The 72,089-nt window shown below is 37.9% G+C and overlaps 1 protein-coding gene across 1 annotated transcript; it reads left to right on the top strand.

The window, feature by feature from the left end:
• Positions 1–35,909: 35,909 nt before the first annotated feature.
• LOC127787514 (cucumisin-like) lies at positions 35,910–44,789 on the top strand. The gene is given in 10 exon segments (XM_052315573.1): positions 35,910–35,999; positions 36,219–36,307; positions 36,464–36,561; positions 36,691–36,828; positions 36,956–37,055; positions 37,170–37,683; positions 37,771–38,114; positions 38,210–38,321; positions 38,417–38,630; positions 44,059–44,789. Coding segments are annotated over 10 exon segments (2,331 nt in total). The 3' UTR covers positions 44,691–44,789.
• The last annotated feature ends 27,300 nt before the right edge of the window (positions 44,790–72,089 follow it).

Below are 72,089 nucleotides of genomic sequence, written 5' to 3'. Positions count from 1 at the left end.
AGCTGAAGATCATATTAGCTAACCGCCAGAAGTTCCGCTAGTCGAGGGCACAGTCGTAATCACTGGAACTACTTCTATTCCCCCATTAGTTGGAGCAGCCTCAAGCATCCCCTCATGGGTTCCCTGTCAATTTGTGGCCCCTATCCTTGGGATAGAGGAAATTCAGGCCTGGAAGCAACGCCAAGAAGCACTGGAGAATACAGTCATGCATCTCACTAATGCGGTCAGAGCGTTAGCCCAAACACAGGTTCAAGCCGGCCAAAAGTAGGTGGAGATTGCACCACCCGGGGGTGTCCTGCAGCCTCGGGGTGAAAGACCCGTCCCAAACGAAAAAGAAGTCAGATGAACATCGCAACGGGTTGGATTTATTCACTCCTTGAACTCTTGATCTAGGAGATCGAAAAAACGGTAACCTCAGGGGAAGGAATTGGAGGCGCACCCCACAAATTTGAGGGCGAGAGTGAATCGTTATGGAAATTGCCGTGAAGAGGTTCACGAAGGGAGTCGGCCACAAACCGTAACTAGCTAGATCCTAGGAATAGAAGACTACGTCTGCCACAAGATCGTTATTCGCCAGAGCGAGATAATGGATGGGAGAGACGATCTCCCACCGAACAATCTATGGATTAGGACCGCACAGTGGAGGAATTATTACAGAGGGTCCAACAATTGGAGGCGAGACACGGGGCTCATGGTCGGAGGTAAGACCGTGGAGAGAAGACCCCATTCTCCAGGGAAATAGAGTTGGAACCTCTCCCTCGTAGATTCAAGGTCCCCAACTTCCCTCAGTACAATGCAGATGGCGACTCATATGACCACCTGGATACTCTCAACGTCCAGATGGACCTGCAGACTTTTAATTCGTTGGTGAAATGCCGAGTCTTCCCCGCGACTCTGGGAGACATATGTCGGACTTGGCTAAGAAGTCTCTATCCTCGCAGCATCTATACTTGGGGGAAATGTCAGAGGAAATTTATCAATTAGTACAGATCGCTTTGGAGGCAACTCGCCCTATCATGTCACCTCGCTACAGTGTTCCAGCGGTCCAACGAATCCTTGAAGGATTATATTGAGAGGTTCAGGTGAGAGGTTAATAATGTGGAGAACCCATTGGACAAGAGTGTTTTGACTACGATATTTGTGGGGCTTCGAAAGGATGGGAAGCTCTATGAGAGCATCTATAAGTCCCCCGTAAGGGACTTAGGTGAGTTCTACGATCGAGCTATGAAGGAAATCAGATGGGAGGAAACTTTTGGCTTGAAGAAGCCAAGTAACCAAAAGGATGGAAGTGGAAGCACTGTAATACCCCATATCTATGTAAGGTCGCCACGTAATTTAGATAAATTTAAAATACCAAAAATTGGGCTTAAAAGTAAAATAAATCGTTGAATCGACCGAAGGGAGTACCTCGGACCCTAGATAATTAATAAAAATGGTATAGCATTATCAAGTAATATAAGTTATGATTTTTGGTGATGAAAGAAATTGGATCAGGAACAATTTTCGGTACAACTGTCGACCGGGCTGAGAAAATCGAATCGACGTAAGAGACGTCCGAAAAGTCAACGGAGCGTGTCAATAACTAATATTTGATGTATAGAACAACCCTTAAGTGGTTTCGGGTTGAATCGAGTGGATTTAAGGTCAAAACGATCAGTCAAGCCTAAATGTAATTTTCTGATTTTCTCCGAGGGAGGTCAAAACGGTAATTTTTCAGAAGTTTCAAGGGAGAAATGAGAAGTAATAATCTTGAGGGTCTTGGTGATGGTGTTGGGAAGATCAGGGGCTTGAGAATAAGGGCAAAAATGCAGAAGGAAGTTTCAAATGGGCTAAAATGCAATTTTTGAAAATTTGCCAAAGCATGGCAGATCTGGCCGCGAATTTGGCTGAAAAATCTGGAGATTTGGGTAGCAAATCTTGTCAAGTCATGGCCAAGGGTAGTCTAGGAGGCGTGTGGGAGAAGAAATGGTCGGAAATTGGCCACGTGGGGGTCAGTTTTGGCCTATAAATAGCAAGGGTTCTTGGCCGAATTTGGAGCATCAAATTGCTCGGTTTTGAGGATGAATTGAGGGAAGCCAATAAGGGGCTTTTGATCCTTGAGGCAAGAGAAGAATTTCTGGTAAGTTTCGTGAGTTTTCGAGGTGATTTGAAGGGTTTCGAAATCTGGTCGGAAAAGCGAGGAAGACTGTCATGCCATGCCTGAAACTGCTCGATCGGAGGGTTTTTTGGTGTGCTTTCGATCGGGGGTTGGTGCCATCGTGATCGACTGGAAGAGAGCTTCCAGCTGGTGTGATCGGGGGCGAATTCCGGTACCGGCCGGCGACCAACTCGCTGGAGAAGAAAGGGCGCGTGCAGTACACGCGTGGCTGCCACAAGCAGCACCACTCGCCCGTGCGTGAGGGCGCGTGAGGGCTCAGGTATTTTTGAATTTTTTTTATTATTTTTAGAAAATTATTTTATGAATTATTATGTAAAAACATTTGAGAAAATAGCTGCGTAGATAATTATTTTGGATTATTAGTGATAAGAAAATGGGAAAATATGAGGAAAATTAAGAAGAAAATTATATTTGGAAAATTGATGGATAGATATGATAAATAGGGTGCCTAGCGAGTTAAGGTGAAGTGACTTATGCAAAATTCGAGGTGGGCACGCAAATTGAGACATTTCACGCATTTTGAGGAATCTTGAATTTAGCTAAGGTAAGTGGTTCTATCGAAAAACTCATTTGTGTCATATGAATGGTTTACTGTGAGTGTTCATCCCCATGGCTAGGTTTATTGATGGTTTTCCAAATGATTATTTACACTTGTATTAGATTTTGTACGGCAAATTGCATACATTAAGATGTTGATTTTATGCATGTTATGATTTTTCGGCATTGGCATGTTGTGTTGTCCATGTGGGACGTGGGTTGTTACTTGTGACAGTACTCGGGATGCGTGCCAAGGGTTAATGCTATGTGACCCACTTGGGACGGGGCTGAGACAGACTTCACCCTACGGTACTCAAGTGGCAGAGCTGAGAGTGGACACCATCTCAGGTTCCTTTGAGCAATAGCATTAATACCGAGGTGTCGTCGATTCCGGGGATAGTGTTGATGTGATACTCTTGGGGCTAGGGTTGTGTTGGGTTTTGGAATGCTTTTGAGTAGGAGCGTAATGCCTAACAATGATAATGGGGTGATTCTCGGATTCATAAGTTGAGGTTGTCCCTCTTAAGCAGGATTGTGTTTGCCAATGGGTCGATGTGGTCGTGTCGCCTTTAGAGAGACTGCATTTTCCCTGGTTAGGGCTAAGTGCTATGTGGTATTCTCTTAGGCTGGGGCATGTCAGGATTTATCTGTTTTATATATGATTTTGCATATTTGCATGAAAATGTTTTTGAACTCTCACTTAGATGATTCAACATCTAATTTGGACTATGTCCCTAGAATATTCAAACGTTCCAAGTGAAAGTAGTGGTGCCAAGGGAAAGGATGTCGTCGAGATGTAGCTGTTATTTTTAGTAGGTCTTTGTCTATGATTACGATGTTTAGAGATTATCTTCCTGACTTTGTTGGGTAGTAAGCGAGGTAGAAGTTGCTTTCCTTTTATTCCTAGCAGCAGGGGTAGCTCAATCCTTATTAACCCCTCCTCACGAACTACCGACATTTGGCGCTTAGCTACAACCACGGTCACCTCGTGCTGTAAAGAGAAGGTAGGTTGCGTGTCAAGGACCTACTCTTGCAAAGATATGATTGTTGAGTGCGGTTGGGGCTAGGAAAAACGACGATGTCGCGACTCTCTCTAGCCACCTGAGAATGAGGCTCCGCTCTTCGAACGTTGACCGGGCTTCCAGAGTTAAAGTTTCACCATCTCTGATGACTTTGGCAAGGGCTCGACCTCTTGACGAGCTCTTCCTTCCTTGAACGAACTCCCGTTAAAGTCAACCACATCAAAAGAGGACTTTATCTCACTTTGGCCCCGAGCTCCGATGTCTTTCTCCCTGATTGATTTGCAACCAAAGGGGAGGAGTGAGCTGGTATTCACGGAGCAGGAGGTCGGTAACCTCAGAGTTGTCCATATTAGTTTTTTCTTCTGAAGCAGCTTGAAGCCCCTGTGTCTCAGAAATGGTCAGCTCAGGCTTCGTACCAGCAACATCTGCAAGGTAAAAGAGAGACTTGTAAAAAAAAAAAAAAACCAAAAATTCTCATTACAAGTGTGAGTTGAGGGTCCAATTACTTGGTACGAGGATGAAGCTGAAGTTACTAAGATTATGGAGGGAGGTATAGGAGATGTAGAACCAATGAGTTTTATAGTCCTCTATATTGGACTTGCCCTTAGGTTTACCCTGAGGCAAGAGTTTCTTACAATCAGAGGAATGAGCTGCCATATAATACAGCCCCTCTTTAGTACCCTTGAAAGAATAAAGGTACCTAAGGATTTTAGGTGATAGAATAGGAAGGTTGTTCTTTTTGAAGAGTATGGATAGGGAAGTGAGCTGGGCGAATTTGGAGTCAGCTTGAAAGGGGCAAGTTTTAGGTCATTGAGGATATCTATGAGGTAGGACTGAATTGGAAACTTAAGTTCAAATTCAAAATGCTAGGGACTAACAGCTACAAACCCTAAATGAGGGAAGGTTGTGTGGTCACCAAGGGAAGGCACCATTATGCTATTGTCGTAGGGCAGGGGTACTCTGAAGCGTGACCTAAGCTCGCTGATCGTCACCTTCGAAGGATAACGCTTGAAGACCTCACTAGTTATGCGTTCCTCGATAGCTCGTTGGGCGACTACAGGGTCAACACGCTAGGGTACTCTTTCGGGTACCTCTATACTAGGGGAGATCGTATCATGTGCAGTCTGCGCCCATGCCCCTTCGTTGTGCTCTAAAGAGCTAGAGGTGCCATCATTTTCTACCCTATGGTTGTAGTGCTTCTGACCTGATGTAGACATCTACGATAAAAAGACAAAAATAAAAAAAGAAGAGTCAAGTCATTGAGGGAAAACTAGTCCTCACAAACTAAAGTTCCTAAGGACACTTCCTATCTATCAGATCGTGCGCTTCGCAACAAGGTATTGCTTATGGTAGAGGGGGATAAATCTATGAGCCTATTAGCCCTCTAAGACAAATGAATGTTAATCCTAAAGTCAACAAACCCAAAGGCTAGGTGACACATCACTTGATGCCCCCAAAGATACACAACCATCGCTAGAAAGTGAGGTGTGGAAGAGGAATCAACAAAAAGAAGGGGAGTAGTGGTAAAAGCGAGCTAATGGGTTATGAGAAACTTACTATTCAGGATTGATCATTATAAGAGTCAGGGATGAAAGCCAACGCTTAACGAAAACATGACAGAGATCTTTCTGAAGCAACACATGAAAGCTTCAAAAGCAGTCGATAATGGACTTCTCGGAGTCGAAAAAAGAAGAGTGTAAGAGTAAAAGTCGTTTCAAAATAACACGGTGAAAGGGAAAAGAATTCCCTCACGCTTATATAGGTTGGGTTGTTCCACCGTTGGATTGAGAGACCGACGACCTACCCTAGATCTAACGGTGACATATAAAGTCATGGGTCCTATGAGTATAATGATTAAGCGGTTACGAGAAACGTGGGCATTAAAAGCACTTCTGACAAAACTTATGGCATAAAATGATGCTATTTGAAACGGTTGGGTAGAAGTCTGAAAGACGAGTTGACAGTTCACATAACCCAAATTTGATTAGCATACATCAGCTCCTAGTCCGAAGATCGCATTGCGAGTTGGGGGGCTAGTGTTATGGGTATTTTCTGAACCACCTCTTATGGGTTGGACTCGGCCCAGCAGGCCAACCCGATCTCCCAAAGCCCAACCAGCCCAAGGTTGAGGTCGTCAGAGCAGGGTCATGCGTCATCGAAATTCGAGCTCAGATTGTGAGAACCAAATGAGATCCCAGCAATGCTTTTAGCTCGCTAGTTGAACCGTTCAACTCGCATAACAAGAAGACAGCAGAATAATTGGAGACGGTATCCATCTACCTTATCTGAGGCAAATTAAATCCCAAAAATCACAACGTTCGTTCGGGATAATTCGAAAACGATAAGGAAACGCCATCCATAGAGCATAATCCTTCTATATTTAGAACTCATTCAAATTGTAAACACCTGACTCTATAAATAGGGGTCGATAACCATTGAATGAGAGAGAGCAATAATGTACTGTTACTCTACCAAAATTATTAGGGAACGGTCATGGACTAGGCATCATTTTAGCTGAAGCACTTAAAATTTTCTTACGTACAATTTGTTCTTTGTTCTATTTGTTTCTTCCCTTTGCACTCGTGTTTATTCTCTCAATGCAGGCTAACAAATCACAATCGACCAATTTCGAACGTAAGTCATAAGTCAAGTTTATGGTTTTCAACAAAAATCAATTTCAAATACTTTGTTAAAATAAAAACTAAATGAATTATATTCCTATATGTAATACCCTATGTTGGCATGAGGTTGCCATGTAATTTAAATGAGTTTGAAATACCAAAAAATTGGTTTGATAGTAAAATAGGTTGTTGAATTGACGACAAAGAGCGCCTCAGAACTTAGATGTCTAAAGAGGGTATGTCATTAACGAGTGTTTCGACGCAAGATTGATGACACCGAAAGAAATCGGATCAGAGACATTTTCGATACAACTATGATTCTGGCTGAAAAATTGAATTATTGTAAGGGACTTTCAAAAAGTCAACGAAACCTCTAATTAGGTTCATATTTAGTATAAGGAACAACCCTTAAGTTGTTTTGGGAAGAAACAAAGGGATTCATGATTAAAATGTGATTCTTGCTTATTTTTGGGCTTAAGTGTAATTTTTAAATCTAGTTGAAAAGGGGTCAAAAATGATATTTTCCACATTTCTTGGGCCAAATGAAAATCATGGAACTTAGGGGTTCTCATGGTAAAATATCAAAGTTTAAGGACTTGAGGAAGAGGGCCAAAATACAGAAGGAGGAAGTTGGGGGTCAAATAGAAATTTCTGAAACTTGCTACCAATAGCATGGCCAACTTGCCGCAACACATAGAGCCCAAACCTAATAATGGGACGGTAGGATCTTGCCAGCGTATGGCTAAGCATGGGCCTATGAAGCTTGGAGGCAAAGCCATGGCTTGTGATTGGCCCAGGGGTAGCTGGATTTCGCCTATAAATAGGTAAGGGTTTTGACCAAAAATGGAGCATCAAATTGCTCATGTTTTGAAGTGTTTTTCAGAGTTAGAAAGAGGGCTTTTGCTCTAAGGGTCTTGGGGATCATTTTTGAAAATTTTGGAGGGTTTTCGAGATGATTTGAGTGGCGTTCGAAGGTTGGCCAGAAAAATGAAGGGTCATCATAGCTAGACTATTTTTGGATGGTTTGGGGAATTTTCGGTGGTGTTTTTAGGCCAAGAAGCATGCCAATAGGATTAACTTGAGGAAGGCTTCAAAGTGGTGCAAAACGATCGATGATCGGAGCATATCCAGTGATTGAAAAAAGGAATAAGACAATCGGTGCGTGTGTTACACATGTGGGTCTTCATGCGTAGGGCACGTGGAGTGAGGTATTTTTTTGAAATTTTTTTAATATTTTTAGAAGAATATTTTATGAATTATGGTGGAGAAAAATTTAGGAAAAACATTGAGGAGGTATTTATTTTGAAATTTTTTAGGAAAAAAGGAAGAAAATAAGGAGAAATTATGAGAAAATTATGAAAAAATAGATGTTGATATATTTTTGAATAAATATGATGTCTAGAGATCGTTAAGACTCGAGGTTGAGTAATAGTACGATTATTGAGGCCTAGCACAAAAATCGAGATTGGGCATGAGAATCGAGGTATTCTGAGTACGTTCAAGGTGAGTGTTTGCCCTTAGAACTCGGTTTATTGTGAGTGGTTCTACCATCAAAACTTGACTTGTTTTATACAAACAGTTTTGATTTGTGAGAATTTTTACTTCAAACTTGATTGTTTGTGAATGTTCTGTCTAAAACTTTGTTTATTGCGGGTGGTTCGACCTTTTGATTTTGTTTCATGCAATGGTTTTGGCATGTGAATGGTTGATTTCATGTGGATGGTTCATTCAAAGTGTTTATTTACGTGCGTATTGAAATATCATTTTATGTAATGCAACATTACATGTTGTGGTTATGGCATTGGCATTTGTGTTGGACATGGGTAGTGTTTTCTGGGATGCTTTTAAGTGGGAACGTAATCTCTGACGTGATTGTGGTGAGTTGGGTTCCTGCGTTGATGTTGACCCTCCCGTATCAGGAGTGGTAACGATTGTTCTCGAAGTGTCGGAGAGATGCGTTGATGTTTCCCCTTTTAAGCTGGAATTGTGTTATGCTAATGTGTCGATGTGATTATATTGCATTTAGAGAGATTTTTCTTTTCCAGTGGTATGGGTTAAGCGTTGTATGGGATTCTCTTGGGCTGGGACATGTCAGGATATCTCTATTGTTCATGGTTTTGTATACATTCACGAAAATGTTTTGAACTCTCACTTAGATGATTCAGCATCTAATTTGGACTATTTCTCTAGAATATTCAAACGTTCCAAGTGAAAGTAACAGCTCTAAGAGAAATGAGGTTATTGAGATGTAACTATTAACTACATTGGAGACCTTTAGTATATATTTTGATTATGTTTGAAGGTTTAGTTGTATTGCTAAGGGATTAATTTCTATATATTTTGTTTTGAAGATGTCATGTCAAACAATGGTATGATTTCTATATTATGAATAAAGGAATTACAGTTATGTATCATTGAGGTTTCGATCTTGCTTCCTCATTTTATGATTTTTAAGTTTGATATCTAGAGAGAGTAGAACGGGATTGTTTTATGTTGAGCGTATGTTGAAAAAAAAAATATTACCGAAATCCCGGGTTAACGCACGCTTGGAAAAAGTAGGGTGTTACATTATACATACATGGAGATTTGCATAAATAAGTATTATAATGAAATCCCCTAAATGATTTTCAAAAATTAGTTTTGAACTGTCGGTTAAAATGAAACTAAAATTTTTCAAAGGCAAAAGACCATCTATTGATGATGAAAATCAATTATATTTTGATGATGAAATTATTGTGTAAATGACTATTAACTTGGTGCTCCAAATTACTTTTATATGATCTATTAAGCATCAAAAGTATCATGCAATCCAATGTCAAAAACCTTTTTATAAATTTCTTGATGATATTTGAAATATTATGTTTTTATTTGATAAAAAATATTATATCAATGAAAATAATTTTGAAGTGTAGAAAAAGTTTCAAATTGATTTTTTATTCATCGCTACAGTAATTTCTGGTTGCTATAGTGATTTCCGGTAACTACAGTATTTTCTGGTGCTATAGTGATTTTGCTACAATACTAGTTGATCATTTGTTACAGGCAATCAATCAATTGCTACAATAGCAGTTGACTATTTCTTATAACTAGTCGACCATTTTTATACGAGCTTTCGGTTGTTTGTTGTTGGCCGTTCTTCAAAATGATCGACCACCTTGCTTCACTAGTCGACCGTTGTTTGGATTTTTGAGTTAACACTACAAGAAAAATGACATTTTGCGAAGGAAAAATTTGTCACTAAAACATCAAATTCCGTCGCTAAAAAATTTAGCGACGGGCATCATCTCGTCACTAAACGTGGCGTCGGTAAATTTTAGCGACATATTTTGTGATAGGTCAAATTAGCGATGGAATCAGCGACGAAATTTTCCGTGGCTGATACATAATAAAAATTTAAACATTAAAAAAATTTAAAATAAATTTGAATTAGTGATGAAAAAATTTTCGTTGCTAATCAGTGATGGGAACAGTTCTGTCGCTGACTTTTATTTAAAAAAAAAAAATTAATCCTATGGACGAATACATGTGCGTGCCTCTACACGCTAAGCGGCGCCTTCTCAAGCTGCCACATGTACCCTGGAATTAATCCCAGGTCCTTTGCGTGAGTGTGCGCGAGTGTGACTGTCCAAGCTGCAAGCCATTTCACTGTACAAACTGCATATATTAATTATATACTAAATTTAGCTTTAGTCGTTTTAATTTTATTTTAATTTTTTTAAATTCATAAGTTAATACTTAAAAAATAAATATTGTAAATTTTTAAGTCAACTAATGTACTGCTTAAATGTTGTACTTAATTAATCTTTTAAACATTTAAATTTTATTTGATTAAAAATTAGTTTAATACATTTTTATTCGTATAAATTTTACAATATCATATCAATTTACATATTTTGGTTTGTAAATAAAATACATAAAAAATATATTTAATACTACAAAATTTTAATTTTTATTTAAATTTTTTAATTATTTGGCAACGAGGTACTCAAATAAAATTTTGATTTTTAATTTTTAATTTAATTTTTAATTTAATTTTAAGTTTTTATTATTTATTTATTTTTTTTATTATTTAGCCACGAAATATTAATATTAATTTAATTAAATAATAAATTAAAATTTAGAGATGGGGAAATCCCCGTCACTAAAAGATAAAAAATAACAAATTTAGTGACGAGGTCACACCCGTCGCTAAAAATGAAAAATAACAAAATAAAAATCCAAAATTTAGCGACAAGGTAACCCCTGTCGCTAAAAAATAAAAATAAAAAAATAAAATACAAAATTTAGTGACAGGACAACCTCGTAGCTAAAAAATAAAAATAAAAAAATGCCAAATTTAGTGACGGGGCACGCTGGTAGCTAAAAATTAAAAAATAAAAATGCAAAATTTAGTGACGGGGCAACCCCGTCGCAAAAAAATAAAAATAAAAAAATAAAAAATATCAAATTTAGTGACGGTGTCACATTAGTAGCTAAAAAATAAAAATCCAAAATTTAGCGACGAGGCGACCCCCGTCGCTAAAAAAAAAATAAAAAATACAAAATTTAGCGACGGGGCAACCCGTCGCTAAAAAATAAAAATAAAAAAAATAAAAAATACAAAATTTAGTGACGGGGTCACACCCGTTGCTACAAAATAAAAAATAAAAAAATAAAAATCCAAAATTTAGCGACGGGACAACCCCATTCGCTAAAAAATAAAAAATAATTAAAATAAAATACAAAATTTAGCGACGAGTCACCTTGTCGCTAAAAAATAAAAAATAAATTAAATTTTTTTAATTATTTTGCAACGGAATATTCCGTCGCTAAATTTAAAAAAATAAAAAATTTGGTGACGGAATATTTTGTCGCAAATCCGATTTTCCGTCTCTAATTAGCAACGGAATTTTTTCGTCACTAAATCTGTCACTAAATTACGGATTTTTTGTAGTGTCACTAGTCGACCAATTACTTGAATCAACTAACCATTTCTATCGCAGACAGCTTCCGATGGCTAGTTTTCAAACTTCAACGATTATAAATGGTTATATTCTTGAAAATAGGTCCCCAAGCACTATAAATAGAGATCTTGAGGAGCATTCAAGTTATGGAAATTCATTTATTACAACCTCTCAAGTGCTTCATCCTTCAAGAGCTCAATTGTTTTATTCTTTTTCTCTCAAGGTTTTGTTGCTTCATTATATTTATTTGTTTCAAGCCTTGTATCATTTTGAGAGAATTTGTAATTCAGAGTATTGTCTCTCATATCCTCTCTTATCTTGTATCATTTTTTTTATTTTCTGAACTTGTTTTGCTAAAGGACTTACATTATTTCTAAGAGAATTTTGATACCTAGCTTATAGCTAGAGGGCTTGCTTGTTTCAGCAAGAGATTTGTATTTTCCTAACTTGTTACTAGAGGGCCTATCTAAAGTGATAGGAGGATTATAGTGAATTGTTTGGAAAATCCTTAGTGAAGAGCTAAGATAGTGGATTAATCTTGGTTTAAGCCGAATCACTATATATCATTGTATCCCTTCTTTGCTTGTACACTTTGTTTCATTTATTTTTTCAAGCATTTCAATAATCCTCACTTGCACTAAAATCTCATTTTTCATCAAACAGATTTTCAAGTCCAATCAATTTTTTAAACAACCCAATTCACCCCCTTCTTGGGTATTGGTGTTATTGTTATACAAACCTATCAGAAATGCCCTAATAGAGTTGATTTACTATAAAATTAATATGGGCGCATGTATTAGTGAGGAGGCTTACAAATCAGGTGGTCACACGTGTGCACAAGAGATAAAAGGTCTAGGGTTCGAGCCAAGCGGGAAGCAAACATGCTGGAGTTATTTTCCATCTTGCCATGCAGTCGTTTCATGGGGCGCCATGTGGTCATGGGTGGAGAGAAGGCCGTGCGGGAAGAATCAAGCAGGGGAGAGAGCATCATGTGCCGCAGAGAGAGAGATCATGTGAAAATGAAGACCTTACGACCTTAAAGCAGTTAGAACCACATTTGTTTTTGAGGCATTTTTAAATGTCATTACATGCTTAAATTTATAGTTGTTTTCAAGGTATTTTTAAATGTCACTACATGTAAAATCAAGAGGGATATTTTGATAGATTTACACAACATTTGTAAGTGTCTCAATAAGCTTTTGGGGTATAATTACATGCGACTCTTTTATTATGTTAGTTCCAATTATGGCAAATATAACCCAAGAGTGAGGGTGAATTGGGATTCGTGCAAGTTTTTCTTTGTCTTAAAAATTAATTGATGACAAAACACTATATTTGAAAATATAAGGATGTATGTTTCGAAATAAATCTTTCTGTAGAGCAAGTTTTGAAACCTACTATATATGTTTTGAAATATACCTTTATGTTTTAGCTTGTTTTGAAACTTTTAATTAGTATTTCAAAGCAATGATTTTGGCAAGGATAATTTTTTAAGAAAGAGTATGCCAAAGATGCTTGAGGTAAAAGATATATTTATATATACTTATGCATGCTTTAAAGAAAATTTGTTTTAACTTTTGAAAACGATTCTTTTAAAAGCTTAAGCAATGAGTAATAAGCAAGCAAGCTAATAAATTGAGTGCACACGAGATTTGTAGTGGTTTGACACCCTTCTTAGTCAACTACCTTCAAGTCTTCCCACTTGAAGGATTTTCAAACCTAGTCACTTTCACTAGTGAAAGAATCACAAGGGTTTTACCATGGTTCACCCTAAAATCTTGTACTCAACGAGTTTTAAAGCTCAACTCAAACCTTTGACACACTGAGTTTTGAAGCTTAACCCAAACCTTACAACAAGTAACAAGATAAAGTTTTATCTTTACAGCCCAAAGAACTTGATAGCAATAAAATGTCTTACCAATGGTTGTACAAACCTCTTAAATCAGCTAAAGGTGAGGAGAGCTAAATGAGATGATAACTTCTTGCTTTCCATTTGCTTCTCCTTTGCACTCCACGATGCACAAACAAGGATTGTAAATGGATCTTCTATGAATGCTTAAAAACTTCTTTTGGTTCACCACTTGTGGTTATATGTGTCTCTTGTGTGTTTTCTCGTGTATGTGCTTGTCTATATTTGCTTGTTTTCACATACCTACTATTTATATCAAAAGATAAAAATTTGACCGTTTATAGCCGTTAGAGACAAGATCTAAAGAAATGTTTCGAAACATAGCTTATTGGTTTCAAACCAACACAAATTTACACTAAGGTTTCGAAACATATACCACATGTTTAGAAATATCCAACATTTCCAGCTGGACTTGCACTTAGAGACAAAATTGAATGGTAGACAAAATCTTGTGGGCACTATGATTTGTTTAAAGATCTCCACTTCAACTTTGAATTTGAATTTTCAGAGCATGGAGATTAACTTAAAAAATGATTTTAGAAGCTTTTAGCTAAAAATAAAAATGTAAACCAAAAGCATCTCGATTTTTAAATGCTTTGCTGATAGAAATGTCAGAGGTTTTGAAATATACCATTAAGGTTTTGAAACATATGCTTAAATCTCATAGATGTTTCGAAATACAACATGCACACTTAGAAAACATTTGAAACCTATTCAAAGGAGTTTTGAAACAAGTATAAATACATGATTGAACAATATTTTGAAACATAGAACATAGGTTTCGAAACATGATGCATAAACTTGAGATTTTTCAAACATTTGAATATTCATGCCAAAACCTTTTATGCATGTTTCGAAATATAGAGAGTTTATTTCGAAATATGAGAATAACATAAATGATTTTCCATTCTAAGATAAGTTTTTCATAAAACACATTTTCTCATTAGTCAAAAAATATGATACAACATATTAGTGCCCTAATAGCTAAAATGCCTCGATAAACTACATATTGGGCATTTTTAAATGCCTCTTAATCTCAAAATTGTTGTAGCACTCTTTTCTTCCAGTGATATTGGAATCATGTTTTGTGATTTGAGCATTTGTAAAATTTCCATTTCGTTTCCTTTTAGTAAGGATTTGTGCATGCATGTGCCCAAAAAAAATAATAATTTAGATTTATGTCAAATTAAATATGAATCAATTAAGTTTTGGATTTAATAAGAAAATGATACGTTCTAAATTTACATATTCAAATGTCATGAACTCTAATCTCATAAATCCATGATTTATGATCCCATCCAAATTCATGCATTTATTCCTCGCTTGTTCCTCTTTCCTTACATAAGAAATACAAATAAAGTTTTCTATTGGAGATATGAAAAATTGGTTTTCGAATCATCTCTATCTCATCTCTTTCTCGGTCACCAAGTTCACAAAACAAATTAAAACATCTCTCTTTTTTTTAATGTATATTATAATTTTTTAGATTGAAAATTAAGTTTTGTTATTTCTAACTTTTGAATAAGTTATAAATTTTTTTATAAAAAATAAAAACTAGATATTTTATATAAAATTAGAGATAGAAAAGTAGAAATGGTTTTCCATAATAAGCAACCCCTTCCTTGGGTTCTCAGGGGAATTTTTGTTGAAGGTTGAAACTTTTACTGTTCAAATATAATGATTATTTTTGGTATGAAATTCAACTTAAATTGTGAAATGTTGCTGACAATTTTAGATTGATGTGTAGTTTGTAGAGGAGCAGAAAATTAGAAAAATTAGGTGGTTAGGTTGTAGATTTTAAGGAAGAATGTAATGGCCTCAAGCAATTTTTCATCACCTTTCGTTCCTGTATTTTTAGTAGAAAACTATGTTGTTTGGGCTATAAAGATGAAGACTTACTTGAGGGGTCTTGTCCTTTGGGATGTAGTTAAGACATAGAGATCCTCTACCACTTACACTTCAAGAAAAATCAGTTTTAGTGACGGAAAAATCCGTCACTAAAACTGGAAATTCCGTCACTAAATTTTTTAGTGACGGGTAAGGAATCCGTCACTAAAGTGGGCGTCACTAAATTTTAGTGACAGATTTTTGAATCCCGTCACAAATCAGTGACGAGAAGATATCCCGTCACAAATCTGTGACGGGACACGTCCCGTCACAGATCTGTGACGGGAATTCCCCGTCACAAATCCTTTTAAAAAATTAAAAAAAATAAAAAATAATTTTTAAATCAAAAATAAAAATTTAATAAATATCAAGAAACCTTTCTAAAAATTTAAATTATATATATAATAAATAAAAATTTAAAATTAATTATTGAAATAATTAAAAATTTACATTAAAAATAAAATATTAAAAATTAAAAATTAAAAATTGAAAAATTTTACTATTTTAAATAAAAAAATAATATTTATTAATATAATTACATAACAAAATAAGATACATTTACACTATGGCTACTAAATAACAATCAATAAATTTTACATTTTAATTTCTAAATGTAACAAATAATATAAACAATTAAACTAAACTACACAAAATTACTAAAATTAAACTACTACAAAATAACAAACTTTAAACAATTAAACTAAACAAAACTAACAACACAAAATAACTAAAATTAAATTAACAAAAAATAACTAACTTTAAACAATTAAACTAGACTAAACTAACAATACAGAATAATTAAAATTAAACTAACATAAAATAACTATTAACTGAATAATAAAACTAACCTTAAATTAAATTATCTCCAAAAGATTGAAAAAAGATAGTAGTGGCACAGAGGCGACACCGGCGAGAGGCAGCAGTTGATGAAGAAAAGAGCACGAAGAGATATGGGGGAGAAGAAAATAGTGCGGAGGGAGATGTGGGAGAAGAGAGAAATCGCAGAGGGAGAAGAGAGAAATTACAGAGGAAATTGGGGAAGAAGAAAGCAACACGGGGAGAAGAGAGGGAGGGCAAGATTTTAAAGTTGTTGTTTAGTGACGGGACTGATAGCCCGTCACTAAATCTGTGACGGGGGCTGACATCCCCGTCACTAAATAGCGAGTTTAGTGACGGGGCTGACAGTCTGTCACTAAACAGCGAGTTTAGTGACGGGGATGTCAGCCCCCGTCACTAAATTTGTGACGGGGTTGTCAGTCCCGTCACTAAATCTGTGACGGGGGCTGACAACCCCGTCACTAAACAACGAGTTTAGTGACGGGGTTATCAGCCCTGTCACTAAATTTGTGACGGGGCTTGACTGCCCCATCACTAAACAGCGAATTTAGTGACAGGGGCTTACAGTCCCGTCACTAAATCTTAAATTTTATATAAAAATAATCTTAAATTTTTTAGTGATGGGTGTCTGTCACTAAATTCGTCACCAATTTGTGACGGGTATGTTCCCGTCACAAAATTCGTCATTAAATTTAAATTTTCTTGTAGTTAGTGACGGGCGTGCCAGTCCCGTCACTGATCAGTGACGCGCATGGCATTCCCGTCACTGATCAGTGAAGGGCATTGCAGTCCCGTCACTAAATTTTGTGCCATATTTTTTGTGATGGATTTCCGTCACTAAACCCGTCACAAATTAGTGACGGGTGGGCCCCCGTCACAAATCCCGTCACTAAATTATGATTTTCTTGTAGTGAATTAGAGTCAACCCTACCATAGCACAAATAAAGTATCATTCAGAAAAGTTAGCTAAGAAATTCAAGGCTTTGACATGTTTGCAAGTAGTTGTGTCAGAAGCTATTTTTTGATAGGATAATAGCATGTGAGATGCCGAAAGAAGCCTAGGATGAACTAAATGAGGAGTTCCAAGGCAGTGAGAAAACAAGACAGATTCAAGTCTTGAATCTTGGAAAAGAATTTGAATTGCTCAGAATGACAGATTCTAAGACAGTTAAAGAATATGCTAGTAGACTCTTAATGGTGGTGAACAAGATCAGGTTGTTAGGGGAAGAACTTGTTAGTGATAGTGCCCTAGATGTTATATTTATACTTTGAGATGTAAGTGAGTGGCACTGTTGATTATTCTTGATGATAAAGGTCATATTTTCATTCATATCTCTCTATTTCATTTCTATGAATGAGTCCTTAGACTTGCTGGTAGACTTTCTACTCTCAAGGTGTTAAGACTGTGTGACTTGAATTTCTAGTCTAGGATTTCTTAAAGGTATTCCCAATCCTTAGACTTATCAGAAGGGGACTATGATTTGTCGGTTAGTGGAATAACACATGGGCTATTACCATTATTTAGCATGGTGATGCTAATGAGATGGGGTGGTGAGTCACACACCACATTGCATGGGATGCATATAGTGGACATAGGTGAGTGTTGGAAAAACATCCACTAAATGTGACGCCTGCAACAGATGACATGGCTTATGGATTAATGATCTATCACTGGCTCTTGATTGTCTATCTGGTCCTTTGACCAGAGGTAACATAGTGCATTGTGCACTAGTGTCAGGGATTTGCCGTTGTGCAGAACCATCCGGTGTAAGAGGTGGGAATACTTTCTGTGCAGTCTATATGCTGTGGTGTATGGAGGCAGATGTTCGTCAATGGGATCCATTGACCTTCATTTGTTTGGGGCAAACATCCTATGTAATTCATGTAAGTGATTGTGATTGGAAATCCCCTAGCGAGGGTCAGCATGAGATTGGAAAGTGTTCCAATGTTAGATGGGATCTGACATTCTACCTAAATCACATACCGTATTGGATTTGTTATAGTTACCAAGTCCTATGAGTTTAATTATCAATTTATGACTCTCACTCAGTCAAGATGTTAGTTAATGGAAGGACTATAGTACACGATAATTAAGGGGCCTTAATAAGTTCATATGAAGTTGGACTTCACTGCCATTAGGATAGTCTTGAGTCTTGGCTAGAGGATACTTAGGATCTTTTGAGGTACTCTAGGGATTTGGAGAGATCCTCTTAGTGGATCGATTAGATCGGTCGATGTCAAGGAGTTGACGTCTCCTGATTGCTACATGACTGTGAACCTAAAAAGTCACACGCATACAAAGTAATGTAGCAGATTAGTGATCCATTGCTATTAGTGTATTCCTCTTCGTTGTTTGACAGTAATGTTGGTTGATATATTATGTGTGGGACACATGGATCTATGGTTACAGGAGAGGGATGTTGGATAGTAGGGCCTTAGAGGCATTTGGACGAAACTAGTGCTTGGTGGACAAAATTAGTCGATAGGTACATGGAGATATTGACCGTTTTATAACAGTCGATCAGTACTGGCATACTATCGACCAGTTGCATGTTGTTGACTAGCGCACGAAAGTTAATCACCTCAAAATGATCGATTGGGTGCCTCATGCTGTCGACCATTCCTGCCACTAAATGCAACATAGCTTTATCGCATGGAAATGGGAGAGGCGAGAGGCATGAGTGGCTATGGAAGAGGGGAAAGGGATTTGAAAAGAGAGCTTTGGTGGATTGAATGACGCAACCCAGTCATGCGAGCTGCTCTCCACCTTCTCTCTTATTCTTCTTCTTCTTCCTTTGTTGCTTAATGAATATGACATGCATTAGAAGTAACAGAAAGTTCATAATCGTCTGTTGTAAGCATTGGAATAAACACTACATTCCGAAAAGCTTTAGATAAATATAAACAGTCTTTAAGATTAAGTACATGCTCAAAATTGAGAGTAATAAAAGTTATCCCTATAGCTAATGGATCGATTAGAGCTTCATTGCCCACTTTGAGGATAACTTCCTGCTTCCCAAGCAGCTTACTCCCCTCGAGATCTTGCAAGCAAACACAAATATGAGAAGTAGTACTTGAATCAAGAATCCAAGAGATGGGAGATGACCAATCGCATTAATCATCTCAATAACATATAAGGAATATATACATGATCCTTGAATCTCAAATCGCTTGACCTTTGAGCTGGTGAGATATTTTGGGTAGTTCCTCTTTCAATGCTCATCTTTCAAGCAATGGAAACACTTTCCCCTCGATCCTTTCTCTTTGTGCTTGCCCTTGTAGACATCTCTTTTAGGCCTGAACTTCTTCTTCTTAGTGGAAGAACTCTTCTTAGAAAGTCTTGAAAACGAGGCTATTGCAAGAACTCCTACTTACCTCTTTCCTTTTATCTAGGCTTGGGAAGTTGTGAATATATTTAACAACTCTAGGAGCGGGCACTCAAGTTTATTCATGTTAAAGTTGAGAATAAATAGGGTGGAAGATTCTTGGAGTGACTGGAGGATAAGGTCCATCTGCAGCTCGGCATCCATGTAGAAATCCAGCACTTCAAGTTGACCAATCAAATTGATCATCTTGAGTACGTGGTCTACCACATCAGTACCTTCATCCATCTTGGCTTTGAACAGTTTGCTTAGATATCTCATATCTTACTATTTGGCTATGTTCATTGTAAAGCTCTTGTAGATTCACAATCATGCTACGAGCGTCAGTTATGTGCTCATGCTAACGTTGGAGCTCATTGGTCATAAACGCCAAAATATGCATCCTAGCCCTCAAGTCTTGATCCCTCATTTCCTTCCATGTAACTCGTTCCTCCTTACTAGAGCTCTCAGGAAGAGATTTAGGGACATATTGCTCCAAGATATTAAGAATTTTCTCTATACCCAAAACCAATTTTACGTTAAGAAGCCAATCTTTGTAGTTAGGTCCAATTAAAATATTTTTGTCCAAAAGACGCACAATAAGGTTTCAAATTGTCATTTTTTAAAATGTTGCATAAATAAATAAATGATTGTTAGTTTGATTTATCTTGCATATTTCATTTCGTTTCGGTCTCAAACCAAATGGTACATTCCACTCAATTTTTCGAATCCCACACTTCCCAGGGTGGAAAACGCAAATCCCCGATGGGACTTGTGACTGGTGATTGAGTTCTCTCCTACATGGATACCCTTTAACACTTTGGTGGTATGTTGGGATATCCATATATTTGAGCTATCAATGGTAATTTTAGACTCTTTATTAAGAAACAATCCTGATAAATTTTTCGAGAATACATCCTAGCATTTCTCTCACTACCTCAACTTTCTTACGGCTTTTCACTAACCGCTTGTGCTTGTACCACATCTCCATAAGCTCCTTATAATCATCACTCGCTAGCATCACTTTAACGATTGTCCAATTATACATCCCACAATTTGCCCACTAGGGCTATAACTTAACTAATTGTCTAGCCCTACAAGAGTTCCATTCTCCAAAATAAAAAATCTTGGATCTCTGATAGATTTTGATCTATTAAAACCCAGTTTTTCCTATCGCGACCTAGCATACCTGTCATCACCTATTTCTCTCAAGCACGTCAAAGATTCGCATGACCATCAAGATAACAATGCATAACCATCCCATTAACTAGAGCATGTAGGTACTTACGTCACCCATGATACTCCAATCCTTGTTGGATTTCTTCCTGAAAAACTCTAAAATTTTTACCATGAATTCTTAGATTCTCAATGTCCTTTGAACATCATTCCTTTAAGGAAATTCCTTGGGAATCCTAAATCGATTTATCTTTGAAGATCCCAAATCAGATCACGTTACCTGGTTCCAACCATTTTATGTGAACAACCAAACCTCAAAACCTCCAAGGATTCTTTACCTAAGTATACCTTAAATCTCACTAATGATTCAGGTTCCCATGCGGATACACAAAGCATAACTTATTCACGTGACCCTTCTCACCAACTTCCAAATCCTCAAGCTCAGTTGGCACATTGAACCGTAGTCACAAGCTCTGTTGACTAGGTCTCCCATCATTACTTTTATGGTCGATACAGTCTACAAGCAACTCTTGTGGTTTAGGTATACAAACTCTACTTTGAATTGAGATTACCATCTCATAATTCATTATCAAGGCTTTGGACTGGTCATACCCTACTTCCCGAAGTCTCACTCACCAAGATTCCACCATCTCTCATATTTCATTCTTTAGATCCGGCTTACTATTGGCCTACGACCATTAAATTATTCCTTACTAAGCACTACACTTACCGTCAGCCAGTACACAAACTGTCACCATCAACCTGGTCACCTAATAGGCTTACCCCTACACTAAACGTTGACCCTCCATGCGGGTACGTCTTGGGTGAAACTGCACGGTCTCATCATGGTCCTTCAGGAACTGCCATTCACTGTCACTGCCACATCTCTAACTCCTGCTATAAAACATACCTCCGGCTCCTCATTACCAGTTATCACATAACTGAACAAGTAGTGCCTATACGGCTCACGAACATGCATTAAATCTACCATGTCCACTTTATATGATGGATAGCTCCTTCCATGCAACCCAACTCTATCCTCGAGGCATATGCTAAAAATGACCCATCTCATGATCCCACTAGCACCCCATACTAGATACCGTGATTAATCTACCCCTCGAGCCTCACAATGCTTATCTTATAACTAACTCACAAGTTGACCACAAACTCAGATGTAATTCTTAAAATATGACACACAGTCTATATTTAAGACATTACTTACTTCTTTCTCCTTAGATCGTGTCTCCACAATATGATCCATCTTATTTTGGGTTGATTCCCTAGGCTTTCAGTCTTGTTTAACAAGCTAGTGGCACACCTCGCACCCAAGTCCATTGGGACTTGAACCCATCATTTCAACCAATACTATTTTCCTATTCTTAGAATATAAATATCTAAGTATGTCATCATATCTTTTTCCTTAACCCAGACCCTAGGGTTCTCAACCTACACTTTTCATTTTCAAAATCGGTAATTTATCCTTACATTCGAATCTCGATGATTCATATCATCCATTTCTGAACCTAATCTTGAAAACTAGGTTATGTCACATCAGACTAACCGTTTATGACTCGATCATTTTGATAACTACTAGTTACCCCTTCATTCAAGATAAAGATTTCGACTAGTGACCTCAAATCAACTTACCTCAAATCAGTAGTCTCTTAATCTCATGGGTCCATAATCATAGTTATTGAATCAACCTTGCATTTGAACCATATCATCAAACCTTAACTTTAATAGTTAGGTCATTTCAACCAACTATACTCTTAATAAGGTCAATATCCTCACATCAATAACCTCAACTGACAATCCCCGAGCCTCTAAGTAGGGACTTCATTCTATGAACCATCCATGATTTGACCATTCCTAATAACTATCAGTTATCCTATCATTCAGCATAAGTATTTTGACTAATAACCTTAAATCGACAGATGTATCCGCTAATTCCTATCCTTTCCTTCCTCGAGATTTGTTCAGAATCAACAATTTCTAAACTATCAACAATTCCTAAGTCGCCAACTAAAATTTCGCTCGGATACCAATTGTAACATCCCACTTTCTCAGGCGTGACATGATGAGGGGTTAATATTTCCTAAATCTTAATGAATTATATCCCCATTTTGACTTTATAATTATGCTTAAAATAAATAATATTTGCATTACATATTATTACAGGATGAAGCAAGGAAGCTGACTTCTACAATTAATTAGGGGCATAAATCGAAGACGTTGGATTACCCATTATTGTTGCTCAAAATCATGGGCCAACTATGGAGTCTAGAGGATGTTTCAAGTGCACTTGGCCCAACTATCAAATAGAATCCAACATAAGAAAGGCCCAAGACCAATCAAAGGCCCAACAAAGCCCAATTTGTAGAAGACTTTTCTTTGTTTTGAATTTTTATAAGTGTTTTATCACCTAAAGTCTTTTGTATTATTATGAGAAGTCCACCACCTAAAGTCTTTTGTATTCTTATGAGAAGTCCACCACATAAAGTCTTTTGTATTTTTTGTCTTTTACCTAATTTTCTTCCACTAGTTAGGTGAATGTTTTGTTGAATAATTGTGTGGCTTGTATTGCATCTTGTGAGCTATAAATAACTCATTTTGGTGCATTTGTGAAGATGTGGTTATTACTTGAATCAAAGTTTAGTTTTGTTCTTAGAGTTTCTCTTAGAGAATTGCTTTTATTCTCTCTCTTGTTTTTTCTTGTAATCTTACTTCTTTCCTTTCTTCTTTTAAATTCTTATGTCATTTATTGTTACTTTTTTATCTACCACCTAAATGGCCGGTTAATTTTTGCCTTTAAATTTCTGCAATTTTAATTCTTGTCTTTTAATTATCCACCGCCTAAATGGCCGGTTAGTTTATGCTATCTTAATTCCTGTCATTTAAATTCTATTATTTAAATTACGCCATTTAAATTCTTGTTAATTAACTTTTAAATGGAAATGAGTAGCTAAATCTAATATTGGGTTAAGGCGAGGACAGTGTCCAATGTTCTTGAATCTCAAGATAAGCCAAACCTCGATGAATGTAAGATTTATCTGAGTTAAACTTGAGTTGAGTGTGTAAATGGTTTTGTGAGTTTGGATTGGGTCATCATCCTAACTTAGAACTCTCATGCCATGTATGAGAGTTGCTAGAATTGGAGATGAGATATACCCAAGCTCAGACGATCAAATCATAGTCTGTAGTATAATACAATTTATAGTGACATCTTAACCTAGAACCCTCATATCATGTATGAGGGTTGCTTAGCTAAGAATCATTCGTATCTTGAATTATAACTACCAAACGATCCTCTGTTTATTTCAGATTAATGTTACTGTTTAAATTGCTATAAGAGATTTATTAGGCATTGGTTCTGAACTCGCCTCAACACAAGACCTTTTTAATATTCCAAAAAACCTTTTCACAATCAAGAAAACTTAGCTCTCTTTGGATAAATCAACCCGAATGAACAATTCTTTTGTTAAATAAACCTCCCAGTGAATCGACCTAGACTTGTCCGGAATTTATATTTGTACTACAACTACACTCACACACTGGTGAGTTTAAACCTCCTCACCATTTCAACACTGAACATCCAAACTGATTAAGGCTATCTAAATTGTAGGGTGAGGAGTGCAGTCATGTTATAACTTAAGACAATTCTAGGATAATAATTTTTTTTTCTATTCAAAACTACGATTAAACCATATTATTGCTCATATTCATCCCAAAGTTTCCATTCATCTATCTCAATGAGAATCATCATAAACATCAAATGCGGAAACTAGAATCGAACCTTAACTTTAACATTAACCAATCAAAAGATTATACATCATCACTATTCAAAACGTTCAGAATTCAAAGTAGCAGAACTTTAAATACATAGGCAACATGAACACATAACCATTACATCATGCACTTTAGCTTAGTGCCATTACATGCCTCTTCCATCCTCATTCCCGCTACAATCTCCATCTAGAACGTTTTAATATTCTAGGGGCAAAGCCCACGTTAGATGCTGAATCATCTAAGTAAGGGTACATCATTTAATGCACATGTATGTATGCAATACACATATCATCATTATTCTATGTTTGGGTTGATTGCACCCAACTGTTACTGGCCATTTTTACAGTCTCCCTGCTAAACCAAGGTGTATGGGTGCACCATTGGCAAAGCAATAGCGCCAGTCCCTAATCCCAAACCCATGCAATGTATAATCCAAAAATCTCATCGTGCACATATGCATATTTCATCATCAGAAAATGTAAATGCATTATACGTGATGCATAACATACCAAGACATGACAACATGATAACAAAACGTTTGCATAAAATTAGGTTTTTGGGTTGAACCACTTAATTACCTCGAACGTATATTAGAATATCTTGGTTCTCGTGCCAGGCTTCTAATGTACTTGATTCTGAACCTCAACATACCCTGGCCATCATATTTATTTAATAATTAATATTCTATTTTTTTTTAATTTTATCATAATTTTCTCTATTTCTTTCTCAATAATTCCACACTAAATAATTTCCTCAAACATTTCCCTAATTTTTCACTACTAAAATTCATAAAATAATATTCTAGAAAACCACTCACCTTGTCTTAACCTCTCAGGCTTTCTCGAAATGCGTGCTCTGACTTCGAAACGTCTGCCTGAATAATTTCCTGGCTCCAAGCATGCTCCTCTAGCCCCAAATTAATTCTTAGAATTTTCTATAATTTTTTGAGAGCATTTCCCTATTTTTTCCTACTTTCTTCTATTTTTCTCTTTCTTTTTTTCTTCATTATTTTCTTCTCTTATTCTTGTTCATCTTCTTCTTCCCCGCGGCTCTTGCATGCGCACTAGCTCCGGCCTTAGCCAGCCTGGCTTCCGCTAGCCATCGCCTTAGCTAGTCCCACCGTCGTTGGTCGCCTCCGGCTGCAATGCGACCGCCTCTGCCGCGAACAACCTCCCTTGCATGTGCTTCAGCCATGGCCGATCAACCTTCCTCAGCATCGTCGCTGGCCGCGGCTTCCTCTAGCAGCCACAATTAGCCAACCTCCCTCACCAACCACCAGCGACCACCATCTGCCGCCATTCACCCGCGAGCAGCCACCGCATGTCACCCAGCTTTCATCGCTACGCCTTGTTGCTGCTCACTTCTAGCAACTACAACCGGCCACTGACGCCGCCTTAAGCGGCCTTTCCCTACCAGCCATCCTTGGCTCCAACTTTTCTCTCGATCTCCCTAGCTTCCCCTTCTCTTGACCATGCTTCTCCGCCAATTTATAGGTAACCACGGTACATATGTATATTATACATCACAATTACCGTCCTATCTTATCTCAAATCTCTCAGCTTACCTACTCTAAATTTTCCTTAAATCTAACTGCCCAATCTCCCTCAAATCCTGCTATAAATTTCCTTTAATTCTTGCACAAATCTCGATCGCTTCACACACACACGTACACAACTATATATATATATATAACTATATATTACTCCATAATAATTGAAAAATTACACATTTAAATCCAAAATTTCATCTCCATTTCACTTGGGCAATTCTCTAATTGCATTCACATTCTCAAATATCAAATTAATTTGTATTACGATACTGAAAATCCAAAATTAATAATTCCAAGCTTACTCAATAAAGACGATTTCGTCCCTGCGCCCTCACTGGACCTTTGTTTCATCCTGAAACCATTTCAGGGTTGATTGTTATGAAAAACCAAAGCCTCCCTAGGGTTCCATTGACTTCCTGGGAGTCCCCTACGATGATTCATTTTTTCAACCTGAATTGAAGCTGTACCAAAAACTGTCTCGATTCTGATTTCTTTTAATACCATAAATCCTATCTCGAGATACTCATCAGTACCATATTAATTTTCTTAGACATCTACATTCCAAGGCATTCCCTATAGTCGATTCGGTACTGATAAATGTAAAAAATTATACTTAAGCCCCTAATCTTTTGATAATTTCATTTATAATCCAAGTTAAAATTACTCTTGAGCCTTTTAGAAAATTTGGGATATTACAAAAGTGATTTGGAACTCCACCATGTGACTATTCATAACATCTTCAAAGAGAAAAGTTGTGAATGCTTCAACGCATAAAATGAAAAGATAAGGTAAGAGATATGGGTCGATAATCCTTAATTAAGAGATATGGGCTTAATAATTGTAGCGTTAAGGACAATAGTTATGTTATTAAATCACTATACCGACCTCCCATTATTTAAGATATCCAAAACATAACCACAAACCCAATCTTTAATTGTACCCCAAAAGTGTTGGTAGAATAAAGCATTGAACCTATTAAGCCTCGAGAGGCTCTTTTGGGATGCATCTACTTTAGTGTCACAAATACCTGCTTCATGATAAATGGTAACATCACAACCTCTTGAGTAGAAATATGAGCACTTGAGAGCATGTAGCTCTAGTTCCATTATAGGCAAATTGGTGGATGTGAACAAGCTAGAAAAATAATCTTAGAGTATTTGACTAACTATAGAAACGTTGGTGTGCATGCCATACATCTTGTTTATCTTTCACCCTATTAATCAACTTCTTTTAAATTTTGTTTTTTTATAAATAGAAAATATTATTGTATCATCAATGATTGATTATTGTGCTTAATTGTTTCTATACTAAAATGAGACATATATGTACTACATCATGTTTATTTAAACCATGTGACAATGAGATTGTTTCAGTTCATAGCAATTTATCGAAAATATATAAAAATGAAACTGAATTTTATTATATATATATGTGAAAATGAAATATTTTGTAGAGTGAGTATTTCTAAATTCAAATGCAATGCAATATGCTTAGAGATGCACTTGGAGTTGGGGACACCTTTAGGGGACTTATTTATTTGATAAATTTCACACACCCTCAATGTTTGGTAAAAAGGCACAAATCATTCCTATACTTTTAGAAATGTCACCGACATCCCTTGAGGGTAATTACCATGCTAGTCATACTGTAGCAACCCGTCCTTTCAAGGCGTGTCACTATTCTGAATTTTTTTAATATATATATATTTTTCTCGCAACACCATCTCAAAATTCCCAAAATATCATATTTAAAAATCCCTAAGCATATATATTTAGCATTCCAAATGATAAGCTAAGGAATGGTAAATAAAATACTATAAAAGTAGAATCGAAACTTGATGAGATATTGTAATCGCAAAAGAAATCAAATAGTACAATATTATTCTCAATAACCATAAAAATTACAATATCTGATAGACAAAATTAACATCTAAATGGTTGTAACATGCAACCTATTATTAAGATTCTCACAACTTGTCCTAGCACGAGTGTAGGAATCATTACATGATTACTAGTATAATCACATCTCAACAATCTCTTTTCTTTTCCCATTGCTTGTCTCACCTGGAACATTAAATATTACAGGGACAAAATTCAAATTAGAAGATGAATCTTTTAAATGAGGATTAAAAATAATTTTTATGAATGTAAAATGCATGGACATAAATTAACCAACACCCTAGGATAGCTTTCGTTAGCATTCTAGTCCCGGCACAGAACCCTCGATAGTCATTTCGACAATCACACATGACACGAGATATTGTCATTGTTATTCCGGCAAAACTCACTTGGGGAAATGCAAGTCATGCTACTAGGGCAACATCCCATCCCACCATGGTCAACATGGATGATATAATTATCGATATGCCAATAGTTTTATGCCTAATGCAATATCACGATTATCGAGACAATATAACACGCACATAAATCACATATATTTTGGAAATCCTTGTGAAATTCATGCTCAATTTAGGTAAATTATTTCACGTATAAATTTTTGAAAAAAATCACTCACATTGATCTAATTGATTAAGCTTCCTCGAAACTTATGCCTTGCTTAGAGATACGTGCCCTGATATTTTTCCTAACCAAATTTCAGAAAAATTAATAAAATTAAATTCCATAATTTTTTTCATTTTTTTCTCTATTTTCTCTATTTTTTTCTTACCTTCACACTCCTACATGCATCTTACGCATACTTTTCATGCGTCTTCTCTAGTTGTCTTCTTCGGCCTTTTTCTCGTTGGTGGCCATTGGTTTTGCTTGTTTTCCTTGCTTTTCTTCCTCGTTCTTGCTCTATTCTTCCTTCTGAACACGATGGACCCTTGATGGCTCGAAAATTCGGCCAAACCCCCCTCAATTTGGCCGATTAATCCTCGACTCTAACGAGTACTTATTTTCCAGTGAGGCTTTGAACCACCCTCAAAATTGCACCAAATTCCTCAAACTCTCCAAAAATTCTCTCTCACTTGCAGAACAAAAGCCCTCTATCCATTTTTCCCAATTTCTCCCCAAATGCTCGAATTTTTCAACTGAAAATTTAATGAAATCCTCGGCCAAAATCCGGCTATCTATAGGCATTTCGGCCATTCGCTTAGCCAATCAAGTTGTTCCCTTGCACCGGGCAACCATACCTTAGGCCATAATGGCTCTAAACCCTTTCCCGAACATCGATTTAACGTCTATTGTCAGCGGCCATAGTGAGACTACTGACAACTTGCAGTTTTCACACTACTTATTGCAATTTAGCCCCTCAACTTTTTCCCTTTTTCACTTTGGCCCTTTGTCCTCAAGTCCTTAGGTTTCAAAAAATTATACTTTGATCCTATAACTTGGGAAAAATACATTTTTGCCCTAATAACTTTAAAAAATTTCACTTTTGCTCCAACAAAAAATTACACTTAAGTATACCAAAAATTTTTGGGTATTACACATACCCCATGTTGTTAAGTAATGGCAACTAATTTTTAAAAAGAAAAATCTAAAATACCCTTTCCTCATTATAATTAAAAGAACAAAAAAAAAAAAAAACACAAAACTAGTGGTGGTTAGAAATAATTGATGGGTTCCGATTCATTTAGAAAAAAAAAAAAATCGCATTGGGTTCTTCCCCTTTGATAAGAACCCATCAACCCTATGATGAGATAGAAAGGGAATAAAAGGAAAGAGAGACAAATATACAGAGAGAGAGAGAGAGAGAGAGAGTGAGAAAGAAATGGTTAACAATGGCTAATCACTACAAGAATTTTGGGTTTTAGCGACAAATATTCTGTCGCTAAATCCAAAAATTTGTTGCTAAATTAATTTAGCAACAAATTAGCGACAGACTTTTTCCGTCGTTAAAGTTATCGTCGCTAAATTTTTTTTTGCAACAGATCCGTCGCCAATTTAGCGATGGAAAATAAATTTATTTTAGCGATGAAAAATAAAATTGTTTTAGAGACAGAATACTCCGTCGTTATTTTTTAATTTTTTTTATATTTTTGTATAGCTAAAATATATTAAAAAATAAAAAAATTATTTAGCGACGAAAATATTCCGTCGCTAAAGCATATTAAAAAATAAAAATAATAATAATAATAAATTAAAAAATAAAAAAATATTTTTGCTACATTGAAAAAGAACACTACAATCCTAACAAATATAAAATTATTAAAAAAAGATAATTAATTAATACTTAAATATTTAAACTTTAAACTTTAAATATAACAAAAAAACGAATAAAACTACAATTCTAACAAACATTTCTAATAATTTATTGAAAACAAACAAAACATATAAACAAACAAAACAATGCAAAAAAAGAAAAAAAAAGGAACATGAGTAGCAAACAACACAATAAAAAAATTTCTAATAAAATAACACAAAAAATAACATAAAAAGAATTAAACAGAAAAAAATGTACTAATACTAAAAACACTACAAATTTATTAAATTTAACATATATGAGCAGTAAATAAATTTTAAAAATAAAAATTAAAACAAATATTTAAAAAATAAAAAAATAAAAAGAAATAACTAGACAGACAGCGAAAGAACCATGGCAAGGGCGAGCCGCGAGCAAGAGAACAAGCAACTGAGAGGTGAGGGCGAGGGCGAGTCGCGAGAGGCGAGGGAGAGGCAAGAGCGAGGGCAAGCTGCGAGCAAGAGCGAAGGTAAGCCATGAGCGAGAGCGAGACAACGAGGGCAAGCAAGAGCTGGGGCGTAAGCAAGGCAGTGAGCAAGAACGGGGGCGTGGGCAAGGTAGCGAGCGAGATGCGAGAGGCGAGCGAGAGAACGAGGGCTAGCAACGAGTGAGAGAGCGAGGGCAAGCAACGAGTGAGAGCGAGACAGTGAGGGCGAGAGCGAGGAAGTGAGCAAGAGCGAGGGCGTGGGCGAGGCAGCAAACGAGATGCGAGAGGCGAGAGTGAGAGAGCCAGAGAGAGTTAGAGAGCCACAGAGGAGGGACTTAGGGATTTGGGGGAGGTTTGAGGACTTAGGGATGTTTTGGGGGAAGGGGATGGGGGATTTGGCCAGGAAAGAAGTGTGGAGATTCCCGCCTCTTGAATTTATTTTTTTAATATTAATAATTAAATAAAAAATAATATAATTTATAAAAATAATATTGATAATTATTTAATTGATAAAAATAATAAAATTTAAATAAAATTTTATTATTAAATAATTTAAATAAAATCTTATTGTAATCATTTAAATTATTGTATTTCAAATTAATATTTTTTTAAAAGTATAATTATATTATAAATCTAATAATTATAATAAATTAGTTTGATATATTGAATTATTTATTAATAATTTTTTATCTCAAATAATTAATTTTTTTCTATAAATAAAAATTATATTAAACGATACCTGCAAAACATCTACAAATTACTAGGGTAAATCTCAAGTTTCACAAAAAAATTTAAAAAATAAAAATCCAAAACTTCCACTACACTTTGGATTCCCAATTACAGAGTAGAATAATGCTAATGGATTTCATTGTTGATTGAGAAAATGTAATACCCGGTATTACATAGTGATGGAAAAGAAATTATTTTTGATTATTTTGAAAGGATCTCGGGTGGTCCGGGAAGCTCGAAAGTCGGTTTCAAGAATTTAATTAATAAAATTGTCAAATTGACGGCATGGAGTGCCTCGGGACTTGAATGCCCAGGGAAGAGGGCAAGAGATTGGTGAGCGTCTCGATGTAAGGATAATAACGTTGGAAGCAGTCCGATCGAAAATAATTTTTGGAATAAATTTTGTATAAGCCCGAATGGGTGCTAGTACCGAATGGTCGTAGGGGACCTCCAGGAAGTTGAGGGGACCCTAGGAGTAGTCCGATTTTGATAGTAAGACAACTTTGAGACATTTTTGGGTGGAATAAAGGTCTCGTGCAAGCGTAGGGACGAAATCGATATTTCAGAGTAAAAGTTGGATATTAATTTTCGAAGAAATCAAGTTTGGGAGTGGCTTGATGATAATTAATTAAGGTTTGGAGGGTCCAAGACCAATTATCAAAAATTTTCAAGTGTAATTATAAATTCCTAAGTGAAAAAATAGAGAAAATTGGGGGATTAATATATAAATTATTTAATATATATATATAGGTGTGTGCACGTGAGTTCCAGAAGCTTCTTTCCCTCTGAAATTTTGAAACGCAGAGAGAGAGAGAGAGAGTGCTAGTGAAGCTTGGCTGAGCATGGAAGAGAAAGGGAGCGAGAAGAGAGATTGAGATCGGGAGGCTGGTGGCTGGTCGGTCTGAGGCAGTCATGGCTGACGCGGCTGAAGTAGTCGCGACCTGAACCAGCGGCAATGGCGGTCGATCGATGGCCAACGGCGGTGGCGTCTGATGGCGACAGAAGGTGGATGCGGCCGAAGCTGGCCGAGCAGAGGGCGATGGTGGCTGGAGGCAGCCGCAACACGGCGACCTGATGCAACAAAGCAAGCAGCGCCGGTCGTGTGCAGGAGGCTGCTGCGATGGCTGCGGTGAGGCGGGCTGGTGGTGGCGTGATGTGGGGCTGGCAATGGCAGCAAGGCCAGCGGCGGTGGTGGGCGGGCACTGGTGCGCACACAGGCATGGCGCGGGGAAGAAGAAGAACGCGCAGAAGGAGGAAGAAGAAGGTGGAGAAGAAAGAGAAAATAAAGAAAAAGAAGAAAAAAATAAAAAAATTGGAAAAAAGAGAAAAATAAGGAAAAAAAATAGCTAGAAAATTTCAAAAAATTATGAAAATTAATTTGGGCCACGAGGAGCGTTCCAAAGGCTCGAAAATGGGATTCGGGCCCAAGATGGCAGTCTAAGAGGCGATGCCAGTGTGGGCGTTTGGCTAGTTTCCTCCTCTAGATTGATTGGGGTAATTTCATATTTTCTTTTCAAGTTAAGTTCATTATGTGAGATAATGTAATGTGAAAGGATGGTTGGTTTGTGCCCATGGTTAGGGTTGTTTGGAAGTGGTTGTCGGGTGATTTTGCGATGTAAGCAAAAGCGAAGGCTCGGGTTTAGTGTCTGATATATGTGGGGTTTTGTGTGATTGTGCCTAGGTTCTACTGAGGAGGCGATAACCCTAGAGGAGTTTGGAGTTCAGCCAGGTGTTCTCGTCCATGGCAGAGATGAGGCTTCGTGCCAAGTAAGGGATGACCTCAAGGGTAGTGGTCTTGCATGCATTTGTAAATGTTTTTCCTTATGAGTTGCATGTAGTGGTTAACATTTGTATAATATGAGTTCTAGTGTACCTATTGTTATATGGAGGACTAGTGTTGTGGGAAGGGTTGGTTGATGCCTTAACCTATGGAGGTTATGAGGGCATGGAAGACTACCCAATTTGCATTGCATTTTTACATCACGTGCTCTCTCATGCTTCATTTACTTATACATTGCACCCTTACCAAGTCTTTATGACTCATGAGATTTACCTCATGTTGTAGATGTTGCCAGCCCAGGTGCAAGTAGAGATGGCATATGGAGGATGAAGTGGCAACTAGCAAGGTTACCCGAGATGTGTTGTTATGTATTCTCTTGTATTTTCATATATGTATTCATGTGATTGAATGTAAGCATTATTGAGTACTAGATGAATCTAGTTGTTGTAATCACGATAGTGTGATAGCTATTTGTGAGGTTGCTTGATGTATATGGCTTTAGTTGGTCGAGCCGAGTCTTAGATTAGGTAAAGGATCGAAATGTATGTTTCCCATAAACTCCAATACTTAGCGAAGTGTTTGTTATGCTAGTTTTTTTCCTAGGTCACCTTCGACTTGCTGTGAGGCGAGCTGGAGAAAGGTGAAGCTCACTTGGGTTCGGGTCCCGTTCCGCTATGTTTCTTGCCTATGTTTGGGGACCAATTACTCTAGTGGAGCGAAGGGAAGGACTAAGCCTAGTGCCCACCTAAGGCGTTTTGTGTTGAAACATAGTCTAACTCTTTCGTTGTTGGTTGGTCATGTGAGTAATCCGGTTGATTATTCACCAGTGACACCCGTAAGTAGGAGCGGGTCGTTACAGAAAATATTGTAGTTAATGGCAAAACCCATATGATCAACACAGTGGGTTCTAAAAATATATTTATTTTTTTCTTGGTCAACATTAGCATTTTATACATATCACTTAAAGTTCAAAAATAAAAATTAAACCCCCTATAATTTTTTATAGTATAACTATTAAGGGGAAAAACCATTCAATATCTTCGTCCGAAAATCATTTCGAACTTATCTTGATACTTCTTTATCTTGCTCATTTTAACAAATGCTACCTAAATATATTAAATAAATATTTTTTTATATATTTTTTTATTTTTAACAAGAATAACACATGTCACTTCTCTAGTTGTTTATTATGAATGACTTAATTGTACATTTAATTGTTTCATTTTTATATAATTCTCCTATTTATAGAGAGAAATAGATTGACAAGATAGTTCCTAAACTCCTTTCTATATACTGTAATCTCTCGATATTGTTTCATTTTTATTTTTATGCACATGAAATATATTAATTGATGTATTTATAATTTAGTAATATTATGATTTTTAAACTTAATATCTTTATTTAAATTTTATAAATTAATTTTTTTATATTCATATCTCATGTTTAAATGTATATTTATTTTTTTAAATATACATTAATATATTTAATTTTTTATAAAATTTAGATATTTATATATTTAAATATTAATCCCAAATTTTAATATTTATAAATTAATTGAATAAAAAAATAAAAATTAAAAATTAAAGTTAGGGATAGATTGAATATTTCGTCGCTAAATTAGTGACAGATTTGGATAATCCATCGCTAATTTTATTTTTTTATTATTTAAACTATAATATTAAATTTTAATTTTTTATTTTTAAAGTTGGCGACGAAAACTAGCGAAGGAAAGTTATTTTCTGTCACTAGATTTTAATAATAAAAAATTTAAAATTTAAAATTTTATTTTTTAGCGATGAGAATAGTTTCTCATTGCTAAAATTAGCGACAGAATATTAAATCCGTTGATAAAATTAATTTTTTATTTTTTCTTATTTAAACTAATATTAAAATTAATTTTTTTATTTTAAAATTTAGCGACGAAATTTATTTTCCGTCACCAATATTTGCGACGGAATATAAATTTCTTCCTTGAAATTAGTGACAAAAAATAAATTTTGTCTCTATATAAAAATTTAATTTTTATTTTTTTATTATTAAAATTCAGAGACGAAGGAAGATAATGTTTCGTCGCTAATTTTAACGACGGATTATTTTTTCCGTCGCTAAAAAAATAATTTTTAAAACTTTTTATATTTTTAACCACGAAATTTTTTTTTGTCGCTAAATTCCGTTGCTAATCCTCACAAAGTTTTTTTTTGCAATTCTGTCGCAAAATAGCGAAGGAAATTTTCATTGCTAAATGCCGAATTTCTTGTAGTGAATAGAGCTAGAGATATAGAGAGAGAGAAGATCGATGGTGGGGTTTCATCCCCATTATCAAAGATGTAAAAAGGTAGAAATATATATATATATATATAAGTTTTTGGTGCGTTGTGGCCAACAAACCCATTAGTGTGGAATCGAGGAAACTAGAAATATTAGCATTGTATCGCTATCAATATTTCGATGACCATCAATCATCAAAGAGCTAGATGAGAGAGAGAAAAGATAGAAGAGACAAAGAGACAAAAAAGATGATTTAAAAACAAGCATAAAATGGTAATTTTTGTGCTTCATAATAGCCATTTTGCCAAACTTCAAAGGTGGTGCGTGAAAACTCTATTTATTTTTGTCTCACTTGGATTTGAAAGTAAACCTGAGGATATTATCGTTAATATATGTACGTATCATTGTTGGGTGTTTAATCAAATTATTACGACATCTTTCTTGTTTTATCTTCTCCAACTTCTCAAGGCCTTTATTTCCAATGCTTGTTTTATGTATGTTTGTATCTTCCAATAGGGAAAAAAGGGGACAGCTATGAGAGATCTGTCCTCGTCATTTTCCACGAAAAGAATAAGGTGAAGATCACAAACAAGAAGGGACGGCATTGAGCCAAAAAGCTCCAAAAAGGGTTGCTGACATTACCAATGTCAATGCTCCCCTATTTATTTACAACTTCTACTCGCTGCATAGTCATAAATCTCAAACAAAACAAGAAGTTTGAAATTACTCCGCAATGGCGAAAGCTAGGTTGCTCTATTTTCTGTACGCATTTCTATTTGCAGCATTGGTGCTAAATTGCCATTCCTATTCACATGAAAGAAAGGTATACTGCATGTCTAGCTAGTTTTTGTGTTTCTTTTTTCTTTTCCTAATTAATAAGTAAGATTATACCACTTAAAATTTAACAAGAAAGTAACTAAAACTCACAATAACTCCAATTTAAAATCTCAGGTTCCCCAATGCTTTTCTTGCTAAGTTCGTGGGTTAGCATTATTTATATGGAAATAATTAAATTAATGTTGTGATTTGCATGTTATGTAAGGTTCATGTGGTGTACATGGGAGAGCGGCCTAAAGGAGATGCGCCCCTTGCATCTACGCACCATTCCATGCTGAAAAACGTACTTGGAAGGTTAATACATACATACACATACCTTAATTTGCTGTAACTTCTAGTACAATTGCATAAAGATTGGTGTTTGAATTTGTTTAAAGAATAAAAGTTTGCAAAATTATCGAATGATCACAAGAGGTTGTTTTCTAAGTTTAATGTGTGAATTGCATGCAGTGGTTCATCCACCAAAGACTCGCTAGTTTACAGCTACGGAAGGAGTTTCAATGGATTCGCAGCCAAACTAACCGATGAAGAAGTTGCCAAGCTTTCAAGTGAAAATTTTAAAAGCCTAACATCTTAAGATATATAGATTTATCAAATATATTCATCAAATTAATTACTCACCGTTACATGTTCTTTTACCCTTTAAAACGCTGATTATAACATATGGGGATTTGCAGAAATGGACGGGGTGGTATCAGTGATGCCGAATCATATACTGAAGTTGCACACAACAAGATCTTGGGACTTTATGGGTTTTAATGGCAAGCTTGGAAGTTCCAAAGAAGGAGATGTCATCGTTGCACTTTTGGACACTGGTAAATTTAATAATTTAATTGACCGTAACCATTTATATATATATATATATGGCGTATCAGTCAACTCTCTTTTGACTGTTTACAACAGAAGCTAGAAGTTTATTTAATTTGTCTATAAATGGTATAGGAGTCTGGCCCGAATCAGATAGCTTCAGTGACGAAGGCCTGAGCCCGCCACCAGTTAAATGGAAGGGGACTTGCAAAGCCACCAATTTCACCTGCAACAAGTATGTATATGCATTCAACTTTCTTTCTTCCCAAAACCAATCATTTTGAAATGCATCACTTGATAATTAGAGCTTGAATTTTGTTCTTCCTTTTCCATTTTCTGAATCTTAAAGCAAGATCATTGGAGCCCGGTACTACAACAGCGACAACTTCTACGACATCACTGACTTCAGATCGCCAAGAGACTCCATCGGGCATGGAACTCACACTGCATCCACCGCAGCTGGCAGGGAGGTGGCTGATGCCAGCTACCTCGGCCTAGCCAAAGGAGTTGCGAAAGGCGGTGTCCCCGGCGCCAGGATCGCAGTGTACAAAGTTTGTTGGTCTTTCGGGTGTGGCCTTGCAGATATACTTGCAGCATTTGATGATGCAATCGCGGATGGAGTCGACATTATCTCTGTTTCCCTCGGATCAGACTGGCCAGTCGACTACCTAGAAGACCCTATTGCCATTGGAGCTTTCCATGCCATGAAGAACGGAATTCTGACCTCCAATTCTGCAGGAAATTCAGGACCCTTTCCGGTATCAGTATCCAACTTCGCGCCATGGACGTTAACAGTTGCCGCCAGCACCATCGACAGGAAGTTTATTGCCCAAGTTGTTCTAGGCAATGGACAAACTTTCACTGTAAGCTCTGGCTAGATATTTTAGAGAAGCTGGCCATTGGTGTTTTTCATTTGTTAGCACTGACATAATTTTCTTGGCACTATATAGGGGCTCTCCATTAACAGCTTTGACCTCAATGGAACCACATATCCTTTGATTTGGGGAGGAGATGCTGCAAACTATACCATTGGAGCTGATTCCACAGCTTCAGGACCATGTTTTCCCGAGGCCATGAATTCGTACCAAGTGAAAGGGAAGATCGTTCTTTGTGACGCGTACCCTCAAGGTTTTTTCTCTGATGGAGCCGCCATCCTGCTAGCTAATGGTGTCGGTACCATAATGACAGTGTCCGATCCCATTTACACTGATTTTGCCTTCAGTTACCCGCTGCCCGCAACACTAATCAGCGTGGACGACTGGGCGAAAATTTTGGAATACATTAGAGCAACAGAGTAAATTACCGTACTCAGTCCTAATTAGATAGTCCAAACTCTGTCTTCTCATTCTGTCATCATAGTCTTAATGTTGATCTCATAAACCTTTTCAGCAACCCCTTCGCAACCATTCTACTGGGTGAGACTCCTAAGGATGTTGTAGCACCTGTTGTCGTCTCATTTTCTTCAAGAGGACCTAGTCCTATCACTCCAGACATTCTCAAGGTGACCAAACGATTCGCCAAATTATCAATTTTCTTGCTTTGTTCTTTCTAATCGTGTCTCTAATATTGCATATACCTCGAACTAATGACGTGCAGCCTGATATCACTGCCCCTGGAGTCGACATCCTTGCAGCTTGGTCTCCAGTGGCTCCACCTTCCATCTACTATGATGACAAAAGGAGCGTAAACTTCAATATAATCTCTGGCACTTCGATGTCTTGCCCCCATGCCAGTGGCGCTGCTGCCTATGTTAAAGCTGTCCACCCGAACTGGTCTCCAGCCGCCATTAAATCTGCGCTCATGACCACAGGTGAGGAATGTGACACACAACCATTTTTCACTTGTGAAGTTCATGCTAATCTTCTTTGGCATTTATACAACTTTGAACAAATCTTATTTGTTGGATTTTTGGCTCCTCCCAAGTCCCACATCGGTTGGGCAGTGGGAGGGAGGGCCATATTTGCATTATTTAAGCACCTCCCCCCTTTGTGTTATGTATCCCTTCAAGCATCCCAACAAGTTTGCATTTATTGCACTTGTACCCCCTCATTTGTGTGTGTATTTCTCTTACACACTTTGTATTTTCTCTCTTTGATATTAGTGAAGATTTGGTGGTGTCCGAGGACGTAGGCCATATTGGTCGAACCTCGTTAATTTTCTGGTGTTCTGTTTATGTTTATATTCAATAGTTTTTTGTCGGGTATTTTTTTGGTGCTTTTAATTTTGGGGAAAATTGCCCGATTTTCCCAACAATTGGTATCAGAGCTCAAGGTTCTTAGTATGCTCTGTGGTTGCAGTTGAGTCTGATCTTCCACATCAGAAAAGATCCTCGTTTGGCCAAGTTTTTCTTAGTATGCTCTGTGGTTGCAGCTGTGTCTGATCTTCCACATCAGAAAAGATTTTCTTGGATTGTTCCGCTTTGATAACTATTGAATATAGAAGATGGCAGAGATGGCAGGCGAAAAGAGTTCAGAACAATCCACATTGGGAGCTTCTTCTTCGTCCACTTGGGCGAGGAATCTGGCGAATACAAGAATTGCAGTGGAGGTGTTTGACGGCTCGGGTCATTTCGGCATGTGGCAATGCGAGGTTCTAGACGCTCTTTTCCAGCAAGGTCTAGACATCGCCATTGAAGAAAAGAAACCAGAAGATGTTGAAGAAAAAGATTGGAAGACCATCAATCGATTGGCGTGTGGTACAATTCGATCATGCCTGTCCAGAGAGCAGAAGTATGCATTCTCGAAAGAAAATTCTGCCGGTATACTATGGAAGGCATTGGAGGAGAAATTTTTGAAGAAAAGTGGTCAGAATAAGCTCTACATGAAAAAGAGATTGTTCCGCTTTACTTATGTTCCTGGTACCACAATAAATGATCATATCACTACCTTTAATCAGTTGGTAGCTGATTTGATGAATTTAGATGAAACGTTCAAAGATGAGGATTTGGCTTTGATGCTGTTGGGATCCCTTCCCGAGGAGTTTGAATTTCTTGAGACGACTCTACTTCACGGGAAGGTTCAGGTATCTCTTAGTGAAGTTTGTGCTGCTTTGTATAGCTATGAGTTGAGAAGGAAGGATAAAAAGGAAACAACGCATGGCGCAGCAGAAGCATTGATTGTAAGAGGCCGTTCGCAAAGCCAGAAGAAAGGAAGGAGATGGAGGTCCAGTTCGAAACCCAGACCGAACAAAGATGAATGTGCCTTTTGTCGGGAGAAAGGCCACTGGAAGAAGGACTGCCCAAAGTTAAAAGCTAAGGGCAAATCTGACAAAGGGAAAGCCGTCTCAAATATTGCTGAAGTTAATGATGAGGATTCAAACCTTTCATTAGTTCTTACGTCTTCAACAAGCTATTCTGGAGCTTGGCTTTTGGATTCGGGTTGCAGCCACCATATGTGTCCTAATCGGAATTGGTTCTTTGACTTTCAAGAACTTGATGGAGGAGTTGTTTACACAGCAAACAACACACCTTGTGAAACAAACGGAGTTGGCACAATCCATTTGAGGAATCATGATGAATCAACCAGAATATTGACAGATGTAAGATATGTGCCGAGTTTGACAAAGAATCTCATTTCTGTGGGAACATTGGAGTCCAAGGGATTGAAGGTAACTGCAGAAAATGGAGTTATGAAAGTGTTCTCTGGCGCACTTGTAATATTGAAAGGTATACGAAAGAAGAATAACTTGTATTACTATCAGGGTAATGCAGCCATTGGGACAACAGCAGCAATAGCTTCAGATGATGACAGGGATACAGAAGTAACCAAACTGTGGCATATGCGTTTGGGACATGCAGGTGAAAAATCTTTGCGAATTTTAGCCAAGCAAGGATTATTGGAAGGCGTCAAGACCTGCAAATTAGACTTCTGTGAGCACTGTATCAAAGGGAAGCAGACGAGAGTGAAGTTTGGCACTGCAATCCATGATACTAAGGGTATTCTGGATTATGTTCACTCAGATGTGTGGGGACCATCCAAGACAGCATCTATGGGAGGTAAACACTACTATGTAACCTTTGTTGATGATTATTCCCGAAGAGTATGGGTGTATTCTTTGAAGAAAAAGGATGAAGTGTTGGGATGTTTCCTTAAATGGAAAAATATGGTGGAAACTCAGACTGGCAGAAGGATCAAACGACTCAGAACAGATAATGGTGGTGAGTATAGAAATGATCCATTTGATAAGGTCTGTCAAGATGAAGGTATTGTTCGACACTTTACAGTTAGAGATACACCACAGCAGAATGGGGTGGCAGAACGCATGAACCGAACGTTGCTGGAGAAAGTTCGGTGTATGTTGTCCAATGCTGGGTTGGGCAGACAATTTTGGGCTGAGGCTGTGACTTATGCGAGTCATCTCATTAATCGATTGCCATCAACTGCTATTTGTGGAAAAACACCTTTCGAGGTATGGTCTGGAAAACCTGCTAATGATTATAATTCCTTACATGTTTTTGGTTCCACTGTATATTATCATGTTAAGGAATCCAAGTTGGATCCAAGAGCAAAGAAAGCTTTGTTCATGGGGATCACTTCTGGAATAAAGGGCTATCGACTCTGGTGTCCAGAATCGAAGAAGATAATCTTTAGTAGGGATGTTACTTTTGATGAATTTGCCATGTTGGAAAAAGTAACAAATGAAGTTGTGCAACAGTTTGATGATGCTCCACAACAGGTGGAGAATACTCCAAAACAGGTGGAGTTTGAAAGAAGAATTGACCCAGCAGTAAGTATCAAATCAGGTGGAGACACTCCTGTGGCAGAGGAGTCGTCAGATGAAGAAGAGGTTTCAACCCAAGAACCTCCACAGCAACAAGAATCAATAGCAACAAGAAGGCCACGACGAGAGATTCGAAAGCCTGCTCGATTTGTCGATTTGGTGGCCTATGCATCTCCAATTGTAAATGATGAAGTTCCTGCCACTTACAATGAAGCTGTCCAAAGTTCAGAAAATGAAAAGTGGAGGAAAGCTATGAATGAAGAAATGCAGTCCCTTAAGAAGAATGAGACATGGAGGCTAGCCAGCTTACCGAAGGGAAAGAAGGCAATTGGATGCAAATGGGTATATGCAAAGAAAGATGGATTTCCTGACAAGAATGATGTTCGCTACAAGGCAAGGTTGGTGGCTAAAGGCTACGCTCAGACGGAAGGTATTGATTATAATGAAGTGTTTTCTCCAGTTGTGAAACATTCTTCCATTAGAATTTTGTTGGCCTTGGTAGTGCAATTGAATTTGGAACTAGTTCAGATGGATGTGAAAACTGCGTTTCTACACGGTGACTTGGAAGAGGAAATCTATATGACTCAGCCAGAAGGATTCAGAGTTGCTGATAAAGAAAATTGGGTTTGCAAACTAAACAAATCGTTGTACGGATTGAAGCAATCTCCGAGACAGTGGTACAAGCGATTTGACAAGTTTATGTTGGGGCAGAGGTACACAAAAAGCAAATATGATCACTGTGTGTATTTGCGTAAGCTACAAGATGGATCTTTTATTTATCTTCTCTTATATGTTGATGATATGCTGATAGCTTCAATGAATAGTGGAGAAATTGAAAAACTGAAGACTCAGTTGAATAAGGAGTTCGAAATGAAAGATTTAGGTGAAGCCAAGAAGATTCTTGGCATGGAGATAATCAGAGATAGGAAAAGAGGAAGGCTTTGTTTGACTCAGAGAACATATCTGAAGAAAGTACTACAACGTTTCGGCACGAATGAAAAGTCAAAACCTGTGAGTACCCCGTTAGCTTCTCATTTCAAACTAAGTGCATCTTTATCTCCGAAGAGTGTTGCGGAACAAGAGTATATGTCAAAGGTTCCGTATGCAAAAGTTGTTGGTAGCTTGATGTATGCTATGGTGTGTACAAGGCCCGATATTTCACAGGCAGTTGGAGTTGTGAGCAGGTATATGCATGATCCTGGAAAGGAACATTGGCAAGCTGTGAAATGGATTCTACGGTATATTCTGAACACCGTAGATGTTGGCTTAGTATTTGAGCAGGATGAGAAAGTGGATAATTGCATAGTTGGTTATTGTGATTCCGACTATGCTGGTGATATGGATAAACGTCGATCTACGACTGGTTATGTGTTCACATTAGCAAAGGCACCGGTCAGTTGGAAGTCTACCTTACAGTCTACAGTTGCTCTGTCTACCACAGAAGCGGAGTACATGGCAGTTACAGAGGCTATGAAGGAGGCTATTTGGCTTTATGGGTTGCTTGATGAATTGGGAATTGGTCAGAAGTACATCAAGGTACATTGTGACAGTCAGAGTGCTATTCATTTAGCAAAGAACCAAGTTTATCATGCAAGGACGAAGCACATCGACGTAAGATATCATTTTGTACGGGAAATTCTAGAAGAAGGAGAGATACAGATTCAGAAGATCCCAACTGCTGAAAATCCTGCTGATATGATGACTAAGGTTGTGACAGCAATCAAGTTCCAACATTGTTTGGACTTGATTTATATCCTTAGTATTTGAAGTTAGCGCTTCATAGCGCATTTGAAGACACCTACTGTTGATTGATTCTTTGAAGAGATTGTTGAGGACTTTGGTTGGGATTTGGGAGATTCGCCAAGGTGGAGATTTGTTGGATTTTTGGCTCCTCCCAAGTCCCACATCGGTTGGGCAGTGGGAGGGAGGGCCATATTTGCATTATTTAAGCACCTCCCCCCTTTGTGTTATGTATCCCTTCAAGCATCCCAACAAGTTTGCATTTATTGCACTTGTACCCCCTCATTTGTGTGTGTATTTCTCTTACACACTTTGTATTTTCTCTCTTTGATATTAGTGAAGATTTGGTGGTGTCCGAGGACGTAGGCCATATTGGTCGAACCTCGTTAATTTTCTGGTGTTCTGTTTATGTTTATATTCAATAGTTTTTTGTCGGGTATTTTTTTGGTGCTTTTAATTTTGGGGAAAATTGCCCGATTTTCCCAACAGACATCCTTGCAGCTTGGTCTCCAGTGGCTCCACCTTCCATCTACTATGATGACAAAAGGAGCGTAAACTTCAATATAATCTCTGGCACTTCGATGTCTTGCCCCCATGCCAGTGGCGCTGCTGCCTATGTTAAAGCTGTCCACCCGAACTGGTCTCCAGCCGCCATTAAATCTGCGCTCATGACCACAGGTGAGGAATGTGACACACAACCATTTTTCACTTGTGAAGTTCATGCTAATCTTCTTTGGCATTTATACAACTTTGAACAAATCTTATTTCTATATGATCAGCTTATGTCATGGATCCAAGGAAGCACAAAGACCTTGAATTCTCATATGGGTCCGGTCACATTAACCCGGAGGCTGCAGTGAATCCCGGACTAGTCTTTGACGCATCAGTGGAAGATTACATTAACTTCCTCTGCAAACAGGGCTACAACACAACAACTCTAAGACAAATCACCGGGGACAATAGCACTTGCAGCAGCACAATTATTGGCAGAGCTTGGGACCTCAACTATCCTTCGTTCTCTTTATATGTGTTGGATGGCCAGAAGATCAATGGCGTTTTCCCCAGGACGGTAACCAATGTGGGCTCGGCAAACTCGACTTACACAGCTACAATGTACATGCCGGAAGACATCACTGTCACGATTGAACCTTCGGTTCTCTCTTTCTCTGCTGTCGGAGAGCAAAAGAAATTCACAGTGACAGTAAATGGACCAGAAATTGCCCAACAGCCTATCGTGTCAGGCGCGATCGTCTAGAGCGATGGAGTCCGTGCTGTGAGAACCCCACTAGTGGTTTATAACTATCTCCCGGGTGCTCCTTATAACCTTGACAGCGACTCCACAACTAATAAGAAGGCAACCTTTAGAGGTTCTTCTATATTTCACAAGAAGATGATTACTGGAGACAACTAAATCCCACCAATGACTATGAACTATGAATTATGATTCCCGGTGGTGAGGCTTTTTGTTGAGTGTGAGGCAGTTGGGCAAGTTTACGCTGCCTTCATGAAGTGTTATGGTATGGTTTTTAAGTTCCTCGGATGAGAAAAAGCTCACATCCAAGGGGGAAAATATACTGGAAAAGGAGGCATCTTCTCCAAGTCTTCTGCTTTCCTTTTCATCTTATAATAAAAGTACTCAAGATAATATTGTCGTCTATAAACCCTATCCCAAGCAAGCGCATGTATGTTGTTGCCTCTAGAAGACACATTCAATTGCTAAACACGAATGACACAAAGCATACTATTTTCACTTCTCATGTCATGTTACGTATTTTTTTCTAAAATTGGAATATTTTCCAAGAAAAAGAAAAAAAAAATCCTAAAAGTGGATTCTGAACACAACATACCAAACCCATTCTGTACTTGCTTATGAAAACAGAAACACAAAGCAGATTCCAAAATTGCAGCCAATTACAGCGCAGTGTGTGTCCCCAAGCAAGTCCATTTCATTTTATTTTGTTTTCTCGTGTTAGTTTTTGAAAACCTTTTGACTTCTATGTCTTGTGAATGTGTGTTGTTTGTCTTGAAAATATTGCTTGCTTTGGAAAGTCCTAAAGCAATAAGTGTAGGGAAAATAACTCTGTATCTTTTATAATCTCTATATATATCATTGTGAATGGAAATTTAGAGATTTTTTGAGAATATATATATATATATATATTACAAGTCCTCTCCTTGCTTGAAGTGAGCGAGTCTTTCTAAATATCAAGCGTGTGGCTTGGTCGTGTGAGTGTCTTCTTGCAATTAGCAATGTCGAGTGACGCCCGTTGCCTTCGATTGAGTGATTCTCGGTATTATCCTAACCTTACAAGTTCCGACCTATATCAAATTAGTATCAGAGCAAGAAAATCCAGATTTCGAGGGATTTTTCTTTGTTCTAGTGATTATGCCTCCTATGCGGCGACGAAATGTTAAGGATGTCACTTTACATGACGAGGTCGCTGAATTGCAACGATCTAATCAAATGCTTTAAGAAACGATGATTGAGATTCTCCAAAGGATGCAAAATTCCCTCAAACGAAGTCAAAGAAGTCACTCTAGAAATTCAAGAAACCAGGATGACATGGAAGAGGTATCTAATTCGTTTGGTTCGAAAGAAAGTTCAGAAGTAGTTTTTGGTGATTGTTGGGCCATGGAGCGATTAGCAAGAGCTCTTGAAGGGACAGACACGTGCCCAACTTCGAAGGAAAGTTAGATCCTGATGAATACTATGACTAGATTGCGTCTTTGGAAGTATTCTTTGAATGGAAAAACTTGACAGAAGAAAGAAAGGTGCAGTTTGTCGCTACAAAATTGAACGACCATGCTTTGGTTTGGCGGCGGCAATGTTACGCCCCGTTTTCCCAGAACGAGCATTACCTCAAGATTTCGGGAATATTTTTTTTTTCAATATTATATACAACATAAGTTTCTCGATATACATACTTTTATCATAATCGTTTCCCGACAATCCCAATTGTACCTTCTTAGCATATCAAAATTTAATAATTAATAGACTAAGACAGGCATTATCAATCACATCAGCGGAAGCAAGATCGAAACCTCAATGATATATAACCGACAATTCCTTTACAATAATCAAACCGATGTTTCACATGAAAATATCAAAATATTACATAACCTCTGAACATCGTAATCATAGACAAAACCTACGAAAACTAAACATAGCAGCTACATCTCGATAACATTCTTTCCCTTGGCGCCACTGCTTTCACCTAGAACGTTTGAATATTCCAGGGATATAGTCCAAATTAGATGCTGAATCATCTAAGTGAGAGTTCAAAAACATTTTCATGCAGATATGCAAAATCATATATAAAATTGATAAATCCCGACATGCCCCAGCCTAAGAGAATCCCACATAGCACTTAGCCTTAACCGGGGAAAATGCAATCTTTTCCAAAGGTGACATGACCATACAGACCCATTGGCAAACCAATCCTGCTTAAGAAGGACAACCTCGACATATGAACTTGGGAATCACCCCATTGTCATTGTTAGGCATTACGCTCCTGCTCAAAAGCATTTCAAAACCCAACGAAACCCTAGCCCCAAGAGTATCACATCAACACTATCCTCGGAATCAACGATGTCTCGGTATTAATGCTATTGCTCAAAGGAATCTGGGGTAGTGTCCACTCTCAGCCCCGCCACTTGAGCCAACAATCGGGGTGGTGTCCACTCTCAGCCCCTCCACTTGAGTACCGTAGGGTGAAGTCCGTCTCAGCCCCGTTCCAAGTGGGTCACATAACATTAATCCTTGGCACGCATTCCGAGTGCTGACACTCGAGAGCTACGTCACAGGTTAACAACCCACGTCCCACATGGATAACACAACATGCCAATACCGAAAAATCATAACATGAATAACTTAAAATCAACAGTTCGATGTATGCAATTTATCGTACGAAGTTCAATGCATGTGTAAATAACTATTTAGACAGACCATCACAATAAACCAAGCCATAGGGATGAACACTCACAGTAAACCATTCACATGCTACTATAAGTTTTTTCGGGCAGAATCACTCACCTTTGGGTTAAGTTCAAGATTCCTCGAAATGCGTGCCCAACCTCGATTCTCGTGCCAGGCGCTCTATAGTTCAAATTCGAGCCTCAACGATACCCTAGACGTCACATGCATTCAAAGGAAAATCAATATCTATTTTCCAATTTTCTCATTATTTGTCTCTAATTTCTTCCTATTTTTCTCTCGATAATTTCAAGTAAATACCTCTTCAAGCATTGTTTTTCTAAATTTTTCTCCAAAAAAATTCATAAAACAATATTTATAAGCCTATGGAATTTTTTTGGAGATTTTCCAGATTTTTCTCCTATTTTCTCAAATTTCCATAATTACTTTTCCTTGATAAAATTTATTTCTCATTGATTTCCTTCGAATCTACTTCAAGAAAAATTACCAAAACTCATAAAATAAATTCCTTATCCTTCTGGAATTTTCTCAGAATTTTATAAAAATCCCTCATATTTATTTTCCATTTACCTTTCCCTTTAAAACTCCAAAATAATTATGTCCTCAAGAAATTTCAAGGATAAAAATTCATCAAAATAAACTATTCATTTTCCTTGAATTTCTGGATATTTTTCCAGAATTTTATTTTCTTTAATTCTATTTGTTCTCGAATTTTCTATATTTTTAGCATTTAAAAAATATAAAAAAATATCTCCAGTTATCTTCTCAGGCGACGGCGACCGGCGACCTACTCCGATGGTTAATCCGACGACACCACCTTGAAGCCCTCCTCAAGTCGATTGCAATGGCACCCGCACATGGCTGAAAAACTCACCAGAAATAGCCCGATTGGACGATCTATAGTCCGACTCCGGCCAAGCTTTGTGTTTTCCGGCGAGCCAAATTGACCTTCAATTCAAATTCCGATTGACACGAAACTTTCCAAATTAGTTACCCATAACCTCGTGACCAAAAATCCCTTATTAGATCCTTCGATTGTTCACTCTACAAACCGATTTCATCTTCACTCGATATATATATATACGTCCGAATGAAAAAACACCCCTATATCGCTCCAAAAATTCTCAAGATCTCCATAATTGCTCCTCACAACCTAGGGAACAAAAGCCACTTATCCCCGACCTCTAATTCGCTCCCAAAAGTGAGAAATTCGAAGTAAAATCTTTGATGCAAAGGCTCACCAAAACTCGACTATTTATGGCCAATTTCGTTCATTTTTCTGACCAATCAAGGGCCATTGCTTCGCGCCTACGCAACCTTGGCCATGCCCTATTGAAGAACAGCTGCAATCTTTGAATTTTTCAGTCACAAATCGCGGCCAAATCTACCATTTCTAAGCAGATTTTCAAAAATTGCACTTTAGCCCCTTAAAAACTTTATTTTGCATTTTGGCCCTTATCCTCAAGCCCCTGATCTTTCTACCACCATCAATAAAACCCTCAAGATTGGTACTTCTCATTTCTCCCTTGAAAATTTTGAAAAATTACCATTTTAACCTTCCTCGGGTAAATTCAAAAAATTACACTTAGGCCCGATTGATCGTTTTGACCTCAAATCCACTCGATTCAACCTAAAACCACTTAAGGGTTGTCTTATACATCAAATATTAGTCCTAGACACACTCCGTTGATTTTTCGGACATCATCTATAACAATTCAGTAATACGACCTAATTGGTAGCTGTATTTTTGTTGTACCGAAAATCGTTCCCGATCTCATTTCTTTTATCACTAAAAATCATAATTTAAATCACTCGTCGATACTATACCGTTTTCCTTGGCTATCTAGGGTCCGGGGTACTCCCTCTGACTAATTCGGTTGTCCAAAGCTGTGTTAGTGTACCTTATAGTCTTATTTTTTCCAAAATTCCATTTATGCCCCTTATCAAATATCATATTTATCCTCAAATTATTCCCGAGTATTACATTCTCCCCCCCTTAAAGAAATTTTGTTCTCGAAATTTTGCACTTATCATCATTGATATTGATACAACTTCCAATTTAAATGCCCTAAATACCTCAATCAATTATCCCAATCTGCTTTTATTACATGCCTATTGCTTACGTGTTTCTCACAGAAGTTCTAGTTGCAGCTCACTTACAGGTAGTTACATATCTCCCCAAAATGGCCTATATACCACAATTTTCTTGCCGTAATCATTTCTATTTTTGTCTTCAGGAGATCCGAATTCCTTTAAGACTGATTCTTAAAATAACATATTACATCTCCCAATCTTTGATTTTCTAATCGACACCCTACATCATGCTTCAACCTTTTCAGGCATACAGTCATTTGCTTCATGACTTTCACAATTCGCATGCTCTTAATTCCTATTCTTGGTGTTTTAGACCTTAAGCCTTAGACCTAATTTCCAAATTTACTCCCAAGCTAATGCGTATGTTATGAATGCATCAAAAATCAATCTAAATTAAATTGACATACCTTTAGTCATTGTCGGATGGGTTTCTTCGCCATCTCTTGCCAAGCCAGGGTAGACCTCTTCATTCTCTCTTGTTAGGCAATAGACTCGTCCGGTACGAGGTCCTGGCGTCATGTTTATCTTCCCGGGTTGATCCATCTTTTGTCTTTTCAGACAGTCGCTAGCGTAATGACCGGGTTGATTGCACGAGTAGCATGTGATCCCCATTCGATTCCCAGTCGGAGGTACATCTTTCTTCTTAGGGCAGTCTTTCTCCTTATGTCCTTTTTCGCCGCATGAAAAACACGTGATATGCCCTTGCGAACAATTTCTTCCTGGGTGTTCTTTATTGCATCGAGGACACGGTTTGCTATCTTTGAAATTTTTCCCTCCTGACTTATGCTTCGGGGCTTTCGAATCTCTTTTCTTCTCATCAGATCTTATCAGTCCTACACGCAGTAAATTCATTTTGGTGGTCAGAGCCCTGTCCAACGCCTCGTTGTAAGTGTTGATGGTACATGAGCTGAGAGCTTGTTGTAAATCCACCTTCAATCCACCCACAAATTTCTACGCCTTCTGCCTCTCGTCAGATTCGTACATAGGCACGTACCTGATTAGTTGGGTAAACTTGACATCATATTGAGTTATTGACATCTTATCAGTCTGCCTCAACTTCATGAATTCCCAAGTCTTCTCTTCCTTTTAGCTTTGGGGAAAGTACTTAGCATTGAATACTTCTTTGAATGCTTCCCAGGTTATCAGTTGAGCTTGTCTCGGCCTTGGATCCTGCGCTGCTTGCCTAGGTGTCCTTTGTAGGGCCCGCTGGGTTGATTGCCACCATCTGCAGTTAACCTTTTCTTCGTCACTGCACTGCAGATGTTGGAGCAGCTTCTCAGTTTGCTCTATCCAGTACTCAGCTGCACTGGGGTCATCTCCCGTTTTTCCTCTAAACACCGGGGGTCTTTGTCGGCGATATTGATCCAGCACATGGGGGGTGTGCGTTGGTGGCTCGTTCCTTGTTACATGTGTCAGCACGCCCTCTAAGATTCGCTCTATTCGATCAAGCCTACTTTCACTAGGACCTGATTGTTCTTCTTGTTGTCTACTGCTCGTGGCACAATTCGTCGAACGACTATGGTGATTACTCGTAGCAGAATTCATAGAGTGATTACGGCGACCACTCGCGGTGTGACTCATAGAGCGACCTCGATGATTGCTACTACCGCTTTCCTCATTTCGTCCATCGAGATCCGTGATTTTTCGAGTTTTCACCATCTGAAAAAGGAAAACACCGACACTTTATTAGAGGTAACTTCAATCATTAGAATCCTTAGACTCTATTCTCAATAACATTAACCGAACCATCCTAGGTTTCTCATTTCCCTAGGATCCATGGTAAATACCAAATCATTCTAATACTCGAACCTCAATGATTCACATCACCTATTTGCAAACCTATCTTGATAGCTGGATTACGTAACCATTACTGACTCAGTCATTCTCAATCCCTAGTAGGACCCCTGAGTCTCCAATCGGGGTTTTAGCTAGTTTGCTCTGATACCAACTATAATGCCCTGTTTTCCCAGAATGAGCATTACCTCAAGATTTCGGGAATATTTTTTTTTTCATTATTATATACAACATAAGTCTCTTAATATACATACTCTTATCATAATCGTTTCCAAACAATCCCAATTGTACCTTCTTAGCATATCAAAATTTAATAATTAATAGACAAAGACAGGCATTATCAATCACATCAACGGAAGCAAGATCGAAACCTCAATGATATATAACCGACAATTCCTTTACAATAACCAAACCGATGTTTCACATGAAAATATCAAAATATTACATAACCTCTAAACATCGTAATCATAGACAAAACCTACGAAAACTAAACATAGTAGTTACATCTCGATGACATTCTTTCCCTTGGCGCCACTGCTTTTACCTAGAACGTTTGAATATTCTAGGGATATAGTTTAAATTAGATGCTGAATCATCTAAGTGAGAGTTCAAAAATATTTTCATGCAGATATGCAAAATCATATATAAAACCGATAAATCCCGACATGCCCCAGCCTAAGAGAATCCCACATAGCACTTAGCCCTAACCGGGGAAAATGCAATCTCTCTAAAGGCGACACGACCATACAGACCTATTGGTAAACCAATCCTGTTTCAGAGGGACAACCTGGACATATGAACTTGGGAATCACCCCATTGTCATTGTTAGGCATTACGCTCCTGCTCAAAAGCATTTCAAAACCCAACGCAACCCTAGCCCTAAGAGTATCACATCAGTACTATCCTCGAAATTAACGACGCCTCGGTATTAATGCTATTGCTCAAAGGAACCTGGGGTGGTGTCCACTCTCAACCCCACCACTTAAGCCAACAATCGGGGTGGTATCCACTCTCAGCCCCGCCACTTGAGTACCGTAAGGTGAAGTCCGTCTCAACCCCGTCCCAAATGGGTCACATAACATTAATCCTTGGCACGCATTCCGAGTGCTGACACTCGAGAGCTACGTCACAAGTTAACAACCCACGTCCCACATGGACAACACAACATGCCAATGTCAAAAAATCATAACATGCATAACTTAAAATTAACAGTTCGATATATGCAATTTATCGTACGAAATTCAATGCATGTGTAAATAACTGTTTGAACAGACCATCACAATAAACCAAGCCATAGGGATGAACATTCACAGTAAACCATTCACATGCTACTATAAGTCTTTTCGGGCAGAACCACTCACATTTGTGCTAAGTTCAAGATTCCTTGAAATGCGTGCCCGACCTCGATTCTCGTGTCAGGTGCTATATAGTTCAAATTCGAGCCTCAACGATACCCTAGACATCATATGCATTCAAAGGAAAATCAATATCTATTTTCCAATTTTCTCATTATTTTTCTCTAATTTCTTCCTATTTTTCTCTCGATAATTTCAAGTAAATATCTCTTCAAGCATTTTTTTTTTAAATTTTCTCCACAAAAATTCATAAAACAATATTTATAAGCCTATGGAATTTTATGGAAATTTTCTAAACTTTTCTCCTATTTTCTCAAATTTCCATAATTACTTTTCCTTGAGAAAATTTATTTCTCATTGATTTCCTTCGAATATACTTCAAGAAATATCACCAAAACTCATAAAATAAATTCCTTATCCTTCTTGAATTTTCTCAGAATTTTATAAAAATTCCTCATATTTATTTTCCATTTACCTTTCCCTTTAAAAATCCAAAATAATTATGTCCTCAAGAAATTTCCAGGATAAAAATTCATCAAAATAAACTATTCATTTTCCTTGAATTTCTGGATATTTTTCCAGAATTTTATTTCCTTTAATTCTATTGTTTCTCGAATTTTCTATATTTTTAGCATTTATTAAATACAAAAAAATACCTTCGGTCATCTTCTCAGGCGACGGCAACCGGTGACCTGCTCCGATGGCTGATCCGACGACACCACCTTGAAGCCCTCCTCAAGTCGATCACAATGGCACCCTCACATGGCCGAAAAACTCATCAAAAATAGCCCGATTGGACGATTTACAGTCCGACTCCGACGAAGCTTTGCATTTTCCGGCGAGCCAAATTGACATTTGATTCAAACTCCGATTGACACAAAACTTTCCAGATTAATTACCCATAACCTCGTGACCAAAAACCTCTTATTAGATCCTTCGATCGTTCACTCTACAAGCCGATTTCACCTTCACTCGATATATATATATATATATATACGGCCGAATGCAAAAACACCCCTATATCGCTCCAAAAATTCTCAAAATCTCCAGAATTGCTCCTCACAACCTGGGGAACAAAAGCCCCTTATCCCCGACCTCTAATTCGCTCCCAAAAGTGAGAAATTCGAAGTAAAATCTTTGATGCAAACCTTCACCAAAACTCGGCTATTTATAGCCAAATTCGTTCGTTTTTCTGACCAATCAAGGGCCATTGCTTCGTCCCTACGCGACCTTGGCCATGCCCTGTCAGAGAATAGCTGCAATCTCTGGATTTTTCGGCTACAAATCGTGGCCAGATCTGCCATTTCTGAGCAAATTTTTGAAAATTGCACTTTAGATCCTTAGAAACTTTCTTTTGCATTTTGGCCCTTATCCTCAAGCCCCTGATCTTTCTAGCACCATCACTAAAACCCTCAAGATTGGTACTTCTCATTTCTCCCTTGAAAATTTTGAAAAATTACCGTTTTGACCTTCCTCGGGCAAATTCAGAAAATTGCACTTAAGCCCGATTGATCGTTTTGACCTCAAATCCACTCGATTTGACCTGAAACCACTTAAGGGTTGTCCTATACATCAAATATTAGTCCTAGACACACTCCGTTGATTTTTTGAACATCGTGTATAACAATTCGGTAATACGACCAATTTGCAGCTGTATTTTTGCTGTCCTGAAAATCGTTCCCGATCTCATTTATTTTATCACTAAAAATCATAATTTAAATCACTCGTCGATACTATACTATTTTACTTGGCTATCTAGGGTCCGAGGTACTCCCTTTGATTAATTCGGTCGTCCAAAGCTGTGTTAGTGTACCCTATAGTCTTATTTTTTCCAAAATTCCATTTATGCCCCTTATCAAATATCATTTTTATCCTCAAATTATTCCTGAGTATTATAGGCAATATCAATGAAGTTGAGATAGACGAGCAGTCCCAAGAGTTCACACATGGGTAGAGATGAAGTTAAAGTTGGATGAGAAATCTCTTCCGCTAGATTACTCATAGTCCTTGTACCAGAAGTTCCACCATATTTTCCATTGTAATGAACAATCTGTGGCTGATTACACAAAGCAATTCTACAAGTTGTTGAGTCGGATTAATCTTACAGAAATAGATGATCAGCTTGTTGTGAGATACACAAGTGGCTTAAAACTCAATCTTCAAGGGGAGTTAATGATGAATCCCATCCATTCGCTTAAAAATGCATATCAAATGGCTCTTAAAGTAGAGGAAAAAGTTAAATGGGCCTCTTTCGAAAAACGTAACAATAGTAAAGCTTTGAAAGAAAAGATAGTGATCCCCAACAAAAAAAATTCAACACCCAACTTTGAGCGTCCAAACCCACATGCTGGGAGAGGAAAAAAGGACCTTGGTAAGATTGGATCTTCAAGTTTCAAGTGTTTCAAGTGTGGTGAAGTTGGTAATTGTGCATATGAATGTCCTTCCAAGAAAGCTAAGGTGAATGTTGTTCAAAAAGGGCAAGAAGAAGAAGAGTAAGAGCTTATTTATGATGAAGAGCCTGAAGGTGGAACTGAAAATGAGTATTGTTAACCTAACTGTGATGCTGAAAGTCTTGTGATTCAACAGGTAATGACTGTTCAAGAAGATGATTAATGGCTCAAGCATAACATCTTTCGAACTTATTGCTTGACCAATGAAAAAAAATGTATCTTGATGGTTGATTCTAGAAGTGCAGAAATATGGTGTCTAAGATGATGGTCGAAAAGCTGAAACTTCCTTGTGAGCAGCATCCTAAACCCTACGAGGTGTCATGGTTAAAAAAAGAAGGAGAGGTTTTGGTAACACAGAGATGCCAGGTGAAATTCTCCATTGGAAAGTACGAAGACAAGCTCTATTTTGACGTCCTTCCTATGAACGCTTGTCACTTACTCCTTGGGAGACCGTGGCAATATGATTGATGTGCTCAACATGATAGGAGGAAGAACACCTACACAATTAAGAAATGCGGGGTAACATTTGTGTTGAACCCTTTGAAGGATGTCCCCATGAGTGTGGCATCTCAAGGACTGGTTAGCTTGTTATTATAACGTCCCGCATCGAGCGATAGGAAGGATCGGAACAACTTACCCTAATGGGCCTACGCGAACTTCCCAGGGGGTCACCCATCCTTGAGCTACCCTAGCTCAAGCATGCTTAACCCTGGAGTTCTTTATCTACATTCAGCCTAAAAGGTATCCAGCTGGTGTTGTTTCCTTCCTTACTTATCCTTCATATATGTTACCCATTTTTGGGCTCTTGGGGTATTACATTCTGCCCCCCCTTGAGCACATGACATCCTCGTCATGCGACCTTACAATCGGTCTCAGATCTCCCCCCTTAGGGACTCAGCATCCTTGCTGAGGTTTGCCCCACCACCGTGCTCAGAGGCTCAAGGGTCGGCTCTGATACCACTTGTAACGTCCTGCATCGAGCGATAGGAAGGACCAGAACAACTTACCCTAATGGGCCTACGCAAACTTTCCAGGGGGTCACCCATCCTTGAGCTAGCCTAGCTCAAGCACGCTTAACTCCAGAGTTATTTGCCTACATTCAGCCTAAAAGGTATCCAGCTGGTGTTGTTTTCTTCCTTACTTATCCTTGATATATACTACCCCTCTTTGGGCTTTGGGGTATTACAGTTATCCTATAGAGCTTTCAAAAAGTTTTTAGTAAAGAAAAGGTGGCATATGCTTTGGTGGTTGTAGGGGAAGATAAGGAAGATGCCAGAGATGTTCCTGAAGAAGTTTCAAGTATATTCCATAGATTTGAAGGTTTAGTTCCGGATGAATTACCTGCTTACTTGCCTCATCTTCGTGATATTCAACATCAAATTGATTTCATACCAAGTGCAATCCTTTCTAACTTGCCTCATTATAGAATGTCACCTAATGAACATGTTGAATTGGAAAGACAAGTTGAAGAATTGCTAAAAAAAGGGCTGATTAAAGAGTCATTAAGTCCATGCACCGTACTAGCCCTTCTAACACCAAAAAAGGATGGAACTTGGAGGATATGTATTGATAGTAGGGCAATAAACAAGATAACAGTGAAGTATTGGTTCCCGATCCCCCATCTCAATGACATGTTTGATATGCTTTGTGGTGCAAAGGTCTTTTCTAAAATTGATCTTAGGACCATCAAATTCGAATTTAATCTAGAGATGAATGGAAAATAGCTTTTAAAACAAAGAATGGCTTGTATGAATGGCTAGTCATGCCATTTGGGCTTTCTAAAGTCCCAAGCACTTTTATGAGGTTGATAACTCTAGTTTTGAAGGAGTTTTTGGGAAAATATGTTGTTGTTTACTTTGATTGTTTACTTTGACGACATCTTGGTGTACAGTCGGGATAGAATTCAACAAGTGGAGCATCTACGAAATGTGTTCAAAGTTTTGCATGACAACTAGCTCTATATTAACCTAAAGAAGTGTTCCTTTATCATTGACCGGGTTGTATTTCTAGGTTATATAGTAAGTGTAGAGGGAATGCAAATGGATGAGAAAAAGGTAAAGGCGATTCTTGATTAGCCAACCCCAAGAAGTTTTACGAAAGTGCAAAGCTTTCATGGCTTGGCTTCTTTTATCGATGTTTCATCAAAAACTTTAGCACCCTTGTTGCACCTATGATGGATGTCTTGAAAAGCAAGGAGTTTTAGTGGACTAAGGAAGCACAAAGGAGTTTTCAACTTTTAAAGGGAAAGCTTATGGAAGCTCCAGTGCTAGCTCTGCCCAACTTTTAAAAAATGTTCCAAGTTGAGTGTGATGCTTCAAATGTTGGTATAGGTGTTGTCCTAATGCAATAAGGGAGGTCGATTTCTTATTTCAACGAGAAATTAAGTGATGCCAAGAAAAGGTATTCAACTTATGACAAGGAGTTGTGTGCGATTGTGCAAGCCTTGTGACATTGGGAAGAGTACCTCGTTGGTGTGGAGTTTATTCTCTATTCAGACCATGAAGCTCTAAGATTTCTCAAGGTGCAAAAGAAGTTGAATTCTCGACATGCTAGGTAGGTATCTTACATGGAAAAGTTCAATTTTGTTCTAAATCACAAAGCAGGTTCCTTTAACAAGGTTGCCGATGCTTTGAGTAGAAGATATAGCTTGTTAACTACACTCTCTTTCAAAATTGTTGGCTTTGATCTCTTACTATAATACTATGCAACGAATGCTTTCTTTTCAAAGGTTTTGTAAGAGTTAAGTGATGGGAAAAGCTAAGACTATTTTCTCATGAATGGGTATCTTTTTAGGGGAAATCAATTGTGTGTTCCAGAAGGATCATTGAGGATTTTTATCATTCAAGAGTTGCATAGTGGTGGAATTAGTGGGCATTTCAAAAGGGACAAAACTGAATTGTTGGTTAAAGAACGCTATTTTTGGTCGTCCTTGAAGTGGGATGTTGCTCGTTTTGTGCAAAGATGCTTGGTGTGTCAAAAGGCCAAAGGAGGAGTGCAAAATACAGGTTTATACCAGCCAGTTCCTATCCCTAATGCTCATTAGGAGGATATTTCGATGGACTTTGTTATAGGCTTGCCAAGAACACCGCATGGGTATGATTGCATCTTTGTAGTTGTTGACCGCTTCTAAAAATGGCTCACTTTATACCATGTAAGAACTCCACTGATGCTTCCCATGCTGATACCTTATTTTTTTGAGAGATAGTTCGTTTGCATGGCATTCCGAAATCAATTGTATTAGATCATGATGTTCGATTTATGAGTCACTTTTGGAACACAATATGGAAACTTTTTGGAACTCAACTACAGTTTTCTAGTGTTATCATCCTCAAATCGACGGTCAAACTGAAGTAGTGAATAGATCGCTTAGAAATTTATTGTGAAGTTTGGTGGGGGACAGTCCAAAGAGATGGGAGTTCGTCATTCCTCAAGCTAAGTTTGCCTATAATAGTACTTTCAATCGATCAACTAAAAAGGCCTTATTTGAGGTGATTTATGACAAAAAACCCCATCAAGTTTTGGATCTTTTGCCATTAAGTAACGAAGTTCGGGTTAACATGGATGCGGAGGAGTTTGCAGCCCACATCAAAAGCAATCATGATCAAGTTCGAGAGCACTTAAAGGAAGCTTCTAAGTATTACAAAACTAAGGTTGATGCACACTGGAGGAATAACGAGTTTGAGAAAGGTGATTTGGTTATGGTTTATCTATGCAAGAAGAGATTTCCAGCGGGATCTTATAATAAGCTCAAGCAAAGGAAGTTTGGGCCATGCCGAATCAACAAGAAGCTTAGGCCAAATGCTTATCGATTGAAGTTGCCAAGGGTTATCAATCAGCCTAATATTTAACATCGGTGATTTGTATGCTTATTATGAAGATGATGATAATGATTCCTTGAAGTTTAAAGAATTGATTGCTTCATCAGAAAATTCCCATCAAGAAATCATTGATGTCCTGGATGTTCGTTCAATCACTACTCGACGAGGAACCTATACACAACATTTGGTTCATTAGACAAGAAAAACGCATTGTGAAGATGCATGGGTGTCAGCTCAAGAACTCAAGAAGCATGATGAAAGGCTTTGGGAAGATTTGGTTACAAATTCCAAGAAGACTTCTTTTCCAGCGGAAGAGAATGATGCAGGAGCATACTCGGGAGACGAGAAGGCCATTTAATTTTATTTTGTTTTCTAGTGTTAGTCTTTGAAAACCTTTTGACTTCTATGTCTTGTGAATGTGTGTTGTTTGTCTTGGAAATATGGCTTGCTTTGGAAAGTCCTAAAGAGATAAGTGTCTAAGGAAAATAACTCGGGGTATCTTTTGTAATCTCTATATATATCTTTGTGAATGGAAATTTGGGGAGTTTTTGAGAATATATATATATATATATATTGCAGGTCCTCTCCTTGCTTGAAGTGAGTGAGTCCTTCTAAATATCAAGCGTGTGGCTTGGTCGTGTGAGTGTCTTCCGTGATTAGCAATGTTGAGTGACGTCCATTGCCTCCGATCAAGTGATTCCCGAAATTATCCTAACCTTGCAGGTTCCGCCTTGCATCCTATTTATTCCTCGCTTTTTCCTCTTTCCTTACACAAGAAATACAAATAAAGTTTTCTATTAGAGATATGAAAAACTGGTTTTCGAATCATCTCTATCTCTGTTGAGATTTGTGATTTTTTTTTTTAATTAAAGTTTGTTGAATTTTATGTTTTTCATTTATGTCTCCACAGTTATATTCTCCATTTGTAACCAAAGTTTAGCATGCAAAACACCCCAGCATTTAAAGTTTTATTTATAGATTTTTAGTTTTTATTTGATTGATGCTATGTATTTAAATCCTATATAAATAAGACTTCGTTTTTGTTTTTTGTAGAAGTGCGAGCTTTCAATTTAATAAGAAGAAATTATCTTTCTTCAAGTTCTAATTTTCTTTTTCTCACATTTTCTTTTGATTTCTGTCTCTTTGTTTAACATAACCTTAAGGCTTTATGATGAGAATGATGGAGGGCCAACTAACAATGATGCAATCAGATCAGTTAATCCAATCGACCGTGATGGAATTGGATGAATACTAATTCCTTTTTAACTAGGATTCTTATTTAACAAGACATTTACTTATTTCCTATATAGTTTAGGATTGAATTAGTTTTATTATTCCAACTTATAGTTGGATTTGGATTAGCTTAGTTTTATTAATCCAACTTGTAGTTAGATTGGGATATTATTGTTATTCCTACTTCTATTTGGAGTGGGCTAACTAAAACCTATTAGATTTAGGATTTAGTTTTTGACTAGGATTTGGATTTTTATTAATTTTCAAGTAGAATTAGGATTTAATTATTTTGGCCTGTTTAAAGGCTTTACCTTTGTGAAAAAGGGGAGAGAAGATTATGAATTGAATTTGAGAGATTTCTCTTTTCTATATTGTTCTTCAATGAACATAGCTTCGAACTTATCAAAGGAGTGATTTCTTTGTGGCATTCAAATCTTGAACTTATCAAAGATCTGGGCAATCTTTGTGGCATTCAACAACACAATTCTTGGTTCTTGTTTTCACACATCAACGGGTCTAGATTTTAACATAATCTAGGTTCTTGGTTCGTGAATCAACGGGTCGAGAATTATTTGCCTTATATTCGATTTTGGCTTTTCTGGGGTTCGTTTCAATCTTTTGTGGGTTCCTTTGGCTTCATTCCATCGCGGGTTTGCATCAGTTGGTATCAGAATTTCAGAGCGGGTATCACTTTACTATTTCTTTTGTAATACATTTCTTTATTATTTTTTTCAACTGTGGTATCAAAGCATTAGATTTAAAGGGCTGTGATTTTTTTTTAGAGAAGAGAATTCCAATTTTATACTTTACAACAATATGTCTTCTAATTTGGTGTTTCCACCCCCACAATTTAATGGTGAGAACTACCAATTTTGGGTTGTTAAAATGCAATCCTATCTCAAATCACTTTGCCTTCAGGAATCCCTTTTGAATGATGTTGATCCTCCACCATTAGGAGCAAATCCAACCTTGAATCAAACAAGACAACACGAGGAGGAAAAGTCAAAGAAGCCCAGGGCTTTATCTCGCATTCATGCTGCTTTATCAAATTCTATTTTAGCTAGGATTATTGATTGTGACACGGCCAAGAAAGCTTGGGATAAGTTGAAATAGAAGTTTGAAGGAAGCACAAGGGTGAGGCCTACTAAATTAATAACTTTCAAAAGAGAGTTTGAAATGCTAAAGATGAAGGATTCAAACTCTATGAAGGAGTACACTACCAAAGTAATGACTATTGTGAACCAAATCAGATTAGCTAATGAAGTTTTTTCAGATCAAAGGGTTGTGGAAAAAATAATGGTAAGTGTCCCTAACAGATTTGAGTCGAAGATCTCAGCCATAGAGGAGTCTTGTGACTTGACTACTCTCTCTGTAGCAAAGTTAATCACCAAATTACAAGCCCAAGAGCAAAGGGATGCAATCCGTAATAAGGAGCATGTTGAAGGTTCCTTTAATGCCAAATTCAAAGGCAAGAAACCTGTTGCAAGGGATGATAGAAAGGTAACTGAAGATCAGGGGAGCAAGGGAAAAAGAGGAGCATTAAGGAGGGGAAAATTTCCTCCTTGACGTTTTTGCAAAAAGACCAACCATGCTGGGAAAAATTGCTAGTCCAAAAACAAGCAACTCTACCATTGTGACTATTGTGATAAGGATGGTTATACTGAAAGGTTTTGTCTTTCCAAGCAAAACCAAATATCCCAACAACCCCCGCAGCAAGCAAATCATGCAAATGATCAAAAGGAAGAAACAACTTTCTTATTTATGGCTTCTCATGTTATTGAAATAGAAATAAACTCTTGGTTTATTGATAGTGGCAGCACCACCCACATGGCTAAAGATATCAATTTTTTTTAGCCAGATTGACAAATCTATCAAGACAAAGGTGATCCTTGGACATGGAGAGACGATACTAGCTAAAGGTACAGGTAATGTCATCATGCATACTAAGCGAGGTGAAAAGAAAATCTCTAATGTTTTATTTGTTTTGAGATTATCTCAAAACTTGCTTAGTATTGCTTAGTTGATGAATAACAAATTTTATGTTTTTTCAAAGATCATGTGATGATGCAGAGCCGATCATCTTCTTCTGTCTCGAACCAAGTACGTGCAAAAAGGGTGGGGACTTGCTCCCTGTGATCCCTCTAACGCTCAAGTTAGTTTACGGGTTTTCGAGGAGTATAATAGTAATGGAAAATAATAGAAGAGTCCCTTAGGAGTTAGATCCTCATACCTGTAGAGGTTGTCCTCTATTATAGATGTCCCTTAGCCTTTCCCTTAGGAGATAAGATATCTTTCAAAAATAGAGGCTGATCCCCTTGAAGGATCATGAACGAGGATACAAAAGCATGCAACGGAAGCGTTTTAATAAAAAAATGATCCTCGTATTGATTAGAATCTAGGAGACTTACTTTTACGGCGGATTACCGGTCGGAATGGGGCGATAGGGGCAGGATGCGCGGTAGCTTCTTCGCGTGGTGGAGACGACGGCTGTCCTGCTATCCTTCGGCTCCTTCGCATCAGAACTTCGAGGCTCTCTTTCGATCTTCCGAAATATGACTCGAACTCGTGGCCTCTCTTCGGTGAAGAAGAATGAAAAATGACTTGGATGAAAACACAAATAATGAGAGAATATATAGGGAGAACCCTAGGGTTAAAACCCTAGTGGGCCAAACCCTAATGGGCCAAGATCATTTAATTAATTTTCTAATTGGGTTAGCCCAATTAATTAATTAAAAAACCTTAATGAACTATTATTTTATTCTAGCCCAATTAATTATGGACTATTCTGAATAAAATAATTCTCTCTCAATGTAATTCATCCAACAAGCCAAATGTATTAAAAAATACATGAGTTACATCGAGCTACCCCGGGGACCAAAAGACAAATTATTCACGGCTACTAAAATGACCAAAATATCCCTGCTACCTAGTAGCTATATTTTGTCATTCTAAGTGTTCCAACTATCACCATATGGTAACACTGACCCCACGAATAATTTTGCATATGCCATGTCTTTGACCTACTAGTGTAATGACAAAAATACCCCTCTGCGTAACACCCATCATTTAGAAAGGAATAATGTACCAACACCTCTCTAAATGATTTCTACCATCCTTAGATCACTAGTCCAATAATCCGTGACTACTCGAATGTACTTGCTTATCACTGGGAGCTACCCAGAAGCACACACTCATAAGTCACGTTCCCAGGGCCCTGGATTATTTGATTATTCTTGGACAATCACAAGGGGGTGAATCACAGAAACTATCTTGTATTAGTCTGTCTTAGCTAATTAGAAACCATACTCCCAACTCAAAAGGATATTGATCTTTGATAGACCTCACCTACAATGAATCTAAGAATATAGCTCTAGGTTCACTAGACCACCAACTAATACTCAAGTATTAGAGTACTCGTCCACGTAGTAACAGTGATAGACTAGCTCCATGATGATTAGTACTTTGTCATTAGCTTCTATCACAGGTCCACTCTACGCATTCCAAATGCGCTTGTACAATTAGAGTAAACGGACTGTTTACTGGCTAAGGCAAGCCATCCTCCATTAGGATCTATTGCACAATGATCTTATCATGATAGAATGCCCAGTTCTATCAAAAGATCAAGAGTAATATTTTCTTGCTTATTAAGTACCATGATTCATGCCTAACTGTGAAGAACGACCCATCACATGAATCACTTACTTAATAGCATGGACACCTTTCCAACAATTAAATGCAAATAATATATGTGCCATAAACTGAATAAAAGAAACATCATTACCATAAATTAAACAAAACGTGTCTTTAGGGCATACATTTCCAACAATCTCCCACTTGCACTCAAAGACTATGAAAATCCATAAGTTCAAAATCCATAAGTTCCCACCCCTATGACATCTAAGTGTCTTCGAAAGACCTTCTCTGCCAAAGGCTTGGTGAAAGGATCTGCTAGATTGTTTGATGTAGATATCTGGTCCACCACTATCTCATTCTTCTGGATGAACTCCCGAATGAGGTGGTACTTCCTCTCAATATGCTTGCCCTTTCTGTGGTTCCTTGGTTCTTTGCATTGTGACACTGCTCCGGTGTTGTCACAATAAAGTATAATAGGCTTTTCCACATGTGGTACAACTCCTAGTTCCATAAGGAACTTTCGGAGCCAAACTGCTTCCTTGGACGCCTCTGATGCTGCTACATACTCAGCTTCCATGGTGGAATCAACAATACAAGATTGCTTGATACTCCGCCATGAAATAGCTCCTCCAGACAAGGTGAAAACATATCCACTAGTGGATTTTCTTTCATCCTTATCAGCCTGGAAATCTGAGTCTGTGTAGCCTACTGGAACTAAGTCATCAGCTCTGTAGACTAGCATATAATCCTTAGTAGCCTTAAGGTACTTGAGTATATGCTTTACAGCCTGCCAATGTGCTTCCCCTGGATTTGACTGAAATATGCTTATCATGCCTACAGCAAAGCAGATATCTGGCCTGGTACACAGCATGGCATACATGAGACTTCCTACAGCTGAAGCATAAGGAATCCTACTCATGCGCACCTTTTCTTCCTCTGTCTTGGGACAGTCCCTGGAAGATAAGCCCAATCCGTGTCTAAAAGGAATTAATGCCCCTTTACACTGATCCATACTGAACCTGACCAATATCTTGTCAATATAAGAAGATTGGGATAAACCTAACATTCTCTGCTTCCTATCTCTAATAAGCTTTATACCGAGAATGTAACTGGCTTCTCCCATATCTTTCATGCTAAATTGACTTGATAGCCAAATCTTTATTGATGACAACATCCCTACATCATTTCCTATGATGAGAATGTCATCAACATATAACACCAGAAAAGACACCTTTTCACCATTTGTTTTCTTATACACGCATGGTTCATCGACGTTTGGAATAAATCCATAAGATTTTATAGACTCATCAAAACGTTTGTTCCATGCCCTTGATGCCTGCTTAAGTCCATAAATGGACTTCTTAAGCTTGCAGACCATGTGATCTTGGCCTTTCACAACATAGCCTTCTGGTTGGGACATATAGATGTCTTCACTAAGATGGCCATTAAGAAAGGCCGTCTTAATATCCATTTGCCATATCTCATAGTCATAATGACATGCTATGGCAAGGAGTATGCGAATGGATTTAAGCATGGCTACCGGTGAAAAGGTTTCCTCATAATCGATCCCTTCTTTCTGAGTAAATCCTTTTGCAACCAACCTTGCTTTAAAGGTTTGCACCTTTCCATCCGCTCCCCTTTTCCTCTTGTATACCCACTTACACCCTATGGGTTTTACCCCTTCAGGTGTAGCTATAAGATCCCAAACCTGATTGAGATGCATAGACTCAATCTCGGCATCCATTGCAAGGCGCCACTTGTCTACATCGATATCAAGGACAGCCTCCTCGTATCTAGTAGGATCTTGTTCCTGATTGTCAGAGACTAGCTCGAAAGCTTCTCCTGTCCATCTATCAGGAACTTTAGTTTCCCTCCCACTACGACGAGGCTCCGTGCGTATAGAAACACTCGGTTGTGTCTCTTTTGGTTCCTCAATTGGGACACTAGATGTACCTGAAGTTTGTTCAAAAGACAACTTCTCATCTAGTTCTACTCTGCTTGAACTCTTAGTGGACATACTCTGATCATCCTCCAAGTATCTAGCATGAGTACTAATTAGTACTTTTTGCTCCTTAGGATAATAGAAATATCCACCACGAGTGCCTTTTGGATATCCTATGAAGTAGCATAATTCTGACCTTGGTTCCAACTTACTTCCCTTAGTCAATACATAAGCTGGACAACCCCATATCTTGAGATGGTTTAGACTAGGCTTTCGTCCCGTCCACATCTCATAGGGTGTCCTAGGTACAGACTTCGAAGGTACCAAGTTCAGAATGTATGCCGCCGTTTCTAAGGCATATCCCCAAAAGGAAATAGGAAGAGATGCATGGCTCATCATGCTTCTTACCATCTCCATTAGAGTCCTGTTCCTTCTCTCACTGACTCCATTCTGCTGGGGGGTCCCAGGCGCAGTCAATTGAGAAACTATACCGTGATGTACTAAGTAGTCCTTAAACTCTCCAAGAAGGTACTCTCCACCACGGTCTGACCTCAAAATTTTGATCAATTTACCTGTTTGACGCTCCACTTCAGCCTTAAACTCTTTGAATTTATCAAAAGAATCAGACTTGCGCCTCATCAGATAAATATAACCAAAACGAGTGTGGTCATCCGTAAATGTGATGAAGTACTCGTAACCTCCTCTAGCAGGTGTAGTCATTGGACCACAAACATCACTATGAACTAACTCTAATATGTCTTTGGCTCTACCTGCCTTCTGAGTAAATGGCCTTTTGGTCATTTTGCCCATTAGGCATGATTCACACTGAGGCCATTCTTCCAATCTCAATGAGCCCAAGGGCCCATCATGGATTAGCCTCTGAATCCGTTTAGGATTAATGTGCTCTAATCTTAAGTGCCATAGATAAGAGTCATTAGATGATAATGTTCTCTTCTTATTAACTGGTTCAGTCTCAGAGTTGTTTATTTGACTTTTAATAGGATTAATATAATAAAGATTCCCAAATACGTTGCCTGAACAAATAACCTGTCCATTTCTACTGATAGTGACACCAGAATGGAACGAAACAGAATAACCATAAGAAATCAATTTAGAAACTGAAATTAAATTCTGTCTCAAAGCAGGAACGTATAAAACATCTTTCAAAATTAAAATCCTATTAGAATCAAAAAACAAATGCAAAACTCCCACTGCTTCAGCCCATACTCGAGCTCCACTAGCTACAAGCATTCCATGCTCTCCTTCAAGTAGAGTCCTTGTCTTTCTGAACCCCTGCAAAGAGTTACAGACATGATCAGTGGATCCTGAATCAACTATCCAAGAGGATGAAGATCCTACCAAGCTGATGGATTCTAAGTAAAGAGCAATACCTGGTGCTTTCACCTTGAGGGAAGGACAATCCTTTTTCAAGTGTCCTTTCTGCCCACATTTGAAGCACTTGCCTTTGGGCTTGGCATCGGCCTGACTAGCTCCGGGCGGTTTGGGCTTGCCCCCTCCTTTGTTCTGACCCTTCTTCTTCTTGAAGTTCTTGGCTTTAGGGCCAACTCTAGGAGAAGATGCAGAATGAATAGCTAGAGCCTTTGAGGTAGGCTTCATGATCTTCTCTGCCGCCTGGAGCTCTTTCATAAGCTCCACTAGATTCATCTCTAATTTATTCATGTTATAGTTCAATTTGAACTGCGAGTATGAATCTGGCAAAGTCTCCAAGACCATGTCTACCTGACTCTCAGCATCTATCGTCGCTCCCAAGACCTCATCTTCCTCGAAGTAAGCAATCATCTTGAGCATGTGCTCTCGAACTGATGCCCCCTCAGCCATCCTGGTAGTCATAATCGCCTTAAGAGCTTCCTGCCTCGCGGGCCGGCTCTTATCAGCGAACATGGTGCGCAGCGATAGATCAATGTCATAAGCAGTGGGCGTATGCTCATGCTTCGATTGAAGCACATCGGACATGGAAGCCAACATGTAGCATCGTGCCATCTCGTCGGCATTCTTCCATTCCGCCTCTGCCTGGCGCTCCTCGTCAGTGGAGTTTCTCCCAATTACAGGACAGGGGTCAGTCAGAACATACTTGTACCCCTCAGCTGTGAGTACTATGTTCAACTTCCTCTTCCAGTCAACATAATTACCCCCATCCAGCTTAGAATCCTTGAGGATCATAGCAAGGGGACTGAAAGAACCTCCACCAGACATTCCTATACAATTTATGGAAAAATAAGACGTTTAGACAAGGCACATATAAAACAAATATTTTTGCACATAAGCTCATATTATGTCTTGAAAATAGATTTCCCTTAAACTATTATCAATAATATGTCATTTGGCTCTTAGAAGAACTAACAGAGCTCCGATAGGGAGGTTGATAATTCTCTAAGTTAAGTGTATAACCACCACAAACTAAACTTCCTGAATAGGAGATGATCTAGAGAATAGTTCCGTCGATAGGGCGGCCACTATCTCACATTCCCTACGGATAATCTTGCATTATTACCTCCAACGATAGGCCGGCCGATAACAACACATATCCTAGGTTTTAGTTATACCTTTACCATTAGATCTAGATCCTTATGGAATACCCATCCTATAGGAGGTCATGCTTAGAATGACACGAGGGTATCCACGATCTCTAATTAAAGGTGTGGAGGAAGCCATGGGGTCGTTGGAACCCTTCTCCCACTTAATCTTTTAAAATAAGGGTTTTGATTAAAAACGTTTTTCCTTTTGGATTCCATTAATACTTAGAAAAATATCTAAACTTGAAAACACTCTCTAATCCAAGGATAAAAAAACTTTGAGAGAGTAAACCATAAGTTAATTTTTCTTTTGATTAATTAACCCAAATTTAAACCTTATTATGAAATATCTAAGTCTACATTTACTTTCTATACCAAGGGATGAATCCTTTGAAAAAGTAAACTTGTAAACTAATTTCATCATTTGGTTTAATAAAACGTTTTCATGAATTAACTCCACATATGATCACAATTGAAAAAGCACAATAAACAAGTTACATGCTTTTCTATTCATTATTCCTAAGTGACCATATAATTGATTAAAAATCACATCAAATAAACATTAAATGTGGTCTTGTTTAATCCTAAGGTGGTTCCATCCTTTTACTAATTATTTTCCTGCAACATATCACAAAGATAATCTAATTGCAAATAATTTAACCTCCAAGAATGGTTTTCAAATAAAACACCTATATGCTAACTTTGAGGTTGGGGCGGGTGAAGCCCGCCGAAGGCACGGCGGTCCGATCCAAAAGAGCGATGGCTGTTCCATGGATCATCCAGAAAACTGATTTCTCGTGATGGTCGATTCAAGCCCATAGCCGAAGCTAGGTCTGGCCGATTCTTCCATCACGTTCAGCCTGTGCAAGCGATGGCTGAATGCTGGCTTTCTGAAACGGCAATCTGTTCCAAAACAGCGCTGCCCAATCTGGCCGAAACTGCAACCTTTTGCATCATGAACAGCACTGACCGAATAGGGAAAAACGGGCCTCTTTCCGTCCGCAACTTGTTCTGTTCGAATGATCAGCATTACAGAAAAATAAAACTGAAGAAATCAACCATCAAAACTGGTTGTACATCCGCCTATACCCCAACCGCGAGGTTTACATCGAATCTATTTGAAAACACAACAGATTACAACGTCCTATACCTCCACTCATGAGGTTTACAAGGCATCTAAAACCATTCTTGGAGGGATCCATAAACGCAGAAAAAACAGCATTTAAACAGTAAAAGGAACCACCCTTTTTTTCCGATTTTAATCCTAGGCATGCTCCTAGATTCAAACCAACAAAACTGTGGCTCTGATACCACTTGAAGGATCATGAACGAGGATACAAAAGCATGCAACGGAAGCGTTTTAATAAAAAAATGATCCTCGTATTGATTAGAATCTAGGAGACTTACTTTTACGGCGGATTACCGGTCGGAATAGGGCGATAGGGGCAGGATGCGCGGTAGCTTCTTCGCGTGGTGGAGACGACGGCTGTCCTGCTATCCTTCGGCTCCTTCGCATCAGAACTTCGAGGCTCTCTTTCGATCTTCCGAAATATGACTCGAACTCGTGGCCTCTCTTCGGTGAAGAAGAATGAAAAACGACTTGGATGAAAACACAAATAATGAGAGAATATATAGGGAGAACCCTAGGGTTAAAACCCTAGTGGGCCAAACCCTAATGGGCCAAGATCATTTAATTAATTTTCTAATTGGGTTAGCCCAATTAATTAATTAAAAAACCTTAATGAACTATTATTTTATTCTAGCCCAATTAATTATGGACTATTCTGAATAAAATAATTCTCTCTCAATGTAATTCATCCAACAAGCCAAATGTATTAAAAAATACATGAGTTACATCGAGCTACCCCGGGGACCAAAAGACAAATTATTCACGGCTACTAAAATGACCAAAATATCCCTGCTACCTAGTAGCTATATTTTGTCATTCTAAGTGTTCCAACTATCACCATATGGTAACACTGACCCCACGAATAATTTTGCATATGCCATGTCTTTGACCTACTAGTGTAATGACAAAAATACCCCTCTGCGTAACACCCATCATTTAGAAAGGAATAATGTACCAACACCTCTCTAAATGATTTCTACCATCCTTAGATCACTAGTCCAATAATCCGTGACTACTCGAATGTACTTGCTTATCACTGGGAGCTACCCAGAAGCACACACTCATAAGTCACGTTCCCAGGGCCCTGGATTATTTGATTATTCTTGGACAATCACAAGGGGGTGAATCACAGAAACTATCTTGTATTAGTCTGTCTTAGCTAATTAGAAACCATACTCCCAACTCAAAAGGATATTGATCTTTGATAGACCTCACCTACAATGAATCTAAGAATATAGCTCTAGGTTCACTAGACCACCAACTAATACTCAAGTATTAGAGTACTCGTCCACGTAGTAACAGTGATAGACTAGCTCCATGATGATTAGTACTTTGTCATTAGCTTCTATCACAGGTCCACTCTACGCATTCCAAATGCGCTTGTACAATTAGAGTAAACGGACTGTTTACTGGCTAAGGCAAGCCATCCTCCATTAGGATCTATTGCACAATGATCTTATCATGATAGAATGCCCAGTTCTATCAAAAGATCAAGAGTAATATTTTCTTGCTTATTAAGTACCCATGATTCATGCCTAACTGTGAAGAACGACCCATCACATGAATCACTTACTTAATAGCATGGACACCTTTCCAACAATTAAATGCAAATAATATATGTGCCATAAACTGAATAAAAGAAACATCATTACCATAAATTAAACAAAACGTGTCTTTAGGGCATACATTTCCAACACCCCTTTCCATGGGGAGAAAAGATAACCTTCCCAAATGGAGATAATTCTTAGAATGTTGGAGATATTATTAGTTAACTGAATATTCCTCTCTATCTCTTTCCAGTTTAAAATTATAATAGAGATTATAAAGACACATGGAGCTCCTAGGACTTGACACGTGGCGATCGCATATTGGCCTTTACTGGCACACATGACTCCAAGTTAATGGTAACCTCCCAAGGGTAGTACAGTAAAATTGCCCCCTATAAATATTCCCTCATCATCATGTTTGTACTATTTATAACCCACAAGGAGCAGAGATTACAAGGGTCAATATGGTTGACAACAGATTCTTTTTGAATGGCGACTCTCTATGTCATCATGCTCTAAATGCCAAAGTTGAAGAAAGTAAAAAGTGGCAACAACACTTTGGCCACTACAACGACAAATCTTTGCAAATTTTGCGTTCTTCTAACATGGTTGAAGATTTTCCTGGTTTTGATTCCTTTGGCCAGATTTTTGAAAGTTGCCAAGAAGGGAAGATGCATAAGCTACCTTTTCCAAAAGGTGGCAGTTTGAGAGCTAAGGAGAAGCTTGATTTGGTGCACACTGATGTTTGTGGTCCTATGCATACCACTTCTTTTGAAAATAATAAATATTTCATCATTTTTATTAATGATTTGACAATGATGACTTGGATTTATTTTTTGAGTGAGAAAGCTCATGTTTTTGACGTCTTCAAGAAGTTTGTGAATTTGGTTGAAACTCAAAGTGGTTGCAAAGCTCAATACTTTGAGATCTAATAATGGGAATTAATATACTTCCAAGCAATTTGACAAGTTTTGTGAAGATTTCGAAATTCAGCACCAACTGTTTATTGTCTACACATTATAGCAAAATGGTGTATCTGAAAGGAAGAACAAAACTGTGATGGAGATGGCAAGATGTTTACTCTTTGGGAAGAAATTGGTAAAGAATGTCTAGGAAGAAGTTGTTTGTACTGTTGTTTACTTGCTCAACAAACTACCCATAAGGGCAATAGAGGGCATTGCTCCTTATGAAGCTTGGTTATGTATAAAACCTTTTGTTAAAAACCTAAAGATTTTTGGACCTTTTTCTTATTCTTTTGTTCTTTCTGTGAAGAGGTCCAAACTTGATGAGAAGGCGATCAAATGCATCTTTATTGGTTATACTCCTAATTCCAAGCGGTATAGATTT

This window comes from Diospyros lotus, chromosome 12, assembly GCF_014633365.1.
Source record: "Diospyros lotus cultivar Yz01 chromosome 12, ASM1463336v1, whole genome shotgun sequence".
Classification (NCBI taxonomy): Eukaryota; Viridiplantae; Streptophyta; class Magnoliopsida; order Ericales; family Ebenaceae; genus Diospyros; species Diospyros lotus.
This window is presented reverse-complemented; position numbering and strand designations above follow the sequence as displayed.